The 70,715-nt window shown below is 44.2% G+C and overlaps 3 protein-coding genes and 1 long non-coding RNA gene across 4 annotated transcripts; 2 read left to right on the plus strand and 2 right to left on the minus strand.

Moving 5' to 3' along the window:
- The first annotated feature begins 1,781 nt into the window (after positions 1-1,781).
- Positions 1,782-34,110, plus strand: MTAP (methylthioadenosine phosphorylase). The gene is made up of 8 exons (XM_054810411.1): positions 1,782-1,824; positions 6,619-6,705; positions 13,514-13,572; positions 15,917-16,084; positions 22,956-23,058; positions 26,557-26,796; positions 27,320-27,442; positions 33,151-34,110. The coding sequence occupies exons 1-8, from the start codon at positions 1,798-1,800 to the stop codon at positions 33,187-33,189; spliced, it is 846 nt and encodes a 281-aa protein (XP_054666386.1). The 5' UTR covers positions 1,782-1,797; the 3' UTR covers positions 33,190-34,110.
- Positions 34,111-47,170: 13,060 nt separating this feature from the next.
- Positions 47,171-50,969, minus strand: LOC129199422 (cyclin-dependent kinase 4 inhibitor B-like). The gene is made up of 2 exons (XM_054809898.1): positions 50,766-50,969; positions 47,171-48,644 (listed from the first exon to the last, which is right to left on the minus strand). Exons 1-2 carry the CDS (start codon positions 50,907-50,909, stop codon positions 48,336-48,338), a joined length of 453 nt encoding a protein of 150 aa, XP_054665873.1. The 5' UTR covers positions 50,910-50,969; the 3' UTR covers positions 47,171-48,335.
- A 7,424-nt stretch (positions 50,970-58,393) lies between these two features.
- On the plus strand, positions 58,394-60,954 carry LOC129199405 (uncharacterized). The gene is made up of 3 exons (XR_008574658.1): positions 58,394-58,562; positions 59,012-59,117; positions 60,836-60,954. It is a non-coding gene; the product is annotated as an uncharacterized LOC129199405 (long non-coding RNA).
- On the minus strand, positions 60,151-63,872 carry LOC129199404 (cyclin-dependent kinase 4 inhibitor B-like). The gene is made up of 2 exons (XM_054809873.1): positions 63,340-63,872; positions 60,151-61,738 (listed from the first exon to the last, which is right to left on the minus strand). The coding sequence occupies exons 1-2, from the start codon at positions 63,478-63,480 to the stop codon at positions 61,475-61,477; spliced, it is 405 nt and encodes a 134-aa protein (XP_054665848.1). The 5' UTR covers positions 63,481-63,872; the 3' UTR covers positions 60,151-61,474.
- Between the last annotated feature and the right edge of the window lie 6,843 nt (positions 63,873-70,715).

Below are 70,715 nucleotides of genomic sequence, written 5' to 3' on the forward strand. Positions count from 1 at the left end.
AGGAGAGGTGCTCCAGCCCTCTGATCAACTTCGTGGCCCTCCTCTGGACTCTCTCCAACAGGTCCATGTCCTTCTTGTACTGGGGCCCCCAGAGCTGGATGCAGTACTCCAGGTGGGGTCTCACCAGAGCGGAGTAGAGGGGCAGGATCACCTCCCTTGACCTGCTGGTCATGCTGGTTTTGATGCAGCCCAGGATACAGTTGGCTTTATGAGCTGCAAGTGCACATTGTTGGCTCACATTGAGCTTTTCATCCACCAACACCCCCAAGTCCTTCTCCTCAGGGCTGCTCTCAATCCATTCTCCACCCAACCTGCAGTTGTGCTTGGGATTGCGCTGACCCAAGTGCAGGACCTTGCACTTGGCCTTGTTGAAATTCATGCGGTTCACCCCACACGCAGGACCTTGCACTTGGCCTTCTTGAACTTCATGCGATTTCATTTCACATGAAATCTCTTCCACTTAGTTACAAACCCTATAAATTAGGAATTTTCACATAGGTTAGAGCTGGAATTTTGGTCTTGTGTTGCCATTTCGGGCAATCTAGGACTAATCGGCACTTTTTTGCTTCATGTCACTGTTTAATAGGGTGCCCCAGGGATATTGCGGTGCTGTTTAGTTCTACCGTCTGTTGACAAATTGAGGAATTTTGAGGGGTAATCACTTAAACCACCATGTCTCCAGGAATATTGTAGGTGGTCCAGCTGAAATATGGACCATATGGGAGTTAGGTTTCAGCAAGGCTGAGCCAACAGTTAGCATTTTTAGCACACGCTCACACATTTAAGTAGATAAATTATTTTCATTATACTACAACATTTGTGCAATACTGTTTTCTGGAACTGCAGCATAATTTAGAAAAGTATTTACATACCACCAACTGCAGCATTGCTCTGTTTACGTGCAGTCAGTGAAGCCTCCCAGAGAATCAAATGTAAACATGCAGATTAGAAGTATTAGAAAGAGTAGGATGGGTACCCTGGCTGTGATTGCATTTAAACATAGAAGCATTCTCATTGACTTAATAAAACTACTTCCAAGATGAAAGCTTTTAAAAAAGTATTAAAACCTCTACTGAGGACACATTTCAAGGATGAAATAACATTCCTGAGCTAATGGAGTGGATGATAGCAGTGTTTCAAAGGCACACTGGAGATGTTCTGATGAGGCCACTGGTGAAATGTAGGAACAGCATATTAATAGCAATACTCAGAAATAACGGGATGGCAATATCCACTTTGGGAAAGGTGATGTCCCGAGGGAAAAAAAAAAAAAGAAAAAAAAAAGCAGCAGTTGTGTCCTATGCTGTGACACAAAAGCACCATAAACGAGATTTTACTCCAAGGAGCTGTTCTGCGTCGTGTGTTCCTAATCGTTTCCTGAAGAATTCCAGCTGTGCGATTAGCAGTAGGCAGAACAGCCAGTATCGGGCTCAGACCGGGACATCGGTCCCTCAGGCCCGGAGAGTGGAGTCCTCAGGCATCCCCGGCCTCTCCCATTCGGGCCGCAGGCACAGACCTGCAGCGCCGCGGGGCTGCCGGGCCTCCCCCACGCCTCCTCGGGCCGGAGGTATCAGGGCAGCGTCCCCCGGCGGCGCTGGCCGGCACGGCCACCCCTCAGCGCGGGCGGGCACTGCCACCTAGCGAAGGGCGCGTAGCGTCGGCGCTCCCGCCGGCTCCCCCGCTGCGGCGCCGGGGAACGGGGGCGGGACGGGGCGGGGCCGGGCCGGGCCACGCGCGGTCCTGGCGGGCTGCCAATGGCACCGCCCCCCTCCTTCCCCACCCCCCCTTCCCGCCAATATGGCCGCTGCCGCCGCGGCCGTGAAGGTAAGCGTGGATCGGCGCCGCCATGGGTTGGGAAGGAGGTGGCGGCGCCGCTGATGGGAGGCGGCGCCCACCGCCGCCCTCAACCCCTCCCCGCCTGTTGCCTCCCTCCTCTCCCGGGCTGGCTGCGGGCGGGAGTCCGGAGGGGGAGGTGCGCGGCCCACGCTGCTGCCGTCCTGGCGCTGCCGAGCGTGTGGGCAGAGGTCCTGCTTGTCCCTTCCCCTCCCTTGCCCCGCACCCCTCCTGCCTCCCTTCCGCCTCGCTCGCCGGGAGCGTACCCGGGAGCACGGCGGCCCTCAGCGGTGACAGGCGGGAGGCGGGCCGCGGTGGCCGGCGGCGCCGGGCCGCGTGCCCCCAGGACGTGGCCTCGCCCGTTTGGGCTCTCTCCGCCGCCACGTGGGCAGCCCCCGCGCGGCGCTCCCCGTGCCTCAGGCGGTGGCCCTGCCTGTGTCTCCCGGCAGCGGCCCGGCAGGCGGCCCGGGCCGCCGCCACTGGCTTTCCCGCAGCCATCCCGGAAGGGATGAATTTTTTTCTTTTTTTTCTCTCTCTCTTTTTTTTTTTTTTTTTTTTTTTTTAATGGCAGCCGGTAGGCCTCGGTTTCTCGGGGTTTCCGACTGGCTGCTCTGTGTCGGATTTGTCCGTGGGAGGGACCGGGCGGATTTGTAACTATCGCAAGGTGCACAAGTCCCGAAGCTGCATCAGAAGTGAGCTGGTACAAAAGTTTTGCTTAAGAGTTGTCTGCCCATGTGTTTAAAAAATGGCTCCAAAAGATGACGGTATGCGTCAGGGATGAGCAGGCCAGTTAGGCTGAAACTCTGGGTTTGTGTTTTGACCAAAGTATGCATTAGTTTTCTGTGGTGAAGTAACTCCCCCAGTTGTTTTAGTGTGTAGAAATCAGTTACAAGGCATCTTTATTTTACAGAGACATCAAGTTTATCCTCTTAACTGTAAATTGCATGCATCTTGCTGTTTTTCTCCTAAGTGAAAGGTTTTTTAATGCCATTTTCTTCCTCATCGCATTGTCCCTAAAATAGAAGGGAATAGTACAGATGCGTTCATTGGTTGTTAGTTCTCACAAAGACTCATAGCTGATCATGACAACGCTTAACATATGCTAGTATTTAAGACTCTCAGACGAACAAGCGTAGACTGTTACTGCACTCGCGCTTCTTTGTCTTGTGCTTGAACCTGTTTGAGAAATTTCACCAAACAGGACATGAAGAAAGGCATACACTTAAGTGTGATCATTATTTGGACTCCCACAGAGAAATGCTTTTGATCTTGTAGTTACTGGTGTGATAACTTTTTGTTAGGTTTCACTTTTGTTGCTCTTCATCCCAATGTTTGAGATTAACTATACCATAGTAAAATACTTCACGTTTCGTTCCACTGCAATGCCATTTTACTTTAGATTTAGTTCCAGATAACCTTAGCTACAGCCTCCATTAACTTTTACAGGTTATGTCCTTCATGTTCCTTTGTAGGATGCAAAGTCTGGAATAGAGCATACAGTCTTGCATTTTTCCATTCTTGGGGTCACTCCTAGATGTGACTGTCTCTGCCTTTTGACAAAAGGTGAGACTTTTCTCTGTGAGTCAACTCCTCTCTACCATTCCTTGCCTTCAATGCCTGGGCTGCTGGGTATCTCCCCACTGAGCCTAGAGAAGCTACGTTCCTTTTGATAATTCACTAGAAGGTCTGTAAAGCAGAATTTAATGTAGAATCATTTTTGAGGGTCTCCAGCCCCCAGACACAGCTGATACTCCTGGAGATTATGTAAACTGGAGGAAAAATAATTCTTTTGCAAAGAGGTAAAATTAATTTTAGGGCTGGAGCTGCCAGCTCCAAGTTGGCATTACATGGTTGGAGAAGCAGCTGTTTAAACAAATCTCACCTGGCCTAACATTCCTTCCACTCTAGTAGCTCTTCTGTGAATTACAGTGAGCCCAGCATTTCTCTAGCCAGTGTGCCTGAGATGGGTTGAAGGTTGATCAAACTGCAGCTGAGGTGTTTTGTGGGGAGGAAGAAGGCAAAAGCAAGTTAAAGGTAGTCTAGCTCTTCTTCCGTGCTGTGGGTTCTTCAGCCTGGGAGCTGTGAATATTTTGCCAGCTAGTTGCACTGCTGCCATTTCTGACAGCATGGCTGTTGGCATAAAAGCCTGGAACTGAGCTGTGCAGCACAAGCACGTATGGATGCCGCTGCAGGAGCATGGAGCCCAAGAGCAAATCTGAAAGCAACCTTACCAGGCTTATGCTGCAGTGAACAGACCAAGCTCTGTGCTGCCACAGATCAGGTGTGCTGCTTTCTGCTATGGGAAGGGCCTGTTAACAGTGCTGGATTTGTGTGTTTGTAAGGATCTTAAAGCATTGCACTGTAATGTCATGTAGCTGTAGCTGGTATCTCCAGCATTGCACTATTTTCCTCAGCCCCAACAAGTTTCACTTTGGTAGATATAAAAATTCAGGCAGATAAGCGTTCCCTTCTGAATATTTTCAATCTTTAGTCATACAGCACAAATGGAACAAGCATTATGCCAAACTAAAACTAGTGAAGTTACTGAAGGAACCATTTTTTTTCTAGATTAAAAAAAATAGGCGCCATTTTGATCCTGGCTTCTCTTAATGTAGTAATCTTCCATGTTCACAGAATGCATGCATGAACAATGTTAAAGGTGGTCTTACGCTGATTTTGAGGTTTATGATTGCTCCTGTTTCACACTTCTTACACGATTCTTAAGGCAAAAAAAGTGTTTATCCTAAAATATCTATAGTTTTCAGGATTTTCATGAGCAATCTAACTAACAATCTGATCATTTGCGATAAGCAACATGAGTAACGTGGGAACGGACCCATCAATACTACTGCAAACAATGATCTAGGTCTTCCGTAATGCTTGAGTATGTTTAGGGTTCGAGTCTGTAGATTTTTACTGGTATTTTCCTTTGCACTACTCCTTGTGCTCCACAGGGGGGTAGCAAAAGGAAGTAGATCTGTTAAAGCTACTTCAGCATATCAGCGTTTACACCACCTGGTGTGGAAAGCTTTCTCAGTGAAGTATTTGGTGTGTAACAAAGACCACAGAGCCTCTGTGTGTTGAAATGAAATGTTTGATGAGCCAATTAATACTGTGGTTGAATAAATGAGGTCTCTCTGAACGTGAAAATTAAGAAGAAGCTAGAGTAAGAGAGAATTGGGTGTGTGTTGTGGAAGGGGGCTCTCGTACATTGAAGTCTGGAGGTTTTTCTTGAGAAATTTTCTGTCTTTAAAAATAATTAAAAATGGTGGAACCATGCAGTAATAAGTCATGCCATGATTCCAATTTTTTTTTTTATGATAGGCAACTCAGCCATGATATGAATTATTCAAGTTAAGTGAGATAAACTTTGCAACAACTGGTCACATTGGAGGGAAAAAAAAAAGCAGAAGCATTTGCTGTGTGTGATAAATGGTGACATTACTAAGCTTGAGGTTGTGAAGGGTCTGACAGTACCTGCTCCATCCAAAGAGCTAGAAGTGTTCTGAACTCAGCAGAAAACTTGATTGAAAATGGAATTATCCCTAGAAAGACAAAAACAAGATACTTTCCAATGATGAATTAGAAACAAGAAAATGCAGATGCATTTTTCTTTAATTGGAGTATGAAATCACAGGTGAATTTAGTCTCAGTGAGAATATATATTTCAAATTACCTTTTTTTCTTTCTGCTTTTCCACAAAAGAACTAGAACAGATGAGCAATGAGCAAGAACAAGAAATAGACAATTACTAAAGCATGACAGATAGGCGGTAATTCTGAATTACTTCATGCATCTTCACTACAAGTTGTATCAAAACACAACATAGGACTTTTAGCCTGATTTCCTAAGGAAATAAAGCATGTATTTTATTTAAGTAGCCCTTTCCTTTGCCCTCTCATTTCCCTTTCCATTATGCTTTGAAACTGTTAGTCAGTTTCATAAAAAATTGAAAAAAAAAAAAGTACTTGAAAAGACTTTATAAAAAAAGTAGGAGGAGCAAGAGCCTGTGAAGTTTCTACTTAGGGAAAGGTTGTGAGTTAAATAAAACCTGATACCAGTGCATCTACGCAGGAGACAATTAGTGACCCAGCTGCAGACCAAGTTTGGATGAGCACTTACAACTTCTTAGGTACCAGATGACTTAACTGTAAATATATGAAGAAACCCAGCAGTGCTCACAGTGGGTGAAATTGTCAGCAGATTCTTTTTATTTCACTTGTGAAGATGCTGTTGAGTTGTCCCCCTTTCACGAGCTGTACAGAGACTACTTACAGAAATGGGGAAGTTCTTAGATCTTGACAAGTCAACACAAAAGCCTTCTGATTTTTAAAAAAAGTTTTCATTATTTTGTATGTATAATGCTATACAGTAATGCCTGGTATTCAGTATGGCTCGTTATGCATAGGACTGTAAACAAGAAGCCTTTGTTATAATATGCTTTATGCAGGTATTTCTCACTCATTAGAGGCATTCCCAAATAATAGCCTTCATTTTTGTATTGGGAATAAATGATGAATTGGTACATCTTTGTGCATTTTTCATAGCTGTTTAAATTTGGTGTCCTTAAAGAGGAGAATCATAGTGTAAGAAATTGGCAAGTTAAATACAGTTGTTTAAAAGCAGTCATTTGAAATTTCCTTTCCGGGAAACTGTTTTGTTGACACGTAGTCTAACCCTATCTCAAGCAGAAAATACATTTTATAGCTGCCTAGTTAGTTTTTCAGACATGCTGTTAAATGCAGTGTAATCTCAAGACAACTAATATGTACTTTTCTGTGTAAGATTGGAATTATTGGTGGAACTGGCCTGGATGATCCGGATATCTTAGAAGGAAGAACAGAAAAATATATTGATACTCCTTATGGCAAGGTCTGTATAACCTATTTTTTTGTTACTGAGACTTTTGATGTTTTTGAGGATGTTTGTATGCTTTAAGAATTTTCAGACTGTTAAATGAATGCATAAAGGGGGTACTGTCATAAGACTATTTCCTTTTAGTTGCTACATATTGTGTGATTCTTAGTTTGTAGAAGCAAAGTGTTACAAAGATGATGTGCAAAGGAGACTATACCTCTTCTCATTTGTAGATTGGATGAATTTACGAACTTAGTCTTGAATTTGTAGTCAGATTTGTGCTGTTGTGTGACCCGTAGTATATGTCAGATCGCTCCAGAAACCTTTCTGAATTGCAGAAAACTGTCCTTTGAGGTATTTATATATATACACCACTTACTGTGTAACCACTGACTTATGCTTTATATACCAACGCTCTCCTTACAATCATGCTCATAACTACATAATTCGAAACTGAACTGAAAATGAAGCTCTGAAACTGTTTTTGTGGCACAGTTATTCTCAACCAACTCTCCTTCACATTGCTTCAGCCCTTAGCAAGAGAGAGTGGAGGCTAGGGGTGTTGCTCTATACACAGTGCCAAGTGTGTTGTGAAGGGCAGTTCCTGCCCCAAAGCATTATCATAGGAACAGGCAAGACACAGGATGAGAGAGAGTCTTATAGAGAGGACATCAAGGCGGGAAGAGGCTCTAGTTGACAAAGGAAGTTCATAGAACTGGATTTCAGATATTCTGTAATGTCATAAGACCAGGGGACTCTGGGTGCCATCAGAGTTATATCTTATGAAATCTACCAGTGTAACCTAGTATACACACAATAAAACATCTGTCATGTGGTAGCAGGAGCCATTTTATGGGTAGAAGCTTGCCAGAAAGTTCAGCAGTTGTGGTGAGATATTGAAAATCTGAATCCGTGCCTATATTCAAAATGGTTTAAGGTGGGGAGTAAGAGTGTAAAGAGCAAGCAGACTTTGGGTGCACACCATTCAAGAAGGGGAAGGGATAAAGATTAAGAGAGGAGAAAACAATCAGAAGAATGCATTTGACTTTTCCATTGTCCTTCAAATCTGTTAACAAAATGCAAGAGAATGAAGGTAACTTGCCTCCTCCATTTTCTGTACCCTGCTCTTGAAATGGTAGCCAGCATTGGTCTGAGGTAGAATCCACTGGCCAAACCAAACCAGTTGCCATTGCATGCCCTGTTTTTTGGGAGCCATAGATGGTCACAGTATGGCTGTGTCTGGAGACTGCTGACAAAGCAAGAATAGCACTATGCTTGTAGCAGATATTAACTGAAGCCTTTGTATCCAGTAAGGATGAAACACTCTTCTCCCTCACCGGAGTCTGTTCGGATCAGAGTTAAGGGCACAGTGGCAGCACAGCATTTCAGGGGCTGTCACAGCGCTGGTGGGGACCAAATTCTGCAGTGTGGTAAGTGACCTACAGCAGAGTTTAGTGTTACTGAGAAGAGTATTACTGAGTATTACTGAGAAGAGTAGAGGTACCTGCAGGATGGTTCCTGTGCAAGCGAGTGGATAAAGCTTTCTCAGTCCTGCACCTTTGGTCAATATGGAAGGCTTTTTTAATTTCATTTAGGAAGCAGTTTAGCTACTGTCTTTTTCCCGTATTCTTCACAGAATGCAACATGAATAGAGGAAAATAAATCTTGGTTGCCTGTAGTGGTTTGTGAGAAACCTTGATCAATGGACTTGCTGTGTCTGAGCCTTGCGTATTATGCATTTAGCATAGGCTCAGCTTAAAGAAAAAGCTTGTGAATATTCTGTCTCTGTGAATGGGGGGAGGGGGGCATCTATAACTGAGATGTCATGATCGGAACCCAAGTGTGGATTCTAGATAACTGTGATGAGCTGAATTGGGACTGTTAAGCTGACCTGGATGGAAAACTGTAACTTCCTGGGGCTTCTGTATCTGTGAAAGGGAGCACAACCGAACAACAAGCTTCTGTCCTTACCCCTGCTGGCCTGTCTTCTCTCTGCCTATAGATCTGAACTCTGAGAACTCAAGGCCATTGATCTGATGGTTGTTTCATGTAGATTCACTCCTGCATAGAATTGCATTAACTTCAGTGTTTGAATGCAGCTTTCATCCTCATGGAGCAACTTGTGGATCAGCCCTAGTGTAAGATGTGCAGGGCTTAGACCACAGGTTCCAGTGGCATGATGTACATTGAGCAGGTCAAGTTGATTGACTTCAACTGAAGCAGAAACAAACCTCACATTTAATTGATATTATTAGATGGATCAATATTTGCTTATTTTGCTGCTGAGACTTTTTAGTATTCAGGGAGGAGGTGTTACACGGCCTGCCTCTCATTTTAGAACAACAGAGGTGAGAGAAGCAGCTATTGCTGAGTACAAAGGGGCAAATGAGAAGTAGGTTGGTTTTTTTAAGTGTGCTTGGAAAAGTTCAGAAGTTTTTGGTTTATGTTAGTGGGTTTTTTTCTAAAGGTTTGTTTTGTTCTTGATTGTTAGTGAAATAAAACCAAATTTTTCTGCCATAAAGATGCTTTTTCATAGAGCTGTGACATCAATGGAGAGATAATCTGCCTGAAATTTTAAGAGGTAAAAGGCTTAATCTAAATAAACTGTTCAGAACTTTGCGGTCTTTTAATTGCTGAGAGAGTTAGAGGTGCAACATCAGGCCTATTTAGTTCAAGCAAAACTAGGAAGAATGAAAATGGATATCTGAATGCCAAAAGAAAAATCCAAGGCATAGTTTAAAAAGTGTATGTCCATTTCATTCTATCCTGTAAAAATGCGAAGTATACAATTCTATTTTCCTTAAATTGTGTTTTTTAATTCTTAAGTTTCTTGGCAAGGACATAGCCAAAAGACTTTTAGCTGAAAACCTTTCTGGTGGTGATGTTCCTTGACACCTGTGACATTCGACAACAACAACATAGACATTTCTTTAATGCTATTTCTTTACTTTTAGAAGCAGAATAATAGCTTACATTTTGTTCGTGTAGAGTCCTTAAATTGTCTTCTGTTTTGGCCTTCTCGAATTGTAAGAATCATTTAATAACTACACTTACATCATTCATGGAGGTATTTTTTTCAGGTGAAATCTGGAAAAGTTTAAAGGAATCTACTATGAGGACTTTTGCAATTCTTTACATTGGCATTGGTCCTCCCATCATCTTTTAAGCTACATCAGTAATACTAGTGAATATGCAGTATGTTCTTCTAAAAAAAAAATATGCTTACAGCAGCTAATATTTCAGCCTTCTTTTCTCCCTTGTCTGCTTCCACCACTTTCATTGCATCAAAAATTTGGTATTCTGTGGAAAATACCTAAAAGCTTTTGGCATTCCATCTGCAGCTATGGAAAATGTTGTTCTCTTATAGGATAAGAAAATTGCTTGCAACAGCATTTATCATCATTATTGAATTTTGAAGCTACTAATAAAGCTTTGTTCAGAATATACTTTCAATTAGATTGCTTTGCTTTCTGCATGACAGAAGTTGGTTCTGAATCAGCTTTCCCGAAATCAGCAAAATATCTTCCTATTCTAGAAAATTATTTTATGTTCCCCCTCCCCCCCGTTTTTTTTTCTTTGATCGTAGGTATACCTGGCAAACAAAGTGGGGGGAGGGTCCACCTTGCAAATGAGCTTTGTATGCTTGCATCAGGAAAATCAGACCATGTGACATAACACTTGAGCTTTTCTTCTACCTCCCCAAAACGATGTACGTCATTTGATTCCTGAACTAGATCACAGGTAAAATGAAGGTTTGGGGAACCTATGAGATACTTTTCCATCTGAAATTTTCCTGAGATTTTTATTTTGCTGCTTCATTCTATTTTCTGTTCCAGCTTGCTTCTGAGGTGAGACCAAGGAAAAAATGAATTCTGTAAGCACCACATGAACAATAGTTTATGCATATTTATGTTGTGGACAAAGGGGATTTATTTCAATTGTTTGTTACTGTCATAATTTAGTGTTAACTGCCCAGGGTTCTTGGCTTCCTTTTCTCTTTTGCAACACAGAGTAATATAGATCTGACTTGGATTTTTTAGAAGGGAGAAGTAGTTAAATATGTATATGAATTATTAATGTTTGAGAACTTTTTATTGGGCTTTTTATTAAATCCTGCTTTAGAAATACTGCATTATATCTTTAAATTCAGATTGTTCAATTGGAAGTTTTTATTATTTTCTCAGCATTTCAAAGCTCCTTACTACAACTGAGATGACAGTAGAGAGGTACAGCACTGGAAAGAACTTGGGGGAAAAAAGAGAGCAGAACAGAAGCATCCACTAGCTCTGTTACACAGTCAACATATCATTTGAAATTCATGTATCTTTTACTTCCTTGTAACTTTACACCCACTGATTTATCCTTATTTCCTCTTTTTTTAATGACCCATGATGGGGTATCTGCAAATTCTTTTCTTAAACTGTCAGTTCATCGTTTAGTAGTGCATTCTTTGCTTCAAATCTTTGTTTCTCTGCCATGTTTCCAGCAAGAAAGGTACTCATGCAGTCACCTGGAAGATGCCCTGAATGTGTTCTGTGGAAATCTATGTAAAGATGACAACTGGTCATGTTACACGGCTACCCTGAAGCCTTTTGAAATGACTAGCATGGCAGCAGATAGGGAAGGAAACCCTGGCTGCTGCAACTAGATTTTGAAGCTTGTTGGATTTCAAAGCTGTTGCATTCTCGATGGATCAGCAATGTATGCAGAATTCAGTGGAGTTCTGTGGTGGAGATGAATATCAAATAGCTGCTAAATTGCACCTTTCTACCCAAAATCTTTTGGAAATTGATAAAAACTTGAATCTATCTCTTGCAATAAACTTGAATCTGTCACTTGTAAAGCAAAAGGTCCAGTCTTCAACTTACTGATCGTTACTTTTGATAAGAGGCAAGGAATTTCAGCTGAAGTCCTCTTTAGTTTTTAAGGGTCTTTTTGTATCCTGCAGTGAGTTAAGTTGCATATTTATTACTGCACACAGCAAATGTGTGCTCTCAAAACAAAACAAATGCAAAGAACAAAACCCCAAATGGTAATTATTGTGAACCGTCATTGTTATGGAATGTTGCAACATCAAAATGCCCTTCGCCCTGTATGAAATTTCACTCTTAAGTCCATGTCTGGTTCAGAAGAGTATATGTAAAGAAGGTAAATAGATTAAATATTTATATGTCAATAGTTTAATATTAAATGGGGACTTTTAAAAAGAAGGCAGAATACACTACAGTTCTAAAAATAAATTTTCTGGAACATTCCTTTTATAAGAAAAAATGTGGTAAATCTATCTCTGGCAGAATTTAAACCAAAGTGATAGAGTAAGTTATGTTTTGAAGAGATTTCACATTAGAAATTACTAAAAAGAGCTGTGTAATAGGGAGTAGAAAGTGCTGGTTTTATTAGAAATTAATATCTCTACAATGCAGCGATGTGGGACTCACATATTACTTTAGATCTTGGCAAATTTTCATGTGTGTAATAGAGCTAACAGCTGTAAAACTAAATTATAATTGAAATCATGCAGCTAGCATTAAAATACAAATAAAATCATATCAAGTAGCAGGCAATAGAACATTTCTAAATGCAAATGTGTTGAGTCCTTCTAGACACGTGCAAACTTGTGATTAGTAAATAAATCATAATTTTGTCAATAGCTATTTCAGCTCTAAATCCCACGGCATGGAAGGAGAGATTGGCATAGAGTTGCTTCCAGTTTATTTACTATTTCTTCAACACTGCAATAAAACAAGTGGAATGCATGCAGTTCTGAATTGGGCAGGAGAAGCAGCACATCCAGCTGCACCACTGTTCAACACAAATGCGGTTTAGCATTTAATTAAACAGAGGCCTTATGTTTTTTAACAAAAAGGGAAGCTAGAAGCGTTGTGTATTTCAGATCTCTGGTGCATATAGTCCAGGAGCAGAACACAGCGCACAGAGCAGTTAATTTGTTGTAACGGCGGTTGGTGACTTGGGGGCTGCCCTGTGTGGGCACTATGACCATCTCCAAGCAGGGCACATGTCCCAGCTGGGCAGCTAAAACCCAAATACTCTCTCTAGCTTCATGGCTGGTTGTTAGTCAAGAGGAATGCATGTTCTCCTGTAGCTGTGAGAGGAGAGCACACTCTATCTCCTCATCCCTGGGCTGACCAAATACAACGCTGCTTCTGCCACTGTGTACCAGAACTCCTCTGTTGTATCACAGTGCGCTTTCCAAAAGCAGGACTCCCAGCAGGGAGGAGTGAATTTGTCAGGAAGCAGGGAGGGGGAGAAGTGAAGGGTGGGTTGGAGGAGTCTAGAACTCCTCTTTACACCCTGGTAGAAAAAGGACGGAGAAGAGAGGGGGGAATGTTATGGAAAGGGACAGATGAAATGTGATTTCTGTTGGGAGGGGGCTTTTACTAGGGAATGGCACCTGTTCAGCAAAAAGCAACCAAAGTTTACAGGAGAGAGGGAGATGTGCTAACCATTTAAAGGCAACATGTACGTGCTTCTGTTTTCTTGTTTGTGTAGCACTATTTGAAATAGTTTCAAAGTATTTGAAAGTATTGCTACTTCAAACCCTAAAGTAAGGAGTTGTGATAATAATGTTAGAATGAACACGGAAAAATTATGATAATCCTTCCGGTGTCAAGTTTGATCTTCCTGTTCGAGACTGTTTTACTAATCTGCCGTATCAAATTACAGAGCTGAGCTGAAGAAAACATGAAACTACAGTGGTAACAAGTATTTCTTTTCATAACTATCCTGCTTATTTTTAAGTAGCAGTTAAGGTTTCTAATGTGATTGTCAAGCTGTAACTCAGTCTTATTTGTTTGTTTTGCAGCCATCGGATGCTCTGATATTGGGGAAGATAAAAAATGTGGAGTGTGTGCTGTTGGCAAGGTAAATGAGCATTTTAAAGGGTCTTATATTATGTGCCTTAAAGTTTTCTGAAAAGTTTTTTCTTCTTACATTAGGTGAACTGAATATTTACTCTGACTTAACTCGCTGTGTGTGGTTGCTAGCAAAGTCCAGCAGAGATCTGGGTTTTTTCCTGAACAAATATGATGCTGCAGAGACCGAGAGTATTAAAAATACTGTCTAGGTTAGGAAAGAGAAATCCAGTGAGGGGTGCTGCCCTAGTAGGATCGGCAACCTGCAAAGTTGCCTGCTCTGGTGGTAAGTAGGTGGTGCCTGGTAACTTCAGTAATCTCTCCCAGTGTTTGCAAATTTCCTTTGTGAATCTGGGAAATTGCCTGTTTCCAGATGAACTGTATGTCTGGTACCACTGTAGACTCTTCCAGATCATTCCCTTTGATTAATGAGTCCTCTGGCTGTTATACCTTTGTTGCTTAGGAGTCTGCATCCCATGTTGTTCTCTCTCCCTGTGGCATTTTTATTCCAACATCTCTTACCATACTCAGAAAAAACTCTGGAAGCAGGATCTGCAGATGAGTGCATGGGAATTTCACAGTAATGTGACTGTGGATACCTAGGACCAATGTGCAACTGGATTAAACATAAGAATCCTAACAGTTCTCAGCACGTGGAGAGCATGGATGCTGATAACAGGGTCCATCAGCAGTCCCTGACAGGTCGAGATGATGAATTAAGTCCAGGTTTCATTCAGAGAGTCCAGGCAGGAGCAGTAGGAGATAGGGCCAGAGGCAGGGTTGGAGACAAGGCTGCAGTATGTGTCCAAAGTCCACGCAGAAAACAGGTCTGGAGACAAACTGCAGCTTGGGTCTGAAGGCCATCCGGGAGACAGGGCTGGGGACAGGCACGCCTGTGACATGGCTCAGGCCAGGGGTGAAGGCTGGGGCCTGAGCTTGGAGATAGGAGCACTTAGGCTCACGGGCACTGGTTGTTTGGGGCAAGGCCCAGGGTGAGGTTGACCAGGGCAATTACAACCAAGTGGTATACTCAGGGCCTTGATTTTTTTCGTGCCAGTGTTTTTCAGTTAAGCTGCTGACTGTTATGATCTCTGCAAGTACACTTCTGTCTGTGGTTCTACTTATCTTGCATAGACTTTGTTCATGTATTTTATTACACCTGGACAACATTCTTCTCATTTTCCCAAATCAAATGGTAAGCCAAGATCTCATAGCTGTGCTGCATCAAAGTAGGCCTTGGGCTACATATAGCTGAACAATTCAGCTGTGGTTTACACCCTCAGTGGGATTTATGACTGTTCACATACAACCCCTGTGAGTTTACTTTTGGGGCTAAGGTACCTGCAACTTTGCTTTCTGTTTTGGGAAAAATAACAGAGTTGCTCATGAATGCCAGATTAAAAAAAAAAGGCATCTATGTTCTAGAAGATTTTGACAACAATTGCAACATTACACAATGAATCTACACACCTAGTAGCTTATCAGAAATGCTAATGATGACATGGCACTCCTGCCTGACTGTGCTTCATCATGTTGTGCGCAACTCCCCGTTCCCAAATGATCCAGTTCGTTAAGACCTTTTGGTCTCTGCGAAAGAACGAATTGGAAAATTAAGTTCCTCCTTTCCTCTTACATGGTTGAAAATAATTTTCAAATGTGTTTAATCATTATGTGAGTGATGTACGTCTGTGGTGATGACAGAAATAAAATGAAAGACTATTGCATTTCTTGGTGAAAAAATATACAGCAGCAGTATGAAGTCATTCTTCTAATTTATGAAAGCTGTCAGATCATTTTAAGAGCAAAAAGAAAAATGGGATGATTCTACTGTTTTCTTTGGGAAAGTGACAGATTAAAACAGTGTGTTCTTTCTGGTTTAAATTTCCTGTGATGCGCTGCTCTTTTCTGTGTGGGAGAATACAAACAGCACTTCTGAGCAGAAAATTTGTAGAGGTGTATATAAATCTTACAAATTTGTTGTACTGTATGAAAGATTTAATTTGCTACACCTGGGTTTTCAGAGCCTATGGAACTGACTTAGAAAATTCAGAGAAAAATGCTTTTTGTACTCTTGAAGCTGCTAAAGTATATCTGGATTGTATTTTCAAGATTCTTTTCATTACGGTCTTGAACTTAAAATTTTGTGTTTAAAAAGAAAACTACACCACTACTTGTTAAATCTAATACTGAGAGAACCTTAATACAGTTAGGAAAAAAAGCTACACTGGAAGTAGCTGAAATGATCATTTCCAATGTTATTAGGGAAATTACATTTTCTGGAATTCTCTTTATCTGGGAGAAGGAAGGCAATTTCAATCTGATTTATTTTACTCTTACAACATGTATCTTTGCAGACATGGAAGGCATCATACAATTATGCCATCAAACGTCAATTACCGTGCCAATATCTGGGCTTTAAAAGAAGAAAATTGTTCTCATGTTTTAGTGAGTACTGCCTGTGGTTCATTACGAGAGGAAATACAACCTGGTGATCTTGTCATAATTGACCAATTCATTGACAGGTGAGTAACATTTGGTTTTAATTGTGTTCTTTGTTTTGGGGGAGAAACAAGGGGACCAGTGGGGTTAAACCATATAATAACTTGTTAATGTTAAATTAAGTTTTTGTGGAACAAGGTGTTAGCCTCAGTTCTTATGGCACAAAATTGAGATACATACAAGAAGGCGTAATAGGAAACAGGAATGAGATTACAAGAAGTTCAGTTCTAACAAAGATAGAAGAAATACCAAGCTTTGAAGAATAGCCTTGAATGAAAGAAAGTGTAGCTCCTTGGGAAGAGTATTCTGAAGAGATCTCCTATTCTGAGACGTGGGGAAGGAACATGGATAAGACCACAGGCTGCTCTAAGTTTGAAGAAAAATCTGAAATGAGATGGAGAGGTGCAAGAAGACATAGTAGGAGCCAGGTAGGAAAATATATGTAGTTATAATGAGGCTCTACAGAAGAGAGATCAAATGCGACACAGTGGGAAAAGAGAGGAAGTTGTTTTAAAACAAGGAGAGATGCAAACATTTTTAATTTGCTAAGAATCACAAGGAAGTAATTTTTTTCCAAAGTCTGCGTACTCCAGTCAGTCCTCCCCTCCTTGATTATCTGATGTTTAGAAAAATTCAAGCAAACGGGGGAAAAAAATGTTACATGTAAAGATCACTAACTACACCAAGTATTTAAAAAATATAGTTTCACATATTAAGAGGTAAATTTATTGTTAGTACCAGTAGATGTACTGTATCTGGAACTATTGGGTATTCCACCCAATTTTAAGTGTTTGGAATGATTTATGCAGCTTCTTCGTGCTTTTGTGGGTCAGCTGGCAATATTTCATTGCCAACTGAACATGTATATCTAGGTTTGTTCTCTGCAGTGCAGTGCTATTCAAGTTTTGACTTACAGACGTTTTTTGTATGTGTAACTGAAATGCTTTTTCTTGTAAGAGAGTACATTTTAAGTACAGTGTATCTAAATGACTAAGTACCCTGCAGGAGCAAGCCCCATATAAACTGCTTCCTGTTACACTAGAGTTGATTTATGGGTGGAGAGCAGCTGTATTGCTGACAATGGTCTTTTTTTTTCTTTTTTTTCAAGTGTAAAAATATTTAGGCTGATCACTTTGTTTATACAGATTAAATCATAATCATCCCTATTCTGCCAGTAGTACTTGGAAATGAGTAATTTTAGTATCGATATTGATGTAAGTAGGAAAGATATTAAACATACTTGGGTACACAGTTTAGATGATTGTGAGTAAAGCACCAGTTATTTTGACAACATTACCATCTGGCTGACTCCTAGGTAGGTGAGGGGAGCCTAACCATGCTAAGCTGTGAATTGCATGCATGGTAAGAAGTAGCCTCTGGCCCAGAAAGCCTGCAGTTTTAAACAAGGAACAGTTGGAATGATTCCAGAGATATCATCTGCTGCAGATGAGGGTGCAAGTATGGAGAAGCTAACTCTTGCAGAGGTCAGGCAGAAAAACATTAACAGAGCCAGGAAATGAACCCAGATACGAAATCTGAGACCATCCTTCATCCAAAATGTCATTATAAAAATTTACAATTCATTTTGAAGCTAGCTAATCTCCTCCCACAGCTTTAAATTTCCCAGCACTTGCCAGTCTGCATCATAATTTCTGAGCTGGAAAGGAAATAACCAACTTGGTTAAGTTTGGGGTTTAAAAACATGTCATTTTCAAGAGGAACAACAAAAATGGTTATAGAACAAATCAGTATATTTATCTGATGTGAAGATGAGTGAAAGGACAGGAATCACTTAATTGCAGCAAAGAAGGCAAATAGTATCTTGGGCTGCATTAGTAGGGGTGTTGCCAGCAGATGGAGGGAGGTGATCCTTCTTCCCCTCTACTCAGCACTGGTGAGGCCACCCCTGGAATGCTGTGTCCAGCACTCGGCTCCCCTATACAAGAGGAACATGGACATACTGGAGAGAGTCCAGCAAAGGCCACAAAGATCTGAAGGGACTGGAGCATCTCTCCTATGAGGAAAGGCTGAGAGAGCTGGGACTGTTTAGCCTGGAGAAGAGAGGGCTCCGTGGGGCTCTCATCAGTGCTTGTAAATACCTGAAGGGAGGGTGCAAAGAAGACAGAGCCAGGCTCTTATCAGTGGTGCCCAGTGATGGGACCAGAGGCAATGGGCACAAACTGAAACACGGGAGGTTCCCTCTGAACATCAGGAAACACTTTTTTACTGTGAAGGTGACGGAGCACTGGCACAGGTTCCCCAGAGTGGTGGTGGAGTCTCCATCCTTGGAGATGCTCAAAAGCCACCTGGACGTGCTCCTGGACAACCAGTTCTAGGTGGCCCTGCTTGAGCAGGGGGTTGGACCAGATGACCTCCAGAGGTCCCTTCTAACCTCAGCCATTCAGTGATTCTGTGATCTGTGTCTTCATTTAGAGTTTATTCAGATGGTCACCAGTACTAATGGCACAGCCCATATGTGAGCAGTGTTTCACTCAGGCAAGTAAGTTTTCATTTCGATGTAGAAGAGTGGGAACTTGTGAGAACTTGTTTTATGGCTTTGGGAAACAAAGCAGCTTCTCAGAAAAGCATGTGAGAATGTTTCAGTGTGGAAAACAATATGTAATATGAATTTAAAAATCATTATTAGCTTGCCCTTTAATTCAGAAAACTGACAAGTCGTAATAGTCTGTTTCATTTGACAATTTGATTTCTGTGATAAGTTTTTTCCCCTGATGATCTTTGCCAGTGGGTGTTAGACTGCTGGTTCTTTGAAGGTAGGGTCTGCATTTTTGCTCTTCAGAGGGGTGTATCATCTGTAAGAGTTATTGCATTATATATCATAAATTATTAGGAAAACAATGCTGATGGGAAGATACTTTCATGGGATAAAATAGATTAATTGTCCATCGAAGTCTGAAAAGATGCAATTTTTCCAAAACACTTTCTAATGAAAGATTAGGGTCCTGCAAACAAACTATGTCAGCAGTCTTGGAAAGAAGGTACTGGTTAAAGCTGCAAAAACAGTTGGTTATTTTTCTTGAAAGGTACCCTGGCTTCTGTAGAGTGATTAACCCATGCCAGGCACTACATAGGAAAGAGGCTTGGGTCTAGGTGGGAAGAATTTACTCAAGCTGCCATTAAAATCAGTGCCTTTTAGGTGTCCAAGTACCTTTCCATATCTGGGCTCTAGTTGCCAATAAGGGAGCATCATTATTCTTTTTTCAGGTATGAAGCAAGAAGAAGGAATAGTGAATGGGAACAGGAGAAGAGCTAGAATTGAGCAGAAATCTGTAGGCAGCAATTGTAATTCGTTCCTCTTGTGGATGCACACTGTGGCATTAATGACAGGATCTCAGTATATGGAGTTGTGTAGGACTTCTGCCTAGTTTAGGGCATAGGTTTGACTTGTAGCGGGGACTTAGAGCTCACTGTCTCTTTGGAGAGCTTAATTCTGCAGATCATTAGCACTCCTAGTAACTTTGATTTTGTATATAGAGTCTCTGCTTTCTTCATGCTTATCTGTTAGTATACATATCTAAATGATAAAAGATATATTTTGTTAAATAAGTACCAAAATATTTACATAGTGTTCTCCCTACTTCCAAATCCAAAAGAAACCACAGGAATTATTACGGGCTACAACAGTTATTCTCTTTGAAACAAGTGCCTAAAAACACCTGGAATAATTTTTTTTATGCCTTTGGCTCCTGTTTATTACAGTGCTGTTAGTCAGCTGGCTAGATCAGACTGATTAGGAGCTTTTTAATACTTTCTGTTTGATTTGCTGCTGTTTGCTAGGAAGAGTAAGACGGTAACTACTTACTGGGATGACCCAGCTCAGACAGGAAGATGCAGAAAATAGTTTCATAAAAGAAATCTTGTAACAGCTGCCAACTTTATTGTTTGAATGCTTTGTGTCACATATACCACAGCATTGTTACGCTCTCTAAAATTCTTTCAGTGTCCCTGAAGAGGCAGAGCATGCTGAGACTGCTTTTTGTACAGCAGATGCCAGTATGAATTTTCACTTTTTTTATTTAGTTACTAATAGCTTGTTGATAATTCAACAGTACTGTAAGAAAGGGGAAGGTGATGATGCAAGTGATAGAGGACTGTTTGTCACAGATGGAAATTATTGGTTTGTTCACTTGTTTGAGTTGGATTTTGCTTGCTAGCATCAGTCATAGTCAGCATTGCCAGAAAATCTTCTGTTACTGTGATAAAATAAAAATGAAGGAACAAAAGCCACCTTACTGTCCAATTAAAAGTGTGGCTGTTGCTGCAGGGTGGGGAATACAAATTCTAGGGACACCTTCAAAATTGCAGTACATGCAGCTTTGAATTTGAAACAGTAGTAAGGGCAAGGTGGGCATGGCAAAACTATGCAACAGCGCAAGGGTTTGCTTGCACTATGAGTATCACTGTCTCCTTGGGCTTAATACACAAGCATTACGCATAAAAACGTATATGCCCCTTTCCTGGGGAAAAATTCCCTTTTCTCCTGTACCGTCATTCCCTGTTTGGCACAGAAGCAGCATGAAGGTCTGGTGGGAGTTCTCCATAGAGCCCTACAGAAGTCAGAAGGCTAGCAGGAGCTGTGCAGCCCCCCTGGCTCTTAGCTGTTTGCTTGTAAGTTATAGTCCAGTGCTTTCAGGTGCTGCTTTTGATCTCCCCCACTGGGACCATCTCCCTACTTTCCCTTTATGCTATGCTTGATCCTTCGGGATTGTGCGCTTCTACTACAAGTAGTGTGGCTAGATTCTAGGCAGGCACTTGGTGACTTCTTCCTGTTTTAATGTAAACAATCAGGCCATTGTATAACATTCAGTCCTAACTCTGTTAAGCAGGCTCTCCTGATGGAGGGCATGGGGACTTCTCCACATTTAAAACTGTGAGATCTAAGGAGCAGATTGAAGAGTGGCTGTTGAGTTCCTTATTTCTTGTTTCCTGCTGGCTCCATAAGGAGTCACTCAGGTTACGTGGGGAAGGTCTTGAAACTCCTGTAATGAGAGGAGCTTCAGGCAGATACTGTTGTTTGCTCTCCAGCTCTTAGTCTCTTTGAGAGTAAGGAAAGCATCTGATTGTGTAACGTTCATTCTCTGTGCAAGGGATAGAGAGGAACAGTATTGCAGTGGTGAAAATCCTGTGCTGCTGCCCTGTACTTCACACACAGGAAAGTGGGACAAATCAGGATGGCCAACTCCTGACTAGAGTAGCAGGGCTATAGAAAGGAAGAGAGGCTAAAAGGCACTCCTCTGTGCCAGCCATTACTTCGTAGATAGCAAGAATCAGAGATTTGTTCAAATCTGCCTTTATTCTCACCCTAAGCCTGGCAATTTATGGGCACATCAGCTGGCCCTGTATCAAATAGCTGTGGCCCTTGCAGAGTTGCAGCCTTCCGTGCAGAGGATAAATTGTTGCACTCTTGAGTGCAAACACATGGCCCATTGCTCAGAGCAGTCAGTGGTCTTACCATTGCGATTTATTCCCATGCAGTTCGTATGTATGGTGCTAAACATAGTGGGATTTCTTTATTAGACCATGTAGCGATGTGGCCATTTTTTCCAAATAACATAGGGTATCTGAAAGTCAGAGATTAATATTTATACATATGTGATCTTTCCTCAGGGCTTTCCTGAGCGAAAGGGCCTGACTAACAACATCTGAAGTACTATAATGCAGGAAATGGATTATGACTTTTCCCATTTCCTCTAATTCTAAATAATTCATTAGCAGACACTGAAAAAAAGTGTGTAAAATCAGATACATTCTGTTTGCAGCTCCTCAGTATCCCATAAAGGAAAAATTAATATTAGTGTTTCAACCAGTTTTAACAGCTGTATCCCATTTTGCATATGTTTTTAATTTGCTGATCTCTTTTCCTGTCTTATAATCTCATCCTTAAGGCTACCCTATTGGTTCTTTTTTTTTTCCCCAAATTTACTCTAACATGTAACTTGTATTCAAAACCATCTTTTAAATATCTGCTGGTGACTTGGGTGGGGAACTGGTGTGAGCAGTATTACCAACAGAAGTTTTGTATTTTAACTGCAGATTGAATTTGGCTGTTGCCTTACTTTTCTCCTATGAAGCACAATATGTGACACATTGGGAGGAAGAAGTTAATGTCTCAAATAATTTTGTTCCAGAGGGTTTTTGCCATCCGATTGGCTGAATTAGCTTGAGGCAGTGCCTTTGAAGGTAAAGTGATAGTGGGTAGCAGTTCCAGTAGCTGTCAAAATGACATGCTGAATGGTAATTTCTGCACCATGTTTGACCATTTCCATGCAAGGAAACAGTTTCTCAATTGAAAGAAGGGAGAAAAAGCATTCTTCTACTTGCAGGCTGCCAATGCATGTGTGTAATCTTTCTGAGAATACGAAGACATCCTGTTCTGGTTGAACTCATACCTCTCTTGTTCAGGAAACTGTTCCTATAAATTCCCATCCTTTCAATGTAGCAATGCAATGATATCAACAAGCTCTATTTTGACTAGCTTTGTGGTAATTCAGACTCGATTCCTTTCCTTCCTGAAAGCTTATTGTGTTCTTTTTTTCAGAGATTTCTTTCCTGACTATTAAATTTAGCTGATTTCTTTTGAGTAGAATTGAGGCATAATGTGGCTGTTTGTGTCATTTAGGAATCAATCAGCATTTCAGTGTCCTGTTAACAATAGATTTTATCCAATTAATTGACAATGCACTACTGGAGTAACAGTTTTATACTCTTGAGCTCAATTCTGAAAGGCTTGTACAGAGGCAAAACAGGTGGTCATTTATAACATGCTGATATTTTTGTTCCCTCCCAAGAATGCTGTATTTTTGGATTTGTGTCAATTTCTTGGTTTCTGTTTTCTCCCTGTTCTCCTTTCTGTCATGTTTTCTGCTTTTCTAGGACAACTAAAAGACATTGTACTTTATATGATGGGCAGCATTCCAGTCTTTCAGGAGTGTGTCACATTCCAATGGCAGAGCCATTCTGCACCAAAACCAGAGAGGTTAGTGAATTTTGTAATAGTATTTAGAAATGTTATTTTTATGGCACTTACTCGTGATATAGTAGTCTAATTATGAACTCTTAGAATACAGAGGCAATCTGCACCTCTTTATTCCTGTTTCTCAGATATGTCATAACATTTGGAAGGCATGGGAAATAAAAGATCTTGTGTCTGTAGGAGCTATCTTCCTAAGGGAGGTATGCAGAAGATGTCAGTTAGCAACCTAGATTTCCCTGGGGTCTTAATAACAGGACAAAATATCTTTATTTATCAGGTAACAAGCCAGGAGAGCAACAAAGTGGACAAAGCAAGAAGACAGAATCAGGAATTAGTTCCTTTTTGTTCTGAATAAAACTGCATCTATGGTAGAAGCACTCTACACACTTAATATAAAGAATTAAATAAATAGTACTTGGCATTCACAGAAATTACAATATTGCGTTTATGCTTTTGTGCATTGTAGCAGTGGGTAGTGATGGAGAGTCAACACTTAGCTTAAAGGATGTTAAATGTAGAAACAAGCCAAATTACAGTAGCCTTTTATTCTTAACTGTTGTTCTTAGTTTTGTCACTTCAAGATTTTCAAGCTTCAAAACCACTTTAAGCAGTGTGAAACACTGTTCTGGTTTTCAACACCTTTATAAGCTATCTGTGATTAAATGTGCCACCTTAGTGTATTCTTAGACCTGAGGAAAAGGGAGGGTGAAGATTGAGCTGCTTATTTTGTGCTATTGTGGAATGCTCTGATCAGAAGCTTCAAGGAGATAGGTTCTCCAGGGGCACAGGAATGCATACAGAATCAGTCATATCCATCTAAGAGGCTTGCTCTCTGTGCAGTCAGTTACTACACTGAGCAGGACAAAGCTGAATAGTGAAGCAGGTGGCCCAACCTGTAGGCAGAGCATGTACAAACATTTGTACTATTGAGCTGTTCTGCACTTGTCACCAATTCACTTCAGTGTCATTAGAGGCTATTTTTGTTAGCTGGCTAGACACAGTGTGGTTTCAAGATGTCCACCAGCAGGTCCACAGCACGATTAGTGGAGTAATGCTTCCGTGCACTGGGAATCAAGGTGTTTTGCAGTGAAGTAAAGACATTTTAAATCTCACAAGGAAACAAACCACTGTGTATTACACATGAGCACACTTTTGTCCTTCTTCCATTGAACAGCGAATTCTGCCTAGCCTAGCCACATGCTCTTGCCAAAGATTAGTTGGCATATAGTTGCTTACTGACTTTGAGTATGATGTCATGTCACAACAGATGCAAGGAGTTTATTAAAAGCTAACTGTATACTTTCTGAAATGGATTAAAAATAGATTTATTACTGAAGTGATTAGCAGTACTTCACGCTGTGTCTCTTTCTCATTTTTTACAAAAGGTAAGTAGATACACATAAGCCATTTCCTGAGGTTGCAAGAAACATAGGCCAAGGCTAGTTTTCATTCAGTTGTTAAGTAGCTAGAGACAATGTTCTTTGGATATTACATTTTTTGAAAAGCCAACAGAGAAATGCTCCTTTTCAAACAGAGAAAAAACATTTAGGTACTTCCCAGTCTCACATGTGATCATTATCTCATTAGCCTATGCTTTCTAATCAGCCTCACAGATGTTTTAAAGAACATGTGGTTTTGAGCTCTTAGTGAGGCTGAAAAGGGATACTTTCACACCATTTGAAAATGCCAGATAAGTGACTGAAACTTTTTTCCTGGAACTGTCACTGAAAATTGTTGAATTGTTGGAATAATTTCAGCCCAGTTTATCCTAATTCAAGGGAATTTCATAGATAAATGCAATAATAATAAAGCCAAAACTATTAATGTAATAGACAATTTAAGGAATTTTGCATGAAAAAAATGAAAACTTTATATTAAATTGCATTTGTGCAAATATATGAAAATACTCTGTTGTATTTGATTTATGCACTGTAAATTAAATGAGAATCTGAAAGGGGCTTATCTTTTTTCTGACTGCAAATTTTTTAATAACATAGAGTGCCTTGGTTATAAGCGCTTTCAGAAACTGGGGGTCACTGCAACATCCTATAGGGAGTTGGAACTTTGAAAACAGTTTCAGAGAAGTACTGCTCAACTGTGGTTTAAGTCATCACGATTAAAGTTGTCCATTGATTTATTAACAATGTGTAATTAACTGGCAATCAGTGAATCATACATTCAGAATGAATATCAGCAATAAATCACAATATTAGTCATGATTAATAATAGATTAACTTACAGCATGTTAATAAACATCTACAAATTTCGAAGTGTCCTTCTATGGCTAATCCCTAGAAGCTCTGCTTAACCCTTAGATGCATATTCACACAGTGGCATGCACAAACACCCTTCCCCAGCACATGTGGGTTACATCCACACCCACCCTCTTCTGCAAGTACAGGTTTACCCGTTTATGCGCATCTGCAGTGAGAGATGTGGGTGCTCCAGCTTTATATGTACTTGTGCTGGTCCACGCAATCTGCTGATGCACATGCCAGCGAGGAGGCGCCCCACAAGGTCACACAGCACGCTCAAGGTATTGCTGCTTGTTCCACCCGTGTATGGCAGGTTGACCAACCAGCTGGAGTGCAGGCTTCTCACAGCATTTTGGAGGAAGGCTGTTCCACCTGGCTTGTGTGAAGGTCATGATGCTGACAAGGCAGCTTCTAGTGGTGTCAGACTAGGTTTTCACTGCTGCTGTGTTATGAAGGTCTCTTCTGTCTTGTCACAACTTTTCATGCTGCTTTTATACTTTTCAAGCTTTTCTTTTCCATTGATGGTCATTTTAAACAGATGTCATCATAGTTACTTTCACCTTCCTACTCAGGACAGTTACAGGCGTCCTAGTCCCATTTACACATGCTGATACACTCTTATTCCTACTGTATCAACTGTAGTTAGCCGGGCCATTTACCAAGAAAGTCATGATGATTCTGCCATATGCAAGGTCCTAACTGGAACTATAAAGACTAATGTGAAGTACATGGTATATGTAAAGTGTACAGCTCAGTCACTGGCATGGGAAAATTTGGTGATAATTTCTCTACGGATTCCCAGGGTACTCGTTGAAGTATATGCTTGTAAAGTTTTACTTTCAAAAATAAATTTCCTATTACTCTTGTCACCAGCTTGACTCCATCATGTGGTGATGTAGTGTTCAGTGGAGCATTTTCACCATTCTGTTCTCAGTGTAAGCACAGTCTAAATACCATGCAAAAATTTTTGTTTCCAATCTTCTTGGGTCTGCACTGAAAACGGTAATCCAACTGATACTAACAAAATCAGATGAGTTCAAGATCATTCCTGTTAGTAGGACTATTAATTTCTCCTTCTGGATAAGGAAACTGAAACTGACCTGTGGTTTTGAATAGCTGTAGCCATTATGAAGCTTGACTGCTCTGTATAAAGCTAATTTCTTTTGTAGGTAAGTTCTTTGATGGGATGCAAAAGTAGTGCACCAGGAGAACTATTTCCTTTTCCTGATATTGGCATGTTTTGCAGGTTCTTATTGAGACTGCCAAGAAGCTTGGGCTTCAGTGCCATTCCAAGGGGACAATGATCACAATTGAAGGCCCACGTTTCAGTTCTCGAGCAGAAAGCTTGATGTTTCGCAGCTGGGGAGCTGATGTTATCAACATGACCACAGTGCCTGAAGTGATTCTTGCAAAAGAAGCTGGAATGAGTTATGCTAGTATTGCCATGGCAACAGACTACGACTGCTGGAAGGAACATGAAGAAGCAGTGAGTGAAACTTGTTTCCCCTGGGTCTTGTCCTGAGGGATCTGGATGAGAACCTGTAGGTTTTGATAAGGGATTGCATACTGAACTAAATCTGTTCTTAGGTCAGTATCACCGAGTTATTCTGAATGAACAATTGTGAAAGTAAGAACAGAATCAATTGTTGCTACCTCATTAGTTTTCATAAACTTGCCTCACAAATCTTTTGTCCTTGCTTGTCTGAGTCAGGGGGTCTGTGTGTATGAAGCTTGTGAACTGTGTATGAGCTTGTCATCCCGTAATTGGTCTGGTGTGGTTTCTTTTGTAGCTCTGTGCAAAATAATGTATCTGCTTTAGGTCTCCTGTTTGTGTAAAATACAAGCAGACGTACTCCCACAGAGGAAAGACGTTTTCACTGACTAAAATGATTGTGGTATTTTAAGGTTTCACCTTTTCACTTAGAGATGGATGAGTTAAATGAATTTATTTATTTAAAATATGTGCCATCAAAATTGAGAGACACCGCTCAGTTTTATTGTATTTCTAGGTTTCAGTGGATAAAGTTTTAAAGACGCTGAAAGGGAATGCAAATAAGGCTACTAGCATACTCCTTACTGCTATACCTCAGATAGCTTCCATGGAATGGACCGACACCCTGCACACCCTGAAAGTAAGTACACACATGAGGCTGATAAGTACTGGGGACAGTGTGTGCATATATAAGCATAATATAGGTATATGTTCCAAGATGTTTCTGCTTAAATCATAATAACTTCTTAGAGTAGATGCTTCAACAAACCAAATCCATTCAAGATGGGCAAACAAATTCATTAAGACTCTCACAAGCTTTATTGCAAAGATCTAGCTTCAGTTTTACAGTGTTACAAAAGGTAAAAAAATTAAGGATTTCTATATATGGTTGATGAAGTGTTATCCTTCATAGCACAGGTAAGATACAAATCTATGTGAATATCCAAATGAAAAACCTGTAGCTCGACACAGCTTTAGCTTAGATCTTAGAACAATGGAGAGCCAAGTGGAGAAGACTGAACCAAACAAAAACCAGGTTATGTTCTTTAATATGTAGAGGGAGAGGAGTCTGTTACAAGATATGGGTAATAACCAGTTTGAATTTATTAGAACTGGGTTTTCCCACAGGTTTCAGATCCACAGTGCATGGGGAAAAAAAAGTTGAAAAACATTTCAAAATATATTGGTGAGGAAATTTTTAGGCAGAATTCTTCTTAGACAAGAGTTTATTTACATGTTTTACATCACTTCTATTTCACATGCATGCTTGAGATTCTTTTCTGGCTATAGCATAGAGGGAAATAACAATGTTAAAATAGTTTGAATATCTATCGAACTGCTTGACAAGCTTTTTGTAACAAATAGCCATGTCCAAGAGTACAAGAGTGTGAAGCATGAGAGCAACTGAGGGTTACATTGAGGTGTTGTGGGAGACAGGGGAAGAGAATTGAAATGTGAAAGACAAAGAGCAGACAGAAGTGAACCACGAGGATCTTTGTTAGTGGAAGCAGCAGCAGTCTGAAAAGGAGGAAGCCTGTTGAGGAAACTTTTGAGAGAGTTGAGTCTCTGATAACTCTCTCCTCTCTTAGGTTCTTTCTTTCTCTTTTCCGAAAATCATTGTGTTGACTAAAGTTTGAATGGGTAAGAAAGATGAACACAGGCATAAGTCATGTCTTCGTATACCTGAAAGTGTGTCCCTGGAATTCAGCTATCAACAGAACTGTGTGTGCTGTAAAAATCTTCCATGTCTTCTGACTGGGATCAAATTTTCAGTTTTGTTTCCAATGTGATTCTCTTGTCAGTGACTCTCATCTCTAGTTTAGTCAGTGTCCTAAAGGAAAGACACACTAAGGAAAATTCACCCCAGACACTTTTCAGCATACTTGACCTGATCAGGTTCATGGAGGTGCAACCCAAATCCTTGAAATTAGTGTTTTGCTGGTTCTTCACTAGAAAACCTACCTTTTATTAAGAGGTCTTGGATTATGTTTATGACTCTTCCTCGGCCAGTTATCTGAAACAGCTAATTTAATGTCCCCTTTATATATTTGTGAGAAGTAACTGATTTTTCCCTTTCCAGTCCTTAAAAGTTGTGTCATGGATGGATAAGGGAGACAACAGAATCAGTATTCCTTCTCCGCTCTAATCCACAGAAAACATTTTCAGAGGACTGGTCCACGCTTTTTGTTTAATATAGGTGCCTGGCTATGCAAAAAAGCTCAGAGTTTGAACAAATAATCTAAAGAATGTGCTAGATAACTACTTTGGTCATGCTGGCATGCAAGGAAATTTCCCAACCGTGTAACGCTGCTTAGGTACTGAGGGATTTGCTTGCAATTCTGGCAGGTGTACTTCAGTAACAGTGTTTTGTTGCTTTCCCTTGCATCGTTGTCTTGATTCTTCATCAGGAGTGAAAGAGCAGGTGACTGGAAAGAGTTGGCACTGAGTTTGCAAGATTCGCCTTTAATGAATGCTAACTCTTCTTTCAGTTCCTTGTCAGCTGTTTAAAACACCAATTCAAGTGCTTCCTCCAGCTCAGTTCCTGAACTAGTATTTGCTGAAAGAAGAAAATACGATGCACCAGAGGAAGGGTCATTCTAATGTAGCTTGTTACACTCTTTCTGTTAAGCATCTGCTACTGCCTGTTATCAGTGATGAATATTGAGATAGTTTTAGTTTGGCTTGGCAATTCTTAGGTGTTTATGATCTCTACTGATAGTGGCTTGGTTTGAGTGATAGTATACTGAGAAAGGGAGTTGATCTGAAGGTATTAGAAGAACTGGAAACAGGAACTAGGTATGGGCCATGGAGCTTGAGATTTGGTGTCAGGAGAGTAGGAGTTACAATTGTTTCTTATTTAACACAACCAAGTACTCTGGGAAAATGACAGGAAAGTCTGAGGCTTTGGAGGCTTCCTCTGATTTTACTTAGGAAGGGCAGGAAAGGCTAAAAATCTTTCAGTTTGAGGCATTAAATGGTGGTAAAGTAGATGAAGGATTGGTCCTAGGCTTCTGTGTTAGTGAATAAGGAGAGAGGCAATTACACAGTAGAGCAGAGAGATGTGTGTATGTGCCTCTGTACAAGTGTGTAGTTGAACCATAAAGAGTTTTAAAAAACTGTCCTCTTTGCGATGTGTTCTTCTGTATATTTTAGTCTGGGAATTTTGAAGGTCAGATGATGAGGTTTTTTGAACTGATCTTTTTCAGAGGCACCTTTTCCGAGAGCTCCAAGGCAGTGCCTCTGGCATGCTCTGTGGTAGTGTGGTAAGGAATGCAGACAGTGAGGGAGCTGAGCAAGCCGTCAGCTGGTACTCTGTGATCAGTGAGGATGTAAAACCATACCAGCCTACACCCAAGCCTCAGGCAGGCATCCCAAATGGGCACTTGCCAGTGTCTGTTTCTAGTGTTTGAAGAAGCATGTGAAACCCTAAAGCTCTACAGGGATACAACTTTTCCTTTCTGAGCTCTGTAATCTGGCTGCTGTGACTGGAGGAATTTCACCAGGCAGGAGAAAATATGCTGCCAGTCTCTTTGCCCAGCTGCATTTACATCTCCTCCCATGGAGGTATACATCCCATCCACACACACACGTGTGGTGGTGTCACATCGGAATCTCACAGTAGTCTTCGGGAAACCCTGGAGTGTTGAAGCAGAAGTGTCCAGGGGCTGTTTTTCTGCTGAAGGCTAGGTTGCCTGCCATCCAGTCCTTTTCATGTGTCTTTTCATCTGTGGTATGCCAGTGAGTTTAAGTGTAGTTTGAAAGTTACTATTTTTATTAACTGCCTAAGATGTCTTTAGGCCAGTATTTCCTGGCTCTGTTGCTGTTAAAAGAGATCCTTCTCCAGGCTCAGGTTACATGAGCTTGAAAAAAAAGTTTGGGGCAAACTTTTGTGCAGGCACAGCATCTTCCTACAGCCTGCCATTTTGAGGCGTGGCCAGGGTAGAAAGTACTTACTCTTTCAGAACAGGGTGTGACCACACTGTATTTATGTCATGGATCAGGAAACATAGATGATGCTATTGGTCACAGTGGTCCAAATGATTTCTGGCTGGTGTCAGGGAAATTTCTGGGTAGGATGGGTGATCTACAGCTGAATCTTCTGTTCCCTGAAAAGAGTTGTTTAGTGAGGTGATAATCACTGACAGTTGTTGCTGTAATGTTCATGAAATACTGACGTTCAACATCCTGTGGGGAGCAAGGAATGCAGGTAGCAGAATACAGATGCTGGAGTTCAGCTGTGGTAAGTGAATACTGTGGGATAGTTTAGATTGGATAAGTTATCTGTAGATGTGTTTTAGCACACTTCATTGGCATACTTAGACTTTAGTATGTTTGGTAGGTAACAAGTTGAAGGACATAAAGATTAATATTTTTCAGTCATTTTTGCTAACCTATTACAAACTGAAACCAACATTCATAATTTCTGTATGTAGAGCTCTGATCTTGTAAATATTCTTGAGTAATTTTCTTCCTCAAAAAATATTTCAATGAAATCAGTGAATGTGCTTATGTGACTAGAGTGAATTGGCTCAGGTGAATAGAGTGGAGGAGGAAAATTCATCAAGGCTTCACTTCAGCTCTCATTGGTCTATGTACTGTGGTCCTTGCAAGCTAAGGACCAGAAAGCTGAGATTGAAGTGTTTTTCAGGTCTTACCCTTGACTGTGGCTGATGTCAAAGTTGCCTGTCCCTGCAGAGCATGAGTACTTCATTCACTCCCAATCAGTGCACCTTTAGAGAAAGGTTTCTATTCTTGATAGCTGCTCTTCAAAATTGATGAAGAAACATGTAGAAATCACCTTTTTTTTAAAGGAACTTAATTTTCAGAGCATTCTGATTATATGTGTGAAGAGCTTTCTATGAATATGATGCGTGTAAGCCAGTGTGCTAGCCTTAAAAAGCAAGCTGCACAATTTTTCATTTGTAGCCTGTGAACCTAAAGTCCTTAATTCAGTGTTTCTGCAATATGATTGTGTGGTGGGTTGACCCTGGCTGGAGGCCAGGTGCCCCCCAAAGCCGCTCTATCACTGCCCTCCTCAGCTGGACAAGCGAGAGAAAATATAACCAAAGGCTTCTGGGTCGAGATAAGGACAGGGAGAGATCACTCACCAGTTACTGTCACGGGCAAAACAGATGCAACTTGGGGAAATTAATTTATTACCAAGCAAAACAGAGTAATGAGAGAGAAAACCACATCTTTAAAACCCCTTCCCTCCACCCCTCCCTTCTTCCTGGGCTCAACTTCACTCACAATTTTCTCTACCTCTGCCAGCAGCACAGGGGGACAGGGAATGGGGGTTGTGGTCAGTTCATCACACAGTGTCTCTGCTGCTCCTTCCTCCTCAGGGGGAGGACTCCTCACACTCTGCCCCAGCCTGGGGTCCCTCCCATGGGAGACAGTCCCACGAACTTCTCCAACGTGAGTCCTTCCCATGGGTTGCAGTTCTTCACCAATTGCTCCAGCGTGGGTCCCTCCCACAGGGTGCAGACCTTCAGGAACAGACTGCTCCAGCATGGGTCCCCCACGGGGTCACAAGTCCTGCCAGCAAACCTGCTCCAGCGTGGGCTCCTCTCTCCACGGGGCCACAGGTCCTGCCAGGAGCCTGCTCCAGCATGGGCTTCCCATGGGGTCACAGTCTCCTTCAGACATCCCCTTGCTCTCGCCTGGGGTCCTCCACAGGCTGCAGGTGGATATCTGCTCCCCCATGGACGTCCATGGGCTGCAGGGGACAGCCTGCCTCACCATGGTCTTCTCCAGGGGCTGCAGGGGAATCTCTGCTCTGGCGCCTGGAGCTCCTCCTCCCCCTCCTTCTGCACTGACCTTGGTGTCTGCAGGGCTGTTTCTCTCACATCTTCTCCTCTCTTCTGGCTGCTGTTGCACAGCAGTTTTTTCTCCCTTAACTATGTATCCCAGAGGCGCTGCCACCGTTACTGACAGGCTCAGCCTTGGCCAGCGGTGGGTCCGTCTTGGAACCGGCTGGCATTGGCTCTGTCAGACACAGGGGGAGCTTCTAGCAGCTTCTCACAGAAGCCACCCCTGTAGCCCCCCCACTACCAAAACCTTGCCATGCAAACCCAATACAGATTGTCATTCTCAACACCAATAAGCCTATTATATAGGTTTAAAAATTTGTAAAGACAAGTTGTTGAACTGTTGTGGGTTATGCCCTCCCTGTAATTCTTTTAACTTTTGTGGTGTTGGAGGAAGTTGGAGATACTATGCACACGGAAAGAGTTACCATCTGCCTGTAATCCAAATGGAAGCTATATAGTCTGCCTTTACATTGAAAAGTAATTGTGCTCTGCACTGGCAGAGGAACCATTCATCTACTTTGACTTTGTATTTCAGACAACAGTGCAGTGTTCGGTAATCCTGCCAAAGCAGTAACAACCTGGATGGAGCTTGAAGTTTGGGTGCTCACAAGGAAGAGTGGGTCACTTTCGAACTTCCAGAGGTTACAATATCTTCAAAAATTGTTACAAGCATAAAAGAATGGAATAAACGTTGACCGATGATAATGTATAAGACAACTTTTATAATCTTCATCATGCTTGATAATGTATAAGATGGCTAAAATTAGATTTTGAATATGTTTTAAACTTGGAATAGCTTTACTGTCAAGCTGAATCAGACAGTGGTCAAAGAAAAAAGTAATGAGTTGTTGTCCTCTATTCAGCAATACCTTTTAGTTGATGGAAGAAAGGAAAGTCTAGGTAATACTCTGTTGCAGTTTCGTGAAAATAAGATCTGAGGAAGCATATTCACAGATATGCTATTTGCTTTGCTATTTCTGCCTCCCATGGTTTCCTTTGACAAGGCAAATGGTTACAGTTTGCTTCAGAAACATATGAGAAAAAATGGTGTTTCAAAATAAAAATTATACTATTTTTATACATTATCCGTATTTTTTATTTCAGTGATTTTTTTTTTAAAGCAGTGGTGGTCATTTGTGTGCTAGAAGACATGATTTAATAATTGTGGTGGTTCTTTCACAGCAGCAGTTGTGTAATCAGTGAATGTTCTCATTAAAAAAAAAAGGTACTGCCTAAGTCAGATTGGTACCTGAAGATGTACTTATATGACTTACAGAACTGTACAGAAAAGTACTTTGCTGCCAGTGTCCTGAACACTGTGCTGGCCTTTTGCTGCTTCATTGATCTGAACAACTCTGGTGTTAGTTTCTGCTTTAGGTGATGGATGTGCTTGAGTGCTTTGAATGTATGCATTTCTTTTTTTTATAGAATTTTACTTCAATAAAATAATCTGCTGCTTCTTGCCTAGTAAATAAAACAAATGAAACCTCTGCTTCTCCAAACTGCGTGGAAATTGTTTGGGGTTTTTTTTATTTACTTATAGTCATTAGAGAGTGAATTGTGTTTGTCTGACAATGGCTTTTGCCATTCGTGGAACAGGTTGGTGGTGATACCTTGTAAATGCCACTATGAGAAAGAGCACTTTTGGAAAATACTGTGCTGCTTAGAACTCAAGGTTCTAAGTGCCTGAAACAACGGGGATTGCTGAGACAGAAGTGGATCAGAGTGCAACCCAAGCCAAACAAGGGAAAGGTCAGAAACATGAAAGGTATGGATTTTCACAGTAGTGTAAAAAAAAAAAAAAAAAAAGAAATTAGTCCAAAGGAAAATTTTAAAAAGCAGGTACATAAACTTTTTAGCTTGCTAGTCTTGTTTTGTTAGACACCCAGTCTCCTGCTGTGAAAGGCTTTAGATTTAGGCATGCTCTCCCTAGCAAAACCAGTACAGGTGCTTTTCAGGTACTGGGGAAAATAGCTTAACCAGCTTTCCATATTTCCTGGTGGTTTTTTAAAGAACTTAGATTGCAGGAGCCAGAGCTTGAAGCTTGACAGGAAGAAGGCTGCAGATCTGACATGCCTTTTACTGCCTTTAATGTCTAGCCAAATGAGATGACTGGCCTTAAAAATTATTTTCATAGTTATCTTTGCCCCCTAGACAGTTTTAGTGAAATGGATTGGAGCCATAAAGTTCCTGTTTGGATGTTCTAAGAGAAAGTTGTCATAGAATCACAGAATGGTTTGTGTTGGAAGGGACCTCAAAGACCATCTAGTTCCAGCCCCCCTGCTGTGGGCAGGGACACCCTCCACTAGACCATGTTGCCCAAAGCCTCATCCAACCTGGCCTTAAACACTTCCAGGGATGGGGCCTCCACAACCTCTCTGGGCAGCCTGTTCCAGTGCCTCACCACCCTCACAGGAAAGAATTTCTAATATCTAACCTAAATCGACCCTCCTTCAGCTTGAACCCATTACCCCTTGTCCTGTCACTACACTCCCTGATAAACAGTCCCTCACCAGCTTTCCTGTAGGCCCCTTCAGGTACTGGAAGGCTGCAATTAGATCTCCCCAGAGCCCTCTCTTCTCCAGGCTGAACAACCCCAACTCTCTCAGCCTGTCCTCACAGCAGAGGTGCTCCAGCCCTCTGATCAGCTTTGTGGCCCTCCTCTGGACTCGCTCCAACAGCTCCATGTCTCTCCTGTAGCGGGGCCCCCAGAGCTGGACGCAGTACTCCAGGTGGGGTCTCACAAGAGTGGAGTAGAGGGGCAGGATCACCTCCCTTGACCTGCTGGTCATGCTGGTTTTGATGCAGCCCAGGACATGGTTGGCTTTCTGGGCTGCAAGCGCACACTGTCGGCTCATGTTGAGCTTCTCATCAATCAATACCCCAAAGTCCTTCTCCTCAGGGCTGTTTTCAATCCATTCCTCGCCCAGCCTATAGTTGTGCTTGGGATTGCGCCGACCCACATGCAGGACCTTGCACTTGGCCTTGTTGAACTTCATGCGGTTCGCACAGGCCCACCTCTCCAGCCTGTCAAGGTCCCTCTGGATGGCATCCCTTCCCTCCAGTGTGTCAACCATGCCACACAGCTTGGTGTCATCAGCAAACTTGCTGAGGGTGCACTCGATCGCTCTGTCCATGTCACCAACAAAGATATCAAACAGTGCCAGTCCCAGTAATGACCCTTAGGAATGCCACTCGTCACTGGTCTCCACTTGGACATTCAGCCATTGACCACAACTTTTTGAGTGTGACCATCCAGCCAATTCCTTATCCACCGCGTGGTCCATCCATCGAATCCATGTCTCTCCAATTCAGAGACAAGGATGTTGTGCAGGACAGTGTCAAATGCCTTGCACAAGTCCAGGTAGATGATGTCAGTTGCCCTTCCTTTGTCCACCAACGTTGTAACCCCATCACAGAAGGCCACCAAATTTGTCAGGCACGATTTGCCCTTAGTGAAGCCATGTTGTCTGTCACCAATCACCTCCTTATTTTCCATGTGCAAGTTGTTTCCATTTTCAATCCCCCTTGGGTTTCTTTTTATATATATTCCAGAATGACATATAAAGATAATTGTGTTACTTTTCTTGTTTTATATATGGAGTACTTACAGTGTCACAGAACAGCATGAAACAGAGCACATCCATAGTTAGTGTTTTTTCTTAAAATTTCTGTTACAAATTCTTTAAGTCTAGATGTGAAACACTACATAAGGATAGGGAATTGGCTGGATGGTCGCATCCAAGGAGTTACAGTCAATGGCTCAATGTCCAAGTGGAAACCAGTAACAAGTGGTGTCCCTCAAGGGTCTGTACTGGGACTAGTACTGTGTGTATCTTTATCAATGACATAGATAGTGGGATTGAGTTTGCAGATGGCACCAAGCTGAGTGGTGCAGTTGACGTGCCTGAGGGATATGATGCCATCCAGAGGAACTTTGGCAGGCTCAAGAAGTGGGCCTATGTGAACCTCATGAAGTTCAACAAGGCCAAGTGCAAGGACCTCCACATGGGTTGGGGCAACCCCCAGTACCAATACAGGCTGGGGGATAAAGGGATTGAGAGCAGCCCTGAGGAGAAGGACTTGGCAGTGTTGGTGGATGAAAATCTGGATGTGAGCCAACAATGTGAGCTCACAACCCACAAAGCCAACCGTGTCCTGGACTGCATCAAAACCAGCGTGACCAGCAGGTTGAGGGAGGTGATTCTGCCCCTCTACTCCGCTCTGGTGAGACCCCGCTTGGAGTACTGTATCCAGTCCTGGGGTCCCCAGCATAAGAAGGACATGGAGCTGTTGGAGAGAGTCCGGAGGAGAACCACAAAGATGATCAGAGGGCTGGAGCATCTCTCCTATGAAGACTGAATGAGTTGGGGTTGTTCAGCCTGGAGAAGACATGGCTCCAGGAACACCTTATTGTGGCCTTTAAGTATTTGAAGGGGGTTTATAAGAAAGCTGGAGGGAGGCTTTTCACCAGGGCCTGTAGTGACAGGACAGGGGGCAACCATTTTAAACTGAAAGAGAGTAGATTTAGGTTGGAGATAATTTTTTTAAGATGAGGGTGGTGAGGCACTGGCACAGGTTGCCCAGAGAGGTTGTGGATGGCCCCCTCCCTGGAAGTGTTCAGGGCCAGGTTGGATGGGGCTTTGGGTAACATGGTCTAGTGGAGGGTGTCCCTGCCCATGGCAGGGGGGTTGGAACTAGATGATCTTTAAGGTCCCTTCCAACCCAAACCATTCTATGAATCTATGATACCTATCTGCTTTGTCAACATAGGCTTGTTATCTGGAGGCATCTCATGCAGACTATATATAAAGTCAGTAACATAGTGGTAGTGCGTGGTGTGTTTTTGCAAAGTTTAGCATGCATTTTATACTCTTTGAAATGTATTGGGAGATATTTATCCAGCAGACTACAGGATGAAGATGATAACTGGCAACAAAAGCATAGGTAATGTTATATAAAGATATATTATATATTATATATGTTATATTATATATAGCCCAAAAAACGGCTTTCAATTGTCTTTCTAAACAGCCCTAAGAAAGGTATTAAATTTATTGTAGGAAGTACTGCAGGTATGATACAGAACAAGAAGATACAAATTTAATGTACTGCATTACTAAAACAAACATTCTAGCAGAGAACAGTGGCCATTCTTAGACTCAAAACGCCTCTGGTTTGACAAGAGTGAGCCAATGACATGCAGAGAACTTCATTGATGGGCATTACCTCTCTTCTGACTGTCTCTCCATGACAATTTTATTTTTTACAACCATTATTCAGTCCATTTGCTGTGATAGATTTGGAGTGCTGCCTTCTGGTGCATAGTACTGACACTAGTCCTATATCATAACATCAGAGTCAGTGTTAACAATTACTACCTTGAGGTTCTTGGAAAATCACCTCTTGGCCTGGTAAATGGCTTACCAGGATATAGGATGTTAAATTGTAGTTGTTGCCCAGTTTTCAAACATCTGCGTCCAAAACAAATGCCTCTCAAGGTTCATAGAGTCACAGATTCACAGATTCACAGATTGGTAGGGGTTGAAGGGACTTCTAGAGATCATCTAGTCTAACCCCACTGCTAGAGCAGGATCACCTACAGCAGGTTGCACAGGATTGCATCCAGGCAGGTGTTGAATATCTGCAGAGAAGGAGACTCCATAACCTCACTGGGCAGCCTGTTCCAGTGCTCAGTCACCATCCCAGTGAAGAAGTTGTTTCACATGTTCAGATGGAACTTCCTGTGTTCCAGTTTGTGCCCATTGCCCCTTGTCCTGTCACTGGGCACCACTGAGAAGAGTCTGGCCCCTTCCTCTTGATATCCACCCTTTAGATATTTATAAGCATTGATGAGATCCCCTCTCAGTCTTCTCTTCTCCACACTGAACAGACCCAGGTCTCTCAGCCGTTCCTCATACGAGAGATGCTCCCGTACCCTCATCATCTTTGTAGCCCTCTGCTGGACTCTCTCCAGCAGTTCCCTGTCTTTCCTGAACTGGGGAGCCCAGAACTGGACACAAGATTCCAGAGGTGGCCTCACCAGGGCAGAGTAGAGGGGGAGGATAACCTCCCTCGATCTGCTGGCCATGCTCTTCTTAATCCACCCCAGGATACCATTGGCCTTCTTGGCCACGAGGGCACATTGCTGGCTCATGGAGAGCTTGTCCACCAGCACTCCCAGGTCCTTCTCCGCAGTGCTGCTTCCCAGCAGGTCAACCCCTAACCTGTGCAGGTGCCTGGGGTTGTTCTTCCCTAGATGCAGGACCCTACACTTGCCCTTATTGAATTTCATATGGTTCCTCTTTGCCCAGTTCTCCAGCCTGTCCAGATCTCACTGAATGGCAGCGCAGCCTTCTGGTGTGTTGGCCACTCCTCTCAGTTCTGTATGGTCTGGAAATTTTCTGAGGGTACACACTGTCCCCTGATGTCATTGATGTTCTTACAGAAACTTCATGTCTTCTGTATGTTAAACATAACCTGTTTTGCACTTACTGCTAGAGTTTTACACTGACATCTCTTATACCAAATATTGTCTCTTACAAAAATTAACAAAGCTTTCAGCAAGACCTTTCAGGATTCTATGTGTATCTTTCCTGAACCATTACATTTTAAAGCCTCATTTAAACATTGACTGCTTCAACACAGGTGCCTAAATACTGACCACTGAAGCAAATGAAGCAGCTTCTCTGTGACTAAATTGCATGTCTCGTGCAAGATGGATTAGAACCATGGAAAGCCTAATAAAGTATTAGCTAATGAAATTTAACCTTACATTTTTCAAGCTTACTTCTCATTCTTCAGTGGAATTGTCCTAAAGTAACTCATTGATTTGTATGGCCTGAATGCTTTCAAGGCTTTTGAGGGAAAGGGATCACCCCTCGAGCTACCAGGAGGTGCTGAAGTCTTGTGCTCCTGTGCAGCATTTGCCTTGGGGGAATAGAGAAATGCAGCTGGGAAACAGTGAGTATATTAGAAATAAATGCTGAAAGCCTAATTTTTTTCCCCATGTGTACAGAAGCGAGACTTAATGAAAGTGAGTGATTGTAAATAGCACAGGTGCACAAAGCAAGAGGCATGCCAGAATTAGCCAAGGACTGGGAGATACAGAATCAATAACCAACTAATTCCTTGTAAAATTTTCCACTGGGCTCTGAAGGAAATGCCAGAGCTTGGAACTACATGAAGTGTCCAGATTCACACAGACTACAAGCAGAAGTGTCACTGCAAGAGAAGGTCAACATGCAAATAACAAATGCAAGAGGAAGACATACACTCACTCTCAGGAGCTTTTGTCCAACTGTCCTTCCAGTGGCATTCGTTAGGAGGTCTGTTTCATCTTGGCACATGTGTCACAGGCAACAGATCTCATTCTGCTTTGACTTGAAGAGACTTCTGGATCTGGACTCGGTAGCATTCAGACCCAAACAGCCCTTGACCATATTCCAAGCCAGCACCCCACACTTACTTGTATCATGTTTGCTCTTTCTAACTGTGGAGTTGCTACTGGGTCCTATCCTGCTTCTCACTGATTGTTTGGATGTTGTATGTTGCTTAGCCCAGCTATACAAGGCTTTTAAAGTCCTTTACTCTTGGAAGAGATCTCCACTTATTTTGCTCAGAGCATCCTCCAGCATGTGTGTTAACAGTGTAAAGTACTGATGCCAATGCAATGTTGCAGGTTCAAATATGCTACAAACTAGACCGTACAGCAGGCCATTAGATTTAACCTTTTTCTCCCTTTTCTATTTTCTCTAAATCTTTCTGTGCAGCCTAACATTAATCTATCTTGCTAATGTAAAATTGGTCACTCATATCTCATTTTCACTTAGCTAATACTTCACACTGTTTCATACTAACAACATCCAAAGCATCTCTCAGCATCAACACAAGTGTCATGTGACATCAGAATTTAGTTTTTATATTAGTATTCAAAACAGACCCAAGAGCAGTTAGGCTTCCCAGAATTGTAACCAGTAAGAGAGTATTTTGTTTATCAAAACCAGCAGAGTATCAGTAAGGGGAGAAATTAATTCAGGAGATACTCAGCACTGGGCGGGATCAGCCCTCTAAGACGGAAACTCTGGCTTAACTGTTTTAACGACTGCTTCCTCTCCCCACTGTCATTGCAGTACTGACTGAAGCAGGACAGTGCAAGAGAATTGAAATTAACATTTAATCACTTATTTTCAAAAGTTTGCAATTGGTTATTTAGATAATTGTCAAGTTCTCCACCATCTTTGCTATGAATTGGCTCAGGCTATTTGTGGTGCAAAGCCACGCATGACTAGGCATACTCGGAAATATGCTTTCTGTTTGAACATCAGGGTGTCATAGAGCAGGCCCACCTGCATGAATTTAGAAGATTACAAAGATTCCCATCTAAAATTATTCACAGGTATTGGTGGGATTTTTCAACTCTCTACAGTGCATGTTGTGTACTGATGGGGCGGCTGTTCCCCATCTGTTCTATGCCTCCCTGCTCCTTATTTTTTTTCTGGCTCTGATGCATATCAAACTCCTCTTTAGGTTTCATCAGTTCACAGAACCAGCAAAAAAACAGATGCAGTCCCTTCCCCAAAATGGAACAGCTCCCACCATATTAGCAAGTTAAAGCAGGTCATGAAAAGGTGCAATGTGGCATCAGCACAGTGGGGCTGCATGCCCAGGTGGCAGGAGGAAAGGGCTTTTCTTTACAGCACTTATGAAAAATTAAGTCTGCCAGCTGCCCCAGAACTGCACTCCGAAAGACAAGCAATTTAGTTTTCAGCAGTCTTGAACTGATTATGGAATTGGCCCCATTTCTATGGAAAAAACTTCAGGCTGAAAAAATCAAACTTTGGATTGTCTGTTTTCTGCTAATTCTTGTAAATGAACAATAAAGTCATTGTTCAATAGCCTAATTCCTACCATGCAACCGGCCATCTGGATCTCTTGATCTTTGTTAAACTGTATAACATGAGTTTAATGTTTTTACTGAAAGAGAGTAAAAAGATTCTGTAGGTAAGAAAGCCCCCACTTAACTCTGTATCTGTATTTTCTATTGTCTTTCAATTTTATTCTCATGAAACCAAGCAGTAAGAAATAAGATTATTGTTCTTGTGATTACCACTGAATAAATAACATGCTTCCAGAAAACTTAGGCAGGTATGAATGACACTATGAATCTTCTGACTCAGTCTTCTACTCAGGGCAGAGCAAGAGAAATGCCTTATGGTCTCAGTAGCAATACCAGAAAACAGAATGTTTAAAATTTATGTGGAATAAATCTGAGTGGAATCCAGAAGATTCTCCATTTTTTAATTAACATCATGGGGTTTTTTTCCATGGCTACGTAGACTGGCATTTTCCAGAAACTGTTGTTGACTGACATGAAACTTGTTGACTGACATTTGACTTCTTCACTCTGAGGGTGACTGAGCACTGGAACAGGCTGCCCAGAGAGGTTGTGGAGTCTCCTTCTCTGGAGATATTCAAAACCCACCTGGACACAGTCCTGTGCAACCTGCTCTCTGCGACCGTGCTTTAGGAGGGAGGTTGGACTAGGTGATCTCCAGAGGTCCCTTCCAATCCCTACCAATCTGTGAATATGTGATTCTGTGAGTCAGAGAAATGCAAAAGTAACTTCTCCATATAATTTTTGTGAACGAGCTTTCTGGACTAGTCTGTTTGCAAGATGGTTTTTTTTTGGATGCATACACCTCTCAGTATTTTCAAATTTCCTGCTTTAGGGTAGGCATTCCTCATGGAATCAGGTTTCTTCTGCACATTATTTAGCTTGACATTTGGTGAACAATTTGCCTTGCTACCAGTGAACAGAACTGCCTGAACATTTACTGAAAACAACAACAGGAGCATGTATTCAAATGAAGTACATTCATAAATCATAATAGCTTGTGTGCTTCTATATATCTGTAGAAAAGAAATGGATTATGCAAATCTGTAGAGTATCTTAATGTCCAGTGTTGAATGGCATTGCTTAGGGGAACAATTTGAGTTAAAAAATACAGTGGTTTCTATGTACACCTTAGAAAGAGAAAGAAAAAAAAAAAAAAGACAAAAAGTTTGGGTACAATGTACATTTAGCAACATAGGGAATGAAGAACAATGCCTGTAGTAAGTGAAACATATCTTAGAGGACATGTGAAGTCTGTCCAGTTGTTTGGTTTCCTACAGTATGGTTCCTCTAGCACAAGAAGGAAGACATTTGATCTCATGGAAATATTTTAATTTGACCTTAGAATCTGTGTTTTATTAATTAGTGTTTTATAGGAAGGAGCTTCTGTTTGGGCTTTTATCCACTGTGTAAGAAGGTTCTGAAATACGTTTCATTTGTTTTCATACCATGGTCAAATACTTAAAATCATTCTTTCACATCTGCCTGAAAATATACCAGCAAGATAAGCCCATAGCAGGAAGGTGATGGGAGGAGTTGCTTTCCCCTTAAAGTGCATGTGAGGAGGACAGTGGAATCAGCTCTGTCCTTGTACCTGATCCATATATGACACAAATTCTCCACTCTGTGGTGGTTTTGGTACCTTGGCTCGACTTCTGCTTCCTTCTCTGGCCCTTAGGCTGCTCAGGGCCTAAGGTGAAAACAGATGTAAAAAAACCATAAAGCTAGCAGTGCTCAAATGCTTCATATCCAGAGGCAAGGAATGCCCCTTCTCCCATGATTTCTGCCAAAAATCTCCCCTGTCTAACTGTAAGTGCCACTGCTCATCAGCCATGTACGCTGGATGTCTGCAGGGATGAGCTTTGTTTTAGAAGCCACACAAAGCCATCAACCCAGGTTGGCATGGGGTGGGGTAGAGGTAAATGTCTGTTGTGCATTCTCTCAGTTTTAGGCAGACTCTGTCATGTTTGTCTCCCCTTCCTCTCAGCCCCTCCTCCCTGAGCTGGACCTGCCTCTTTTCCCCCTGTTCTGGACACCCAGCCTCAGCATATCTGTTTTCTTACCTTTTTATCCAGTCTGTGCTGTCAGCCACCAACACCATGTAGAGAAAGATGCTTATCTTGGAACTTTCCCCACCTGGGAGATCAAACTCTTATGTTCTTGTCATGGTATAGCCCCAGTCAGCAGCTCAGCACCAAGTGGCCACTGGCTCACTCCTCTTCCCCTTTGCAGTGGGATGGGGAGGACAATTGGAAGAAAAAGGTAAAAGTTGTGGGTTGGGATAAGGACAGTTCACTAGGACAGCAAAGGAAGAGGAAAATTTTAAAAAACAGTGCTTAGAATACAGAAAGCGGGTGATACACACTGCAGTTTCCTCGGCTGAGGAGCCCAATGCCCAGTCCCCAGGCAGTGGCTCCTCCTCTCCGGCCAGCCCCCTTTATATACTAAGCATGATGTCATATGGTATGAAATATCCTGTTGGCTGGTTTGGGTCACCTGTCCTGGCTGTGTCTCCTCCCACCTTCTTGTAAAACTTAACTCTATCCCAGCTGAAAACCAGGACAGTTCTAGATTACCACGGTCACCTCCTCAGGTATCAATACGATGTCTTTGTTCAGAAACCACATGTAGGAGGCTGCTTCCTGAGAAGAATGACTACACCAATGGCAGCATTTTCCGTGGTAGGAAGTAGGGTATTTCTAATACCATGGCCTCTGCTGATGGTGTGAGCTAAACTCTAAACATATTGTCCCCTTGATCCTTTTTGGAAACCCTCTCCCTCATTGCACAGCCCCTGGCTGGAGCAGTAGGTGCAAACAGGGCTTTCCACAGCCCACCCTCCATCCTGAGCTTACACTCGCTACCAAGAGCGATGCTGGATCTAGTGGCAAACATCTGTGTACCTTTCTGTGAGGCAACCTGAAGTCTCTTAGTTGCAAGGTTCTTGGTTTTCAACTCCTAAGGACCACCTCTCGTTTCTCTTCCCCTCCTTGGGCATACTCCAGCACAGAAACGCTTTCTTAGCAAGTGTTTCTACCAAAAGCATGCAGGTACTTTATGAGTACATGGTAACAAAGAGATAGAAAGATGGAGAAATTTGTCCTCTGGTCTGTTATCCACAGAGGAAAAGAGTGTTCTGTCTTAATTTCTCTTCATACAGTATATTAAAGTATTACTACTTCTATTTCTGGAAAGAAAAAGGAAAGGAAAGGAAAGGAAAGGAAAGGAAAGGAAAGGAAAGGAAAGGAAAGGAAAGGAAAGGAAAGGAAAGGAAAGGAAAGGAAAGGAAAGGAAAGGAAAGGAAAGGAAAGGAAAGGAAAGGAAAGGAAAGGAAAGGAAAGGAAAGGAAAGGAGAGGAGAGAAAAGAAAAGAGAAAAGGAGAGAAAAGAAAAGAAAAGAGAAAAGAGAAAAGAACAAAGAGAAGAGAAGAGAAGAGAAGAGAAGAGAAGAGAAGAGAAGAGAAGAGAAGAGAAGAAGAGGAAAAGAAAAGATTGTGAATTACCTCAGTGACTGTCAGATTAGGACTGTTTGAAACCTGATTCAAAATAAATAAATAAATAAATAAATCTAGAACCACTAGGTAGATCATCCCTCATCTCTACTGCGGGGAGCGATTGCCCCACCAGAGTTCTGGTAAGATATTAAGTCTTCAGAGGTTCTCTCTCCAGCACCAGGTCCTGTGGCTTGCCTGTACTATCTTCAAATTCCTCACTTTCTTCTGTGAGGACTCTGAGCATTTCCATTTTCCTCCTGAGACTCACAGTGCTTGAGGCTTATTTTCTATATAAGTGGGCAGTGACATTAATGTATTTCCACACCTTTGGCCCAGGCAAGGTCAGGTGATGGCTTTCTTTCCTAAAATGCTTGTTGTTTTTCATTTCTATGAAGCTTTCAAAGACTGTGAACAAAATATGCAAAGCCTATGGACCCTTAGACACAATAAACTTTGGTAAATGTACATGAACTTAAAGGGAATGATGCCTGTTTTAAAGCTTGGGAGTCATGTTCTCAAAGAGTAAATTTCCAAAATGTGTAACAGAAAACATTTTGTTTTTTCTAAGTGCCATTACACCTGAAGGTATTTTTATTAAAAAAAAATAAAAGCTTGACAGAGGACACCACAATGGAAAATATCTAGTCATATTATTCAGATGCTGAGGTTCGCACACAAATGTGGTGCGCTTGGTAACACAGGGCTGCTGGCTCCTTGTCCAAAGAGTTGAACGTTTATGACAGAAAGGAAAGCAGCATAAAGCTGCTACCTCAATGTGTCTTTTTAAAGAGTTTTTATAGGGACAAAAAGGTTGCAAATATTTGTTCACAGAGGCTGGGCTGGACACGTAGGGGGAAAACCTTTTTCTATACTTTCCTAAGCCATGCAAGTTCTTCCTTTGCTTCCCTATTCATGGAGGCAGCAGTAAAAGGAGAGTTGCTCAGTCCAGTGAACGCCTTGTCCATTCAGTCACGTACTGCACTTACACCACGTCTGACATCACCGTGTGTAACTCCATCCCAGAAACTCTTCATCCTCTTCTCTTCAGATGAGTTCCCAATGAAGTTTTGGGCTTTAGCAGCTCCAAGGGCAAAGCCCATGGGAAAGCCACGCTCTTTTGGCACGGCTTTCCCGGGTGGGGAGAGGCTGCATGGGAACCCCGTGTGCATCCCTGTGTGAATGCCACTCCACCTGCTATGGTTCCGAAGGGACCCCACGGGGTACCGGTCTGCCTTCCCAGGGGGAAGGGGGCTCCTTCGGTGGGCAGCCTGCGGGCAGGGCGGCGGGCAGCGGGGATCGGGGCGTACTGGGGAGCCGAGAAGGCAGGGATGCTCCGCGCCCCATCGCGCCGGCCGGGGTCCGCCGGCAGCTTGGACAGGTAGGAGGGACCGTCACCTGCCCTCAGGCGCAATCATCGCAAGGCTGAGCTGGGCTGCCGCCTGCATGCAAGCCGGGGGGGCAGGGGAGAAAAAGAAAAACGCATTCGCCCCACCCGCCTTGCCCCCGCCCCAGACCGATTCGCTGACCCCTCTCCCGCCGGCCACCAAAAGCCCTCTGCGGCGGGGTTCGCTCTTGATTTTGCCCCCAAATAGCTAGGAAATAACCTTTTATTTAAGGGGAGAGTGATCCCCCCCGCCCCTATTCGAAATAAACGAGCGGCAGAAAGCCGTTAGTTGGTAAACTAGAGGCGCCACGACGTGGCCTCGTGATCTGCGCCCTGAGCAAAGTGCAGGCTCCTAAGCACGGGCAACGAAAATAACAACGTATCTGCGGAAATCGGGGGGGGAAAAAAAAAAAAAAAAAAGCAAGCCTTCAGGCATAGTATGCGCCCGCGGTGCCTTTTTCTACAGTGTGTGCTTGTCATCGGTTTTTTTGCAGGGAAAAAAATATATCTTCCACTTTCAAAAAGATCGTAAATTCGTGCAAAGGTACGAAATGCAGTTGAACTTTCCTGTTGCTCTGTAAGCGTTCTTTTAAATAAGGAAATTAACGAGTTTCATGGATGTTTTTAACTCGAGTATGTATGTGCTTGAATAAGACACATCTGTGTATTCAACCTGCGTGAATGTTATGTGTATGTATATGTATTTATGCACAGACACAAAAAATCCAAGCCACGAACAAAGTCGAAATAAATAACATCGCCCAACACTGGGTAGTGCTGCACACAAAGCCATTTAATAGTTGAACACAAGGATTGCTTTTTTTAAGCCAACCGCTTTGACATTTTGTTGTTGAATAATAACAGGTATTTCATCATACGTAAGTAGTACGAACATTGGGTAGATGATGGAAATAGCGTAGGAAAAACAGGGGCAATGCATATTAAGAGATTCAGATTTTTAACCAAGCTCGGCCATTCGGGTTTTTTTGTTTGTTTGTTTGTTTTTTTCCAAGTGTCTGGTTTAGAGACTCGGAAAGCTGTCTTAAATATACCGAGCTCGTTGCACAGATCGTCTGAATGAACGGGGTATCTCCAAATGTTAAAACTACGCAGTAGCTAAACGATTACCAATTGGTTTCTCACATGAGTAGCCTTCCCTAAATATATCTATACGAAATATTTGTAGTAGTTGCCAAATTGTAATCTCGATCAGTGTGAAATATTTTAAGACACTGTAAATTGAGCGGGGCGTTGTGAGGAGAAGATTTGAAGATTAATTAAATTAGTAAACGAGGTGGCTAAGTTGATCGGTCTTTCAGAGAGTTATATAAAAAAAAAATCTCAAGGTATCGCTAAAATACGAAGCCCTCAAGGACTGTGCGATAATGAATAAACTCAGTACCATCGTGAATAAGACAAGTATCTGATGGAGACCAAGGCGGTGGCTTTCAGGGCAGTGAGCAAGCCTCTAAGGGAAGCGGAGCGTTCTCACTTCCCTAAAGCATCAATTTAACAATAAATGAAAAGGGGAAACGACGAATTTTCTTTTTTGCTCTGGAGCACGGGAGAACCGTTTGCCGCTTGTCCTCCGCCCACCGGGGAGCCCGCGGAGGGGGAGGACCAGGAACGCTCCCCGCGGCCGTGTTTTGGTTTCTTCCGCTTTTTCTTGGAAAATGCAGCAACATGCGTCGCCTCGCAGAAGCAGGGCACGGAGTGCCCGGGGTATGCGGGAGGATCTCTAGGGCAGAGAGACAGAAAACGACTCTCCCCAGCAGCCGGGCTCCCGGGAGCACCCGCCAGGTACCTGCCGCGGAGATGCGCGCAGGGGACAAGGGGAGAGGCTCTCGGCGGGGGACGGCTGCCGCCGGGGCTTCGGGTGCTGCGGCGAGGGGGGACGGCGGACAGCGGGATGGTCTAGAGGGGAGGGGATGGGAGGCCGGGGGTGGGTCAGCGAGCAGCCCCCTCCGCGGGCGGCCCGTCTCCTGGTGCAGCGGCAGGGAGGGGCGGCGGGTGTCGCAGGTACCGGCCCACCGGTCCGTGAGGGCCCCCCGCCGCCACGTCGAGCGGGAGGCGGCCGCGGCCGTCGGGCAGGTCCAGGCGCGCCCCGGCGCGGTGCAGCGCCGCCAGCGTCTCCAGGAAGCCGGCGCGGGCCGCGTCGTGCGCCGGGAAGCAGCCGGTGCGCGGGTCGGGGCGGTTCGGGTCGGCTCCGCGCTGCAGCAGCAGCTCGGCCACCCGCGGGCTGCCCAGCATCATCACCTGCGGGGAGAGACAGCATCAGCGCCGCGCCCGCCCGTCCGCGCGCGGAGCACCGCGGCTACGGAGAGCCGGGAGGGTGGGATGGGGCGGGCGCGGCTGGGGGTTGGGGTGTCTTTTGGACGCAATTTTCCTATGTCAGCTATTTGTAGCTGTGACCTGCATAAATGCACACGGCTGCAGTTGATGATCCTTATGGCTTCTTTCCAACTTGAGATATTCTATGACTCTATGACAAATTAAAGTATTAGCTACGGTGCGTGTGATTTCCAGATTAGATACTACATATGTGTATGTTCTGTTCCACATTTTATACCATTTATATATACCATGATATATATGGTACCTGTGGTGCGTGTATATGTATATACACAGATATATACACGTACACACAAACATATATGCCACTTATATATACTATCTATATGCACCATTTACTAAACCATATATACATACTATGTATTCTGCGACAGCCCTTGCGTTAAGCCTCCAGCCATTTAGGAGGATTTACTGATTTATCAACGAACAGCGCAGCTCGCAGCACAGCAAGCGCTGCCGGCCAAGGCAAGTGGATGTACCGGCCCTGGCAGCGATTTAGCTCTTTTCGGTGCCCGTTGAGGATTTTCCCCCTCCCGAGTTCTGGATCGAGCCTTTTCTCTCTCTCTCAGCTCTGGCTAAACCTGTGCTTCTTCTCACAGGAGCCAGGAAAGCTGTCGAGCGCCCAGGGGTAATGCATAAAACTTCCCTGCTGAACTCTAAATGCCTCTCTGCAGCTGAACCAAAAGCAGAATTTTTTTGCAAGGTCTGATCATGCATTATTGAACAAAACCAAAACAAAACCAACCAAACAAAAGCAACAAGCAAGCAAAAACACAAGAAAATGACACTTGGGGTTTTACTTCCCGCATTTTCTGGTCATTTTCAATGGAATTTTAACCTCCATAAATTGAATCTTAACACTGTAGAAAATATCTTGTAGACAATAGGTTTTCTAATAATTTTCTGTCTTGAGAGAATTTGGCTATGGAGTACAAATATTTTGTTTTATTTATAATATAATTGCGACAATGCTTATAAATTTCATCATTTTAAAATTCCTACAGAGGTTAAGTTTTTCAGAAAGATAGAGTCCACATGTCAGAGTGGCAGCCATTTTGCAAAGTGCTGGTAAGGGAAACAGAACTTAGTTTCACTCTGAAATGAGGAGAGGAAAGAGAAAATTTTCAACGATTTGGACACCTTTTTCGTCTGGAATTTGAACCTACAACACAAACAAAACGAATAACTTCCTCAGTACCTCTCTCAGTAACTTACTTCATGAAAATATTTCCTTTTCCACATAAAATGCAAGGACCAAAATGGCTGTTCAGCTTAGCTGGTGAATCATTAAATATATTGCTTCAAATGACAACTCAAGAAAATCTTTTAATGAAATACACAACTCCAGTTTAAATCACAGTACATTCATCGTTCAAGGAACATTTTAAAACCTTCAGCTTAAATATGTCGATTAATATAACACACTTCTAGCTCTCAGAATGCCTGGAAAGCAACTCCACTACACACTGGTACTTATAATACCTGTCAATGAATACTACCACTATTGACAAATAGTGAATATTAAAAATACTACTAATAATAGTGACGACTACTAATATATACCTAGTTTCAAGTTACAATTTCTACTCAGTGACAATTTCTAAGCCATCTTCTGTGCCGTTCTTTCACATGAGTATACTAGTAAGGGACCCCACTGCGATTTTCTTCTGGAAAAAGAGCCATTCGGGCTATATTTAAAACAAACAAAAAAGAAAAGATGATCGAAGCACAGTCAACTCCCTCAACCCATCTGGAAGCAGATTTTGCAGTGCCACTTCCCCTTGTAAGTACTTTCTAGCATAATTCGTTTAATGCTAGCCATGTCCCTCTAAACTCCATCTAGTATTTGCAGGAGGGTGAGGGTTCAGAAAAGTGCCCGCTTGAATCCAGGCAGCTGTGGCTGGAGTGCAATTCCGATAATAACAATAAAAATTCATTCAAAACCCGAAATCTCTCCTCCCTCCCCCCCCCGCCAGCGTGGCCATCTCCCCCCACCTGTCACCCCCACTCCCCGCTGCTCCGTACCTGGAGCGGGGTCCTCCCAAAGGAGTTGGTCCCGTTGGGATCCGCGCCCGCGTCCAGGAGCTTCCGCACCTCCTCGCGGTCCCCGCGGGCGGCGGCGCTGCACAGCCGGTCACCGGAGCTGTCGCCCCGGGAAGACCCCTCCATCGCCCCCCGCCGGTACGACCCGCACGGGTGCCCCTGGCTTTCCGTCTCCCCTGGCCGGGATCTTGCTCACCGCGGTGCCGCAGCTCCTCCTCCCCGAGGGCAGCGGCCGCCCCCTGGCTCCCCCCGGGGCAGGCGGCCCCCGGGCACGTCCCTGCCTACCCCCCCCCCCCACACACATCGCACATCCCGGGCGGGGCAGGGCGCTGCAGCATCCCCCCATCCCCGGCCCCAAGTGGGGAGGGAAGTGCAGTGCTGGCGGCTGCGGTAAGATCCGCGCACCCTCCCTGGGGGGCACGAGTGGGCGGTGGAGGACCGCGAGGTGCCAGCAGCCAGCTCCGTAAGCCGAGAGCTGGGAGCAGCTCGGCAACCCCGTGGGGAGCGCGATTTCACAGACCCCCGAGAGTATGGGACGGGTCCCGCGGGGGCTGCCTCCCTCCGGGGCGTCGTCGGTGCGGGAGAAGGAAGGGAGTGGGGGCTGCGGCCCTGCGACTGCCATCCCTCCCCACATGGGGGGGGGGGGGCTGTGAAGGCAGGGGAGGGTGGGCGGGGGGAGCCTTTCCGGGGCAGAGAGGGACTCTTGTGAAAGGGATGGATTTGACTTCTGCCTCCAGACGGAGGCCCTGCCCTGACCCGAGCCCCTCCGAGCGGCGGGTCTGGGGTCCGTCTTTCCGTTCCACGGCCGGGTGGGAGCGGGCAGCCCGGATGAGGAAGAGAGCCGTGCCCGTTGGAAGTCTCCGATCCACCTAATGGCACCCGGCAGAAGAGGATCGCTTCACTCCGGTCCTGCGGGAGCCTTTCGCGAGCAGGGAAACCGCGGCGAGACCCAGCCGGGATAAAAGTACGACCCCAGCCCGGCAGCCAGACGCTGAGCAGGGCCTCGCCTTGCCGCTGTGAAGGTCGCCAAAAAACAAGCACCTGACTCCTCCCCCTGCTTTCCGCCCTCCCACTTATCCCTCCTGGACAAACGGCTCCCCGCTGCGGGTCCCGTGACACCCCCCCACACACACACGAAGCGGCTCCCCCCGTCGAGGGGAGCGGGGGATCGGCCCCAGCGCCCGCGGGGCTGCGCAGCACCCACGACCCGCGACTTGAAGGTTTTATTCCACCACCTCGAAGGCGAAGGAGGGGGTTTAAGGCTCCTGCATTCCCGCATGGCAACGCGGAGAGAGGGACGTTTCGAAGCCACCGCCGAGGTCGCACAGTGAAGTGATCCAATAGAGAAAGCACATTAAGGAAGCTTTTTAGTTTGGGGTTTGAGTTTTTGGTTTGGTTTTTTTTTTTCCTTCCCGCCCCCCATGTCAGTTCCCTAATTTTCTCATTTTAATTGCAGAAAACCAATGCTATTGCCACAAAAGCAGTATTTGCCCTGCAGATGCACCTTTGTTCACTTCGGCGTTCAACTCCTCCCCGCCGCTCGGGCATACGAACAGCCCTGCGTGGCGAAAAGGGGAAAATGGCCATTTATGTGTATATGTACCGACGGCCGAAAGGCAGAGGCATCCTTGGATGAGGAGAAATAAACATGAATTTATCCTTGCGTAAACAAGCCAGAGGTTCACTGGAATATTCTCATTTGGGGGCTTTCTGAGCCTCCCTTGCGAAGTTTCTGGGGAAAGTGGCGTTGCAAGAGCAGGTTGTGACATTTGAAGCGGATTTGGGTGGGGTGAGAAGCCTGCTCCGCGCATGGTGCGGAGTGCACCCCAGGGCTGGCAGACCATAAAAAATAATAATAATAAAAAAAAATTTTAAAAACAACAAATAAAGTTTAAAAGTGGATTTTTAAAAAGTCCGTAAAGTCTGAGAAATTAAGAGGAAAGGATCCCCCGTCCAACAGGCAAAGTGCCCTCAAGTCCTTCGTGCGCTCTCTGCTATTAATGATAGCCATCTAGTGATAAATCCAAAGAGAAAACTTTCTTAGTTATGTGCGTCAGGTGTCTTAAAATTTCAAATCAATAGTGAGAGGCGGCAGGGTTACATATTATTGCTAATTAATCTTGCTTTCCGTGAAATAGTATTGCTAGCGGATTTTATGCATCTGCGTGTGTGTATAAGTATATGCATAAGTGTCTTTTTGTGACTATATAAGTATAAAAAAGTTATACACTCACATGTCAACATATTTGTAAGTGTAGACGTTACTGGAGGAGTCAGAGGGCCTGTCTGCATCTCCATCCCTGCTAAAATCTATAAAAAGCCATGAAAACGCAGAATGGCATAAACCACAAATACAGTCCCATGCAAACGATTACTGACCCTCCACGTCACTTATCAAGCTACTGGACCATTAAAACGATAAAATTTGAAGCTATACTATTGAAGTCATACCAATTTCCCCCCCACAAATGTAAATTCTATTTTGCACAATTCTGGTAGCAACAAACGACCTCAGATTAATCGAAACATAACAACACACAGTCATATCTGAAGTTAGGGAAATAATAGCCGAGCCTGTGCTAATGTGTTTTGAAAACGACCCTTGTATTACACTTGTATGTTGGTGGGAAGGGAGGAGAAACCACCTTCTCCCCCCAGCAAACCTTACTGCAAAGATATTTCACTATTTAAAAAAAAAAAAATCGATCCACGTTAATCAATCTCCCCATCTTACATTTCTACTCCTATTTCTTTTTAAAGTCGCTGTTCAACAATACAGATCTTTGACGCTGAAACCAGATCCATTTTAATACTACAGTACAGCAATCCTGCAAATTGTTCTGAGATGTTTTAGTAATAGTACAGAGGACGGAAAAGGTAATTTTCAATTACCAAAAGCAGCCATCTTACGCCCTGTTTAAGGCTTAGCAAGTACTACCCTTTCAACGAAATCTTTTTTTTTTTAGACTGAAAATTTTTAAAAGTATTTAAAAACATTTACGTGAGTTATTTTATTATCTAACAAGTATTTCAGTAATAAGTTTAGGGGTTAATTAAATAGTACAAAAGGACAAATGATACAGAACCTAATATTGAGATTTTCTCACCTGTAAATAGGCAAAAAAAAAAGGCGCATGAGGGGCAGGGGTGGGGGAATGCAATGGAGAGGTTGCATGGAAGTAACCTGATTTACAATTATGGGGGGAAAACCCCAGTTTTTTTGAGTTATGCTAAAAATTAAGCAAAAACGATTAATAGAAATAATTGAACAGTATCCTTTTACTCTTCAGCTTAAAATGTCAGAACATTTGCAAAAATAATTATCTTAATTGCACATATTGGGTAAGCACAGGAAAATCTAGTACCTTAATTTTAGACCTTTAGAAGTTGTGCCACAGAGGTTTCTTTTGAACATAAAAATGAACAAAAAAAAAAAAAAAAGGACAAACCACCAACCTGCAATAATAAAGAATAAATACTTCAGTTTCTGTTTTCTGAGTCGTATGATACAAACTTGCGCAGAGTGCATTTCTGAATTTAATATGCTGTCCTAAATAACTGTGAAAATATCCCTAGATATTTTTACATTTTTCTTAGAAACCCTCCAGAAAAATTTAGATGCGTATTATTTCGGTCCCTCATTTTATGCAATAGAGGCACCGGAAAGTAAAACGACAAAATGGCCCTGGATAATCACCTATTAGTTTACAAAAAGTAATTAGGCGTCCATCAGGTAAAATATTCCCTTCCTTAAAAAAACAAATAGCAAAGCAAATGCAAAACAAACGAACAAACACACACAAAAGGCAAAAATAAATAAAATCTCTCCCATCATCCTAACAAATAATCAGGTTTAGATGTTGCAAGAAAAATATGTCACGGCATCGGCCGGGTGGGTAGCTGTAGGATTACCTCTCTTAGCCAGTTTTTGAGTGTCGGTCCCCGTCTCGGACCCACTCGGGGTCCAGAAGTAGCTTCGTGGACGCCGTTCCAACGAAAGACTCACTCTAACACTGCTTGAGGAGTGTAAAAATTTTCTTTGTTCCATCTATTTAATTAAGCAATTTAATTTTGAACAAAACTTGAGAATAGGACCCGTCTCCCTGAATATGAAAGGGCAAAAAGACCTGTTTTCTTTTTATTTCCAAACTTACTTTTCCCCCTGAAATAGATTTCCATCTAATCCGAATAAGAAGACACCCTTTTCCTGCAAACCGTGGCCCGAAATACTATGGGTTCGGGGTTCGCTCTCTCCGAGCTGCTAAAATATTTCTGCATTACTTTTGTGACTGTAACGCTGTTACCTCCTATTGTGGAAGGAGTACAGTTAGGCAAAAGGGAAAACCTCATCTTTCCTTAGATCAAACACACACCCTTGTCTTACCCCTTCCCAGCCCCTTCAGAATCAGATTTTCAGCACATTTCAGTGACCATTTTAGACTTAATTGTCCTTTTAGAAGAACTCGTCTACCCGATGAAAAACTCGGGGGAAAAGAAAGAAAGAACGAAAGAAAGAAGGGGGGGGGGGGGGAAGAAAGGAAAAAAAAAAAGAAAGAAGTAGAAAGCAGTTTTTACAGCAAGTGTGGAAATAGACAGAAAAGAAATTGCCACTCTGCCTGATCCATGGGAGGGTTTTGTCCTTGCTACAGCGAATTTACTTTGAGATAATCATCACCTTCATACTTATGTTTTGTATTTGAATTAGTGCATTTCAGGTCAGCTAGAGTTTATAGTTTCTTTTTCCCCCATTTAGTGTAAAATGAAGAATTTAGGCCTACTACAAATGCAAGAAATTAGGTATTTGAAGGTCACAAGGTAAACTGGATGTTGTTTCTGATTTTTATATATATATGTAATATATATATACGCATGTGTGTGTCTATCTCCGCACATTTGATATTCAAAAAGCGCTGAAAGTGATCTAACCAGAGACTGGAGCAGGTAAACTGTGAATTGCTTTATCTCCACACTTCGAGTCCTATAGCTTGAAAGGGTTTTAATTTTTTAATATACGTTTTTTATATATTTATAATCTATAATATCTATTTTTGTAGATATTTTCAGGCAAGTTTTTCTACTTTCTTTCTCTGTCACCTCTGATCTTCTCCAGCCTGTGCCCTGGATTAGAGGAGGTTGTGTACTCCTCTAATCACTCCCTACGAGGATATTACAGAACAATCCTCAAATATTCATCAAAATTAACATTAATTTTATTTTTCATAATGTGACTAATTATGTGTACTGACCGAGGCCTAAGCTGCGCCGTGCAGATCCATAACAATCCAATTTTGCATTCTGCAATCAGGAAAAAGTCTCTAAAACCGCCTGAACCTCGGCTGTCTCTCAAGGTCCTTTATATGTGTGTATTTTAATTACTCTTTCTGTCGCTGCTTGGCCGCTCTGACCCTTGTTGTGCATATTTATGTAACAGCGAGGGAAGGGAAAGTAGTTTACTGTATTTCACTGTCATATACAACAGTGGAAAGTAATACACGCTCGGATAACAGTGGCCATTTTCTCTCTTCAGAGCAATAATTATGTTCCTTGTTCGCAAGGAACCGTCTGCAAATGCTGGTAAGGGGTGGTGGTTGGGGTTTTTTTTTTTTCCAAATTAGCCATAGAGAAAACGAAAATAAATGCTTCTCGGAGGGGGGAAGAGGCAGATATAATTTGCAGTAAGAACTTGTCGTTTCCAACTGCGTTTAAAAAAAAAAAAAAAAAGAGGGAGAAAAGAAAAAAAATAAACCCCACGCCTGTGCAAACCTCATGTGTTCCCGGTGCAATCTGAGCATGTGGCGCGGAGAGGGCTCCGCGGCGCTGCGCGACCGGGGCCGGGCTGCCCCGGGGAGCGGGCATACCGCTCGCCCCAGGGCGATAGCCACTGCCTCTCGCTCTCGCTTCCACCGGCCCGTCGGGCCGTCTGCGACGATCGGAGTGTGTCGTGTGTCCCCCCTGCCCCCCGCCGCCCCCCGAACAGCCCCGCTCCCCGGGGGCCCTACCTGGGCCGGGGGCTCCCGCGGCGCCTCCTCCGCAGGACTAGCAGCAGAGCGAGGCGCGGCAGCCAGCGCCGCCCCAGTGCCCCGACGACGCCGCGGAGTATCCGCCAGCCCAGCGCCCGGGCCCGCCGCAGGCTGCGGGCGCGCCGAAAGCGTACGGTGCACCTTATCCGGGGGGTCATGGGTGCGGGGGAGCCCCCGGCGTGCCGCTCTAGAAATACCTCCCCGGTGGGGCCCCACCGGTGAATCGGCCCTCTCACCCTCCATTCATTGGAGAGGATTTTCTTTTTTTTTTTTTCTTTTTTTTCTTTCTTTTTTTTTTCTTTTCCGTTTGACTAATTTCGACTCCTCATTTCGCCTCACCTCCCTCCCTCCGCCCCCCCACCTCCTCTGCCCTTAAACGCCTCCCATGATGATGGCTCCCGCCTAGAAAACGGGCGAAGGAGGACCGGCTGCGGGGGATGGGGACGAGGGAGGCCGCCGGCTCCTCTCCCCTCCCACCGACTCGCCCCGAGGAGCACCACCGCCAAACGGGCGTGGAGGCCGGCCAATCGCAGGGCGCTCCCCTTGCTTTCAAATAAAGCCTTGACGACATGTCCTCCCCCCCCCCCCCCCGTCTGTCCTCTCCAAACATACCGCCTCCCGCTCCTTTTTTTTTTTTTTCTTTTTGAGGGGGGTGTTATTTTGCTTTTTTCTTGTTGTTTAGTGGGTTTTGGACACCGCTCCCCTCGGGACCCCCTCGGCGGGGCGGGGCTGCGTCGGCCCGGCGCACCGCGACCCCTGCCCGTCCCCCAGGGGCCGCGTTGGTGCCCCGGGGGGGCGGCTAGCGGATCCCTGCCGCTTTAAAAGCGCAGGCCAGTATTGGCCCGGGCAAGCAGCTATTTCCTTGTCACATGGTCATTTGAACGCGACGCGGGGCCATTGCGTAGCGGAGCGAAAAAAAAAGAAAAAACAAAATAAGCGGATCTTGTCTCCCCCCGCCGGTAACCGAAACGGGTAATTAACTGTTTCCTCTCCGCCGACCCTCTCCCCGGCCCTGCTCCGCCGTGCCGGACCGCTTTGTTTTCGGTTTGAAGGGTGAGATTTCTCAGCGGGGGGGGGGCGGGGGTTGGGGAAGCAGCGGAGCAGCGCTGAAAAGCCACGAGCAACCTGCCGGCGCTCGCCTCCCGGGCCGGCTCCAGGCGCTGCCGCGGGGACCGCCGAAGGGGTGATAAACCTCCCGACAGCCGTTGCTGAGGGAGGCCCGCTGCTCGGCAGAGGATTCCTGGGCGGCGGGAGTGGCGGGGGGTCTCGCTCCACCTTCTTCCCGCCCCCCCCCCCCGGGAGCCTCTGTGCCCGCGCATCCCCCCTCCCAGGGTGCGGGGTACCTCCGTGCGAGGCGTTGGAAGGGTGACGGGCACGGAGGGTGTCGGTCTTGTGGGCGCATCTTCGCTCTCCTTCGGTGCGACGGGGCCCTGCTCGGCGCGGCGCGGCACGACACGGCTGGACGCGGCTCGGCGCGGAGCTGGGGGTGCACAGGGACCGCAGAGAGCCGGCGGGGAAAGCCCCGGGAGGGGAAGCAGCGCGGCAGTCCTTTGGCAGGCTGGTGAATATAAACGTATGCAACACCTCCCCATGACGAACACCTCCTTCTCTCGGCTGGACAAACTGTAATAATACCGATGTCAATAGAAGTTTCGTTCTTCTGACCGGGCGCGGAGTAGCCCTAACAACAATGCTAATAAAGAAGTGCCTGTGTAATGGTTTCTCCTCGACCGAGTCCGATTTCAAGCCTGGGAAATGGGTGAGTGAAAACAGCAATTTCGAAATGAAAGCAGCTCTTCGAAAGAAGCTTTTTTTCTTTTTTTCTTTTTCTTTTTCCCTCTCGTGGCGACTCCGACAGGCAAGGCACAAGTAAGATAAATGAATGCCTGCCTGGATGCATGATGCAGGTTACCGGAGCGGTGGTGGGAAGATGTACTGACAGTTTTGGCAATAGAAACCAAATACCCACCAACGCTGAATGCATGGCCGAGCTGGGCCCGAGGAGCATCTCGCCGTGCACAGAGCGCAAACGCTGCTGCAGAGGGTTGTGCGTGTGTGTGTGTGTGCGCACAGGTACTCAATTACACTTGCGATATGAAAACTAAAAAGCGCGAGTTTTTATTATAACATTAAATATAATGTTTTTAGGGCTTTCTTGAAATGTGTATTGCTGTTGCTGTTGTTAACAATTACTATTCTTCTTTTCAGGGAGAACTCTAAGCCCTGGAGCCGATATTGCTGCTAGAAGGAAAGGGGTCTGTGGAAGCTCCCGTGGCTGAGTGGGATTGTGCTGGGGACCCCATCCTCCCACAGGGTGAGTAGCCCCCACCGTGGGCCTGACCCAGGCAGGGACTCTGGAGCTATGGTGCGAGGCAGATTTATAGCAATTAGGCATTTAGCCTGTTATTTCCCTGCCGATTATAGACATTATTATTATTATTATTATTATTATTATTATCATCATCATCATCGTTGTTGTTGTCGTCGTCGTCATTATCATAATCATCATCATTATCGTTGTTGTCATCATTGTTTTTTCATAAACTGTAATGGAAATACCCAGAATTTTAAACTGAATTCTGGTTCTTAGAGGAAACGACATTTTAAAATAGGCATACTGGTCTAACTACGGTTGGAAGCACAGTTTATTAGACTCTTACTTTTCTGCAAAGAGGGTGGTCAGGCTCTTAGCCTTGCCCTGTATCTGTGACTGGTCCTGGCTCTAACCTGGTTCCCTCAGGCATGAGATGCAAGCACTTGACTGCTGTGTCTCCAATGTTCTCCTTGGCTCGCTTATGGCTATGCCATGTACTAAGACAGAATACAGCACAATTTCATAAGGTGTTATCATCACAGATTGTGATTTTATATATTTTCTATTTAGATATATGTATAAAATTCATATTCTAGGCATTCTTATGCTAAACAAGCATGAATATAGACTAAATACAATGTGAAATTTTTGTACGTATTTTATATGCATATAATGTAGTTATAATTAAGCATAAGCTTATTACATATAAAAACAATTGATAAGTAAATATGTAGGCTTGATAAATAATCATAATGTTTTTTATAAATACACATATTATGTACATTTTTATATAGGTATTACATAGATATATTACGTACATAAACGGCAAAACACATATTTATAGTGCGCCAACTTATACAAAGTAATTATAAAGCACACAAGGTAGGAAATTATGTCGTAATAATTTACTTATTCCAATACGTTAAATAAAAGTATATATGTTATTTTTAAGGTTTATGTATGAAATATCTAAGACGTGGACAATCAGTAGGATTGCAAAACGAAGAGAATTCCCCCCCCCCCTTTAGTTCTCTACAGGTAGCCCTGCAAAATGCCCAGGATTTGCACTGGGGAAGGAGACCAGAGCTTTCCCACTACATGCCTTTTTCTTCCCCTGCTCTGTTTGTAACGCGCGTGGGCGTGTGGGCACAGCCCCGCCTGCGGTCCAGGGAGGGAGGCAGGGTCTCCCACTCGTGCCGCGGGAGCGGCGCCAGCCGCACAGGCTGGAAGCGCCGTCCTTGCTGGTCCCCGTTTAGGATCCGCCGCGGCGGGAGCGGGTCTCCCCGACCGTCTGCTTCCCCTTGGCGGAAGCTGGGCTGCCGTTACGGCTTTACTGTGGGATGCTCACACTCACCTTCCCCGCGCCGGGGCAGTCAGTGAAATATGGATCAGCTCTCAGGTAATTAATGTACCCCCCGCGCCCATTTCTCCTCCAGCAGCGCAGCCGTTACAACTACTTGCAGTTACAACAGCTAGTTTGTTTCTTTACCAAATGTGCCACCTTCGAGCAGCTTGGGAAACCCTGGGGCCGAGCTTGGACGTACGATTTTTAATTTTTAGTTCCATGCTACCTTCATTTTGCAATCGTCATGATTTCTTCAAAATACTGTTAAACTCACAGTCACTCAGGGAAGGTCGCCTGCAGGTTGGTAAAACACTTATTACTTCAAATATCGGGCTTGCAGAGACACAATTCGCTCTTTATTTTTTCCTTCCAGGTCCCATGTTTACAGCCTTCATGAGAAGAGCCACGGATGCGCCACGGGCTCATGCACAGACATGCACAGCATCTTACGTGGTTTTAAGAAGGTATTTGCCAAAGCCGCAGTCGCACCAGGAAGCCTCAATTCCCTGCTGTCCCGGCCGGTTTTGCTAGGGAGAGGCAGAAATTGGTTTCAGCGCCCCTTCAGTCCGATTTGAGACTGAAATCAAACGGGGAGCAGTCGGCCCGGGCTCGGGAGGCCCTCTCGTCCCCTTCAGATGGAGGGCTGGGAAGTGCCAGCGGGGAGCCTCGGGAAGAAAGGTAAACAGAAAGCCCAGACACGGCCTTGTCAAAACAAGAAGGGTTTATTGTGCCATCTCCGTGAGAGGGTTTTCCTTCATATTTATTTCTCTTCACAGTGTTTGGACTCTAGTGTGAAAAAAATGGGTGCGTGGAGGGTTTCTAGTGCAAGATAACATATGGGCACGTGCAAAGTATAGCGTACAAAGCAATACATATCCTGCCGGTGCTTCGTGCATCCAAACAGCGAGACGCGATCCCGGGATTATTTACAACGCTTGAGTGCTGCTCGACTTCGTGTCTACCGAGTCGGGCGCGGGTAATAAATTAGGGGCGAGGGTCGCCCAGGAGGAGGCTAGGCGCGGGGCGGCGGGTGTCGCAGGTACCGGCCCACCGGTCCGTGAGGGCCCCCCGCCGCCACGTCGAGGGGGAGGCGGCCGCGGCCGTCGGGCAGGTCCAGGCGCGCCCCGGCGCGGTGCAGCGCCGCCAGCGTCTCCAGGAAGCCGGCGCGGGCCGCGTCGTGCGCCGGGAAGCAGCCGGTGCGCGGGTCGGGGCGGTTCGGGTCGGCTCCGCGCTGCAGCAGCAGCTCGGCCACCCGCGGGCTGCCCAGCATCATCACCTGCGGGGAGAGACAGCATCAGCGCCGCGCCCGCCCCGCTCAGGCTCTCTCGTTCAGCCCCGCAGGAGCGGGGATCGCCCGCGGAAAGGAGCGGAAAATCCGTGGGTGAGGCCTAGAGATCGACTGCGGAGGCGCCACGAACGGTGGAGAGCACAGACCCGGCGGGAGCGATGAGCAGCCCGGGAAACCCTCCTTTTCCGCGTCGCGGGACACGGCGGGGCAGGTGGGGCAAAGCGGCGCGGAAGCACCGTCGGGGCCGGGGCGTGCGGAGCCGCACCGGGGCTGCTCCGCAACAGGAACCGGCAGGGCGGCGGCAGGCGCGGGGCGGAGGGACCGGGGAAGGGTTCGCCCCTCTCCCGGCGCACCTCCGCAAAAACCGAGGGCAAGTCCCGAGCCGCTTTGCAACGGCGACCGCGGAACTGTTCCGGTGGAGCGGCTCCCGGGGCTGCCGCCGTCCCGCTCTCACCCGGGACGCTTTTCCAGGAGGTCCTTGGCAAGGGGACACTCGTGTGCAGGAAACCTGCCCTTCCTGCAGCGCGGCGCCCACGCTTCCCTCGCCCTCAGGACAGATTGAAAACGCACATTTAGCCTGACCTCCCTGCCCAATGCAGCACCAAAATGCCCGGGAGGCCTCGCCCTCGGGCTCTCCGTTTTTTAAGCTGCGTTTCCCCCAGCGCACCAGGTAGTGCGTTCAGCACACGGTCTAAATCCCTGGCACGCAAAGGTGCAGAAAAAAAAAAAACCAAACATGTCGGAGGAGGGCAACAGATACCTGTTTCGAGTGAAATGCTGCACCGACATTTTGTAGGAGAGAGTTTCGCAAGCACTGTCTGCAAAACTTAAATACAGCTTCTCAGATTATTCCAGTTTCGTTTTATTTTGAAAATTTAAGATGAAGTTGGCTAGAGCTACCTCGGAAATTAACTCACCTTTATAAATCGAGTATCTACTAGTCTTCCGGGCCCTACACCTATCTATATGTTCACGCGACCGCAAAATGCGGGCGGACTGAGCCCCACAGGGGACTGCTAGCTGTGTACCTGCAGGATCTGCTGGGCAAGGCTATCGCAGCTGGATATTTCTGCTCGTACGGGTCAGTGAGTATATCGTGAGGATCACTGAATATACTTTTTTCATGGGAGAGGAGAGGAAAAATACGAATAGATGTATATAGCAGGAGCCGAGGTAAGACGAAAGGGAGAGGAAAAATACTAATAGATGTCTGAAGCAGAAGACGTTTGACGAAAGGGTAATTCTTTGTGAAAAGGTGACTTGTTACTTTTTATTGCACGTTTATTGCGAGATGAGCGTTAAAGTTCTCGGGTTTGAGTCATCCTATCTCAGTTGGTTAAAATAAACTCATGGGTTGCTAAGACTAAAACCTCTCTGTTGCGGCCGTCATAGACTTTCGCCTTTCCAGAAAGGCGAGAAGAACCGCTGCTCCGCGCCGCTTCGACAGCAGCCGAGCGCAGCACTCGGCGGCCGGCCGGCCGGCGCCAGGAGGCTGCCCCGGTGCTACCGCCGCCGCTTCTCGGGCACGGAGGGGCCGATGTCCCCGACCCACCCTACCCCCCACCCCCCCGCCTCCTCAGCCTCCCTACCTGGATGGGGGTCCGGCCGTAAGAGTTGACGGCGTTGGGGTCCGCCGCGCCGTCCAGCAGCTCTCTCAGGCGCTGCAAGTCGCCGCGGGCGGCGGCGTTGGCCAGCTCGTCCGCCGCAGTGACGCCCGTCCGCCGCGCCATGCCCCTGCCCGCCCCGGCCTCACACGGCCGGCGGCCGGGCGCCGCGGAGCGCTGCAGTCGCCGCTCGGCCGCCCCACGCTGCTCGGGGCTGACGGCGATGGCGGCCCGCGGGGGGCGCCCTGTCCATTAGAGCCGCTCCGCGCCCCCGGCAGCCCTCGGCACCCCGGGCAGCACGACCTGGCCCCGGCCCGGAGGTGCCTGCGCGGTGCCGTCGCCGGGGCCGCCTTCACCTGCGAGGACGCGGCGGAGCCGCCCGCAGCTTGTTTTCCCCGCACAGCTGGTGCCGCTCCGTCCCGGCCCCGCGGGCCCCGCCTCGCCCGTGCGCCTTTGTCACCGTCACCGCGGCAGGGCGCAGCGGCCGCGGCCGGCCCCCGGCCTTGCCCCGGGGCGGAGCGCCCTGCGCTACCATCTGAGGGCCAGGAGGGCCGGGCTCCCGGGAGGGCGTCCGGCGGCGGGGCGGTCTCTCCAATTTTTTTTATTTACCCCCCCCCCCAGCTCCCTTTTAAGGGCATTAGCGTGTTAACCTGTGCCTGATCGACCCGGGAGAAGAGGCCGGAGGGAAGGGTAGGAGCAAAGGGAGCAAAAGGCTTTATTTAAGGAGAGCGGGATTTAAGGACAAGAGTGGACCGGGGACCGCGGGCCTGGTGTTAACGGGGCCCCACTCCCCTCTCCGGACACCCACCGGCACCAGAGGCCCAGGAGGCGGTGGTGGCCGCCCCTCTTCACCTTCTCCTAGGGTGAACTACGAGTTCTTCCGAGCTCTTTCAGCTGGCACAGACACTTAGTAATAGACAATACGCAGAGCGGCGCAGACAGCCTGCACAGAGATACGAACGGCGACAGCGACGTCTCCACCCTCCGTCTGAACCGGCTGGAGTTTTTTGTTTGTTTGTTTTTGGTTTTGTTTTTTAAATAAAATAATGCACCAAGTCGAGACTTTGAACCTTTCCTCCGAAGGCCACAGCGGACGGGCAAGCTCTCTTTCGGCATGACAAGGCGTCTGCGCTGCTCTAACGCCGCCCGGCGGGGACCCAGCCCCGGGGGGAGCGGCGGGTGGGGGCGGGATGCGGCGGGGCGGGGCGGCGGGGCGGGGGGGTGCGGCGAGGCGGCAGCACCACGGACAGCTCCCCCCCTGCCGCCGGCCGCGCCGCGCCGCCGCCCCGACCCGCCCGCCGGGATGGGACACCCCCCCCCGCCGCCGCCGCCCCCGTGTTGACCACCGGCTTTTGTCATCCGCTGCTCCGGAGGGAAAAACGTCCCTGAGCTGACAGGAAAAAAAAATACATCCTTTGCTGAACCCACCGAACCACCGCATCAGTGAAGCGCGGTGGCGGGCGAGCTTCCTCTTCATCCTAAAGGTTGCTTTGTGAATCGCACTGTACTACCAATAAATGGGATTTACAAAGGGACTTAAAGGTTTCTTGGGTCTTACTGCGCACAGTGTTGTGCAAAGACTCAGAGGAAGTAAGAGCTCGCTTTTTCATTCAGGTACGTTTCACAATGTTGGTTCTTGAGGTTTATAAGTGCCCTTGCTTCTTTCACTGTGAAGTGTCCTGAAAGTCACTCATTTCCTCACCTTAGCGCATGGACGCAACCTTTGTGAGATACACAGGATCTCTAAGTTTGTAATCATAATTCTACTCCATATCACCATTCTCTGCTTTTTAATCCTTTGGCAATCATGCTGCCCACTTATCTGCATCTTTATCTGAAGCAATTAATACATACTATCAAAACAATGAAATCACTTTCTTGGTGTAATACTTTAGAAAGGCACAGCTATACTACCAAGAAAGCTCTCTATTTGCAGTGCTAAATGGTGCAAGCCATTTCCACCAGCAGCAAACACAAAAATACTAACAGGCGTGGCCAGTGAAGACTATGTAAAGCAACTAAGTTTGTGGGTTTATTTGCAAAGCTTGGAATGTTCCTATAATCAAATTAGCCTACTGCCAGATTCTGCTTCTTCACTCACACTGGCTACTATTTCTATACTCAGACATGTAGAAATGCGTGGAGTGCCACTCATGATAAAGAGTTTCTTCATATAAATAGTTGCATCTGGTTAAGTAATTGAGCATTTATACAGAGTCTGGTGATTTCCTAGTGTTCTGTGGGGTTTGTTTATTTGTTTCTTTTTTCTTTTCTCTCTTTCTTTATTAATGAATTTGCTATTCAAGCATTGAATGCCATAAAAATGAGAAAATAAAGATATTTCAGACCTCTATATTTAAAAAAGGGAAACAAGAAGAAGAGTTAAATCTATATGCCCTGGTGTGTAGACCACTGCACAGCAGAAACACTCAAGTAGTGAAAGGTATACTTAAGTCTTAGCTACTCAGTTCAGTAGAGATAGTATATTAATCCTGATTCTCAGCTATAGGACAGCCATACACTAGTGATAGAAAAAGGTTTCTGACAGGGCTTTGGTGCCAATGATATATCCATAAGGTAAACAAAAACAGTCCAGGTCTACTGGAATTGTGTGAAAGTTTTAAGCAGGGCATGTTATTTTAACAAACAAACCCCACAAAAAACATATTTAAAGAAACATAGGCTTTCTACTCATTTGTTTAACTCACCTATTACTGCAAGGCTATGTGTTAAATAAGATAACTAAGCCCCAAAATATTACTTCATACTGCTTTCAGAAGAAGCTGGCATTTCTTACAAACCTCAAGAAGTTACATTGTCAAGCACTACAATGATACTGATTTCTAGTCAAAAGGAAAAAAAAGAGAAATATCAAGAGATTCAGGAAGATAATTGTTAGTATGCATAATGTCTAATCAGCTCAATATTACTCAAAACCAGCTTACCACAAAGGAAAATGTTACTCACAGCAGATTTTCTTAGTTTTCATTGATTTGACTCCAGAGAAATTTAAGTTCTTCCAAAACATTTTTTTGTAATTAGTCCAAACTGCCACAATGAAATGTAATTTAGTACAGGTTAAACAGCTTTGGATTTTGAAAAATCTGTCAATAATTTTTTTCTGCAGAATAATCTTAATATATCATGTTCTGATAAAGTAGGTGCAGATGTGAGTAAAAATCCCCATTGTCAGTTATGTTACTGCTTTCACTAGGGAGAATAGACATCATTGACTCCTGTAGGAAATCACCAGGGATGTTTGCCAAGAAGAATGGAGTATCACAACAGGAACATTTGGGGGCACAGTGGTAAGGATTTGAAAACAAAATGAAATCATACAAACAAACAAAACAAGGAGAAAGGTTTTAAAATTCTCAAGCTGGGTGATAACATGACTGCAAGAGCCGTGAGCTTCCAGTCTCCAAAAACATCAGCTGTTCACAGGCCAGTTCTCCTACCGACTTGCACCTGAAAGTAGTTAAGTGCCAGCTCTGGCAGTCTGCTTACCTGTAAGAGAAATATGACAATTCCATGCTCCCCTCAGATACTAATTGCCAAATCAGGGAGAATTAACCTTAGCAGGGGAGAATCTGGCTTTGTGAAAAAGTCTGTTTCTTCCTCGATTTCTTCTGCTTGGTCTGGCAAGAAATTAGGCTAGTTATCACTGGACAGGAAAAGAAGTTATTGGCAGGTTTGTCACAGATATTTTTTCCTTCCTGCTAACACCCTTTAGGGAGTTATGTTTGGAGTAAGAGGTTCTGTTCTCCCAGTTGGGTCTCTTTCTTTGGGAAGGAGGAAGATAGACAGCGCTGGTGACCTAACATTCCTTGTACAGATCAAAATAAATATACAAATAAATCAGAAAAACATGCTGGTTTTGGATTTCTTTCAAGTGGAAGTATAAGCACTAACTCAAATTTATTTGTGTCTCTTTTTAATAGTACTGACACTATTTTGGAAGTGGACTTTCTCTTTTTTTTACCCTCTTGCTCTTTATGTATTCCTTCAAACAATGTGGACACGAGCACTACAAAACACTGTATAGACACACTTCTGGCAATTTGATGGCTGTTGCCTAGCTGTATTTGCAATGAGTTCTCTGTGTGCACTGTTATTCTCATTGGAGGTGTTAGCATTAGAGATTCAGTGAGAGAGACCTTGAAACTTGCTTCTATGTTTGGTTACCATGTTGGAGATGCCATTTGCTTCTTTGGGGCTCTTTGACAAAATATTCTCCAAGAATAGCTGAATCAGTGGTAGAGGAAGCACTCAAACTAGAAAACAAATCAATGGCTTTTTTATGTCAGAGAGCTGTAAGCTACCAAAACGTAAGCAGATGCTACCAGACTATCTTCTCTGTAAGCTATCCTCATTTTGTTATTTTGGATTTAGTTTTGTTCCACCAGAGTTTCCTGATGCATAGATGGCCCAATGGTTTGGTACTGTGTTTTGTACTATGGAAATGCTGACAAACCACAGCATTAGAAAATGTGCCATCTAGATCTAATTTTTTTATTTTTATTTTTTTATTTTTTATTTTAGATGCCTTCATATGCAAAGATTTAGCTGACTATGGAGAAAGACATGAATGCAGTATCTAGGACACGTTCTCCAGTTCACAGAGTCTAGCACAGCCCCAGCTTGCTTCTGTGACATCTGTGTAGCAAAACAACTTGGAATCTGAGAAGCAATTCTCATGTCCCCATCACAGTGCTGAGCAAATCACTCTGTCTCTTCGGCTCACATACCCAGGTAAGGATTGTGCTCATAGGCCTGTGGGACAGCAGGAGAAAAGCTAGTGAGTTTGAGATGTGTTTTCAACATATAAAGTTAAATGGTAAAAACTACTGTGCACCCTGTCCATGGGCTTTGTGATTCTGCAGTTGCAAGGAACTGTCATCTTTGGAGCGTCTGACCAGAACGTGAGTCAGGTAAAGTGCTGAGAGCTAAGCAGTGCTTAACATGTCAGGCAGATGTCAGACATCTTCCACAATCAATGACTATGTTACTGAATCACATAAAATTCATAATAAGCAGGTCTTTAATTAAACATTTAATCCAGTCCTCAAGTGTATGCATGTAGATTTATATTGTTAATGACAACTCTTCTCTTAAGCTGCAATGCATCTACCAGATTGAACTGGAGAATCAGTCACATTGTGCTGTTTTTTTCTGTTTTGATCAAGAGTGCAGTGGTTGAGTTTAGCTGCTAAAAGCTATTGACTATCTCACTACGGTTTAGCTGCATATAAAGACATGCTGAGAATATGTAGGTTCAATTTCATCTTGTAGTAAATTACCCTTATTGATTGCTCTATCTCTATAACAATGTATTTATATCTTCACATGGAACAGAAAAGATTTCCTAGTTACAGCCAACTCATATTCTCAAGGATGTGAATTATTCCAAATGGGTTTGGGGGCTTGGAGGTGGCACAATTTAATGCATTATTTCAACATACAGATATCTTGGAATATGAAATTTTGATTTACCTGAGCCCATGGGTGTCAACAACTAATTACTTTTTCCAATGTTTATTCAGACCTCTTGTCTGCTGATTGAGATTTGCTAGCTGAGAGCTTAGTGAATGTTTCTGAATTTTTCACTTGGCAGCTGTGCCTGCCCTACCTTTAAGTAAGGAACACATGAAGGAGGTCAAGACTTTTTTTTAAAAAGCTGACCTGAAAAGAATTAGTATTAAATTAGTTTTGTCTTGCTTTTTTAAAGTCCATGAAGTTTTAAGAAAAAGTATTAGAAGTTTTCTTTCTCTGCAGCACACTCTCTTTTGTAGATCGTCTTGAAAATTAGTTGTCAGGAATACCAAACCTGATCTTCCCAAGCTGGCTGGCAGACTCTGAGGATATGAGTTGTCTGTATACTGTTAGTCCAGCTATTGTAAAGCCCAAGCAATGAGTCACCATATAACATGCTTTAAATTATCACACTATTAAACTCAAACATTTTGGCTTGTCAAACACTCAAACATTTTTAGCTTGTCTATTAATTATATCAGTTCCCACGGTTGTCTTTTCAAATCTATTGCAAAAAGCTAAGATCTTCCTTTTACCTGATTGCGTAAACCCTGAAACTGGGACTATCAAAAAAGCAGGAAATAGGATAATGTCACTCCCCAGACTGGCCATACCGAAGTACTTAAAAATTAATCAGGATGGTGGAGTAACAGTTTGACTCCAATCACAGCATTCTTTCCCCAGAGCATTCATTAAATGCTAGAAGTAAGTGTTTAGTGGAACACTAGAATAATATTTTCAATTCTTCAAGCAGTTTCTTTCCAAATGTTGAACTTCCAGTTCCTTGCCTCTCGGCATGTCATGATTTCCCTCATTCTCCATGCTTCATACAACCTTCCAAAATAAAGGAGATATGCACTCTGAAAAGTGTAAGTAACTAACTTTCCAACTTTACCTGATGTCTTTTAAACATCAAAAATAAGTCTGCCCACTGGCTTTGTCTTTTGCTATTTGTCATTCAAAGCCCTTTAGCAATGGCTAGAAAGCGGAAACATGGAGATGCAGCTGGCGTCTGAGGCTTTGGTCAAACCTCACTGTTAGGCAGGGGGAAGCATAGGTTCCTGTGCTGCAGAAGGGATGGTACAGGAGAGAAAAAAGCATAGGTTGAAGTTTTAGTTTCTGTCTAGCTTGCATTCCACTTTGGAATACGGACTATTTTTCTCTTTCTTTCTTAATAAATTTATTAAAAACTGTGTATTATAGCTGCAGAATATGCTGCCGAAACTAGCAGTAGGCAGCTCTAGAGGCAGAGTGAAGGGCAGAAGGATGCTTTTTGAGTCTGAGCCTGAATTGAAGCCAAAACTACGGAGGAAGGGAACCTAGTAAATCTGGTTGAAGGTATTGAGTATTTCTGCATGACTGATGATGGGATGGTGTTGGACATCTGGATTCCTTTACTACCCTGTGTTTTTATATACAGTAGCCTCCCCGGTGAGACCCATTACCCAGTTAACTTGTTTGCAAAGTGTTTACACAAGTAAAATAAGCTTCAGTAAAATGTTGAACGCATATTATGTGTGCAGTGTCTGTCCATGCAACATGTGCTTTACAGAGTTCATACTTACTGCTAAAAGGTTTGTGCTGGGTGAATGAGGTACTGTTAAGTCTTCCCTTCATTCCTAAGACATGATTTAGTTTCTTTCTATGCTCCACTTTGCATTTACTAGTGTTTCTGGCTCATGACTTGCGACCTGAAGTATATCCTTTCTACAGTTTTTGACACAGTTAAATGCTTTGTTTTATTCGTAAGATTCTTTTCTGTTTAAATAATTTCACAGGATGCTTGTGTTATGATTAGGTCTGTAGATGCAGTCAAAGTTAACACCTCC

Source organism: Grus americana, chromosome Z (assembly GCF_028858705.1).
Source record: "Grus americana isolate bGruAme1 chromosome Z, bGruAme1.mat, whole genome shotgun sequence".
In the NCBI taxonomy this organism is placed as follows: domain Eukaryota; kingdom Metazoa; phylum Chordata; class Aves; order Gruiformes; family Gruidae; genus Grus; species Grus americana.

What these genes read in the sequence shown, in the direction of transcription:
- MTAP (XM_054810411.1), top strand. Translation starts at nt 1,798, where the DNA reads ATGGCCGCTGCCGCCGCGGCCGTGAAG. An exon ending in GAGTGTGTGCTGTTGGCAAG is followed by an intron (nt 13,573 to 15,916) that starts GTAAATGAGCAT and finishes GTATCTTTGCAG; the next exon opens with ACATGGAAGGCATCATACAA. An exon ending in GGAAGGAACATGAAGAAGCA is followed by an intron (nt 26,797 to 27,319) that starts GTGAGTGAAACT and finishes TTGTATTTCTAG; the next exon opens with GTTTCAGTGGATAAAGTTTT.
- LOC129199422 (XM_054809898.1), bottom strand. Translation starts at nt 50,909, where the DNA reads ATGGAGGGGTCTTCCCGGGGCGACAGCTCCGGTGACCGGCTGTGCAGC. An exon ending in TTGGGAGGACCCCGCTCCAG is followed by an intron (nt 48,645 to 50,765) that starts GTACGGAGCAGC and finishes CTCTCCCCGCAG; the next exon opens with GTGATGATGCTGGGCAGCCC.
- LOC129199404 (XM_054809873.1), bottom strand. Translation starts at nt 63,480, where the DNA reads ATGGCGCGGCGGACGGGCGTCACTGCGGCGGACGAGCTGGCCAACGCC. An exon ending in ACGGCCGGACCCCCATCCAG is followed by an intron (nt 61,739 to 63,339) that starts GTAGGGAGGCTG and finishes CTCTCCCCGCAG; the next exon opens with GTGATGATGCTGGGCAGCCC.